This window comes from Dysidea avara, chromosome 9 (genome assembly GCF_963678975.1).
Source record: "Dysidea avara chromosome 9, odDysAvar1.4, whole genome shotgun sequence".
In the NCBI taxonomy this organism is placed as follows: domain Eukaryota; kingdom Metazoa; phylum Porifera; class Demospongiae; order Dictyoceratida; family Dysideidae; genus Dysidea; species Dysidea avara.
Window position 1 is genome coordinate 15,895,931 of NC_089280.1, and position 68,440 is coordinate 15,964,370.

The 68,440-nt window shown below is 36.1% G+C and overlaps 7 protein-coding genes and 1 long non-coding RNA gene across 17 annotated transcripts; 3 read left to right on the forward strand and 5 right to left on the reverse strand.

Moving 5' to 3' along the window:
• The first annotated feature begins 303 nt into the window (after positions 1–303).
• On the forward strand, positions 304–12,847 carry LOC136267355 (uncharacterized). 4 transcript variants are annotated; one of them, XM_066062471.1, is made up of 7 exons: positions 304–371; positions 10,088–10,191; positions 10,492–10,781; positions 11,312–11,776; positions 11,841–12,119; positions 12,173–12,499; positions 12,562–12,847. In XM_066062471.1, the coding sequence occupies exons 4-7, from the start codon at positions 11,722–11,724 to the stop codon at positions 12,636–12,638; spliced, it is 738 nt and encodes a 245-aa protein (XP_065918543.1). In that variant the 5' UTR covers positions 304–371; positions 10,088–10,191; positions 10,492–10,781; positions 11,312–11,721; the 3' UTR covers positions 12,639–12,847. The 4 variants fall into 4 exon arrangements, with proteins under 4 accessions (XP_065918543.1, XP_065918544.1, XP_065918542.1 ...); XM_066062472.1 differs by having other exon boundaries at positions 10,492–10,644; XM_066062470.1 differs by having other exon boundaries at positions 10,492–11,776.
• LOC136267353 (uncharacterized) lies at positions 4,819–6,539 on the reverse strand. The gene is made up of 5 exons (XM_066062469.1): positions 6,121–6,539; positions 5,778–6,062; positions 5,438–5,725; positions 5,054–5,374; positions 4,819–5,007 (listed from the first exon to the last, which is right to left on the reverse strand). The coding sequence occupies exons 1-5, from the start codon at positions 6,176–6,178 to the stop codon at positions 4,994–4,996; spliced, it is 966 nt and encodes a 321-aa protein (XP_065918541.1). The 5' UTR covers positions 6,179–6,539; the 3' UTR covers positions 4,819–4,993.
• A 3,212-nt stretch (positions 12,848–16,059) lies between the features above and the next one.
• On the reverse strand, positions 16,060–18,894 carry LOC136267352 (uncharacterized). 3 transcript variants are annotated; one of them, XM_066062466.1, is made up of 7 exons: positions 18,812–18,894; positions 17,725–18,087; positions 17,384–17,668; positions 17,044–17,331; positions 16,710–16,994; positions 16,305–16,628; positions 16,060–16,247 (listed from the first exon to the last, which is right to left on the reverse strand). In XM_066062466.1, the coding sequence occupies exons 2-7, from the start codon at positions 17,780–17,782 to the stop codon at positions 16,192–16,194; spliced, it is 1,296 nt and encodes a 431-aa protein (XP_065918538.1). In that variant the 5' UTR covers positions 17,783–18,087; positions 18,812–18,894; the 3' UTR covers positions 16,060–16,191. The 3 variants fall into 3 exon arrangements, with proteins under 3 accessions (XP_065918538.1, XP_065918540.1, XP_065918539.1); XM_066062468.1 differs by having other exon boundaries at positions 17,725–18,064; positions 18,812–18,867; XM_066062467.1 differs by having other exon boundaries at positions 17,725–18,160; positions 18,812–18,838.
• Positions 18,895–20,022: 1,128 nt separating this feature from the next.
• On the reverse strand, positions 20,023–21,256 carry LOC136267360 (uncharacterized). The gene is made up of 3 exons (XR_010706652.1): positions 21,149–21,256; positions 20,475–21,097; positions 20,023–20,414 (listed from the first exon to the last, which is right to left on the reverse strand). It is a non-coding gene; the product is annotated as an uncharacterized lncRNA (long non-coding RNA).
• Positions 21,257–27,066: 5,810 nt separating this feature from the next.
• On the forward strand, positions 27,067–28,126 carry LOC136267356 (uncharacterized). Its single transcript, XM_066062475.1, has 4 exons — positions 27,067–27,163; positions 27,227–27,505; positions 27,564–27,890; positions 27,954–28,126. Exons 1-4 carry the CDS (start codon positions 27,109–27,111, stop codon positions 28,028–28,030), a joined length of 738 nt encoding a protein of 245 aa, XP_065918547.1. The 5' UTR covers positions 27,067–27,108; the 3' UTR covers positions 28,031–28,126.
• Positions 28,127–31,334: 3,208 nt separating this feature from the next.
• On the reverse strand, positions 31,335–39,807 carry LOC136267351 (uncharacterized). Of its 5 annotated transcripts, none has more exons than XM_066062463.1 (7): positions 39,668–39,807; positions 33,115–33,288; positions 32,778–33,062; positions 32,438–32,725; positions 32,104–32,388; positions 31,698–32,021; positions 31,335–31,640 (listed from the first exon to the last, which is right to left on the reverse strand). In XM_066062463.1, exons 2-7 carry the CDS (start codon positions 33,170–33,172, stop codon positions 31,585–31,587), a joined length of 1,296 nt encoding a protein of 431 aa, XP_065918535.1. In that variant the 5' UTR covers positions 33,173–33,288; positions 39,668–39,807; the 3' UTR covers positions 31,335–31,584. The 5 variants fall into 5 exon arrangements, with proteins under 5 accessions (XP_065918535.1, XP_065918534.1, XP_065918533.1 ...); XM_066062462.1 differs by having other exon boundaries at positions 33,115–33,307; XM_066062461.1 differs by having other exon boundaries at positions 33,115–33,370.
• A 10,981-nt stretch (positions 39,808–50,788) lies between these two features.
• LOC136267190 (uncharacterized) lies at positions 50,789–51,849 on the forward strand. Its single transcript, XM_066062276.1, has 4 exons — positions 50,789–50,888; positions 50,951–51,229; positions 51,290–51,616; positions 51,675–51,849. The coding sequence occupies exons 1-4, from the start codon at positions 50,828–50,830 to the stop codon at positions 51,746–51,748; spliced, it is 741 nt and encodes a 246-aa protein (XP_065918348.1). The 5' UTR covers positions 50,789–50,827; the 3' UTR covers positions 51,749–51,849.
• Positions 51,850–62,575: 10,726 nt separating this feature from the next.
• LOC136267299 (uncharacterized) lies at positions 62,576–63,664 on the reverse strand. Its single transcript, XM_066062393.1, has 4 exons — positions 63,531–63,664; positions 63,200–63,478; positions 62,768–63,088; positions 62,576–62,714 (listed from the first exon to the last, which is right to left on the reverse strand). Exons 1-4 carry the CDS (start codon positions 63,580–63,582, stop codon positions 62,659–62,661), a joined length of 708 nt encoding a protein of 235 aa, XP_065918465.1. The 5' UTR covers positions 63,583–63,664; the 3' UTR covers positions 62,576–62,658.
• Between the last annotated feature and the right edge of the window lie 4,776 nt (positions 63,665–68,440).

A 68,440-nucleotide genomic window follows, 5' to 3' on the forward strand; every position in this document is an offset into this window, starting at 1 on the left:
TAATGACATCACCAGGCCTGCCAACTCTCACGGTTTCACTACCCTGCTCAAGGGCAGCAGATCGAATCTCACGGTTTTTGAGAAAAGTCGAGACCTTTTTTTTTTTTTTTTTTTTTTTTTTTTTTTTTTTTTTTTTTGGTCTCAGCATAGCATCTACCAGTTTTTTTTACTACACACTGCAATACTACAATAAAGGTACAGAAATCTCAAGATTTTTTTACTTTCCAGGTTGGCAGGCCTGCATCACTGCATGCATGTGTCCTATAAAACTCAAACCCACAATGAAAAATACTTATTTCGTCGAGGGGTGTAAACTAGTGGCAGTGCATTTTTCTACTCGTTATCAGGATTCATTTCACCATCCAAAACAGGTTAGCCCTTGACTTTGTGACTGTTATAGCAGAAGTTATACTCATTGTGGCGGAAATTTGCCGATTATGCTCCAAATTATGCTCCATTAAGCCAGCATTATGCTTTACTACCATGATGCTTTCATCCCCTATTAGCTATGCCCAAACTTATGCCGGCATAATCGACGCAAGCCTAATAATGGTCATAAGTTATGAGTAATGAAAGTTGGTAAAGTTTCTGTGCCCATTTACCATGCATGCGCCTGGTTTATGCAGACATACTACACCGGTACCTATTGTATCTAGTGATATATAGTTGTTTTTTTTTCAAAGCCATACAGTTCAGTAAGGTGTTTAAGTATTACCTTTGCCAAAAGGAAGTGCTTTTTGCAAACAGAAATGGTAGGAAAAGACAATTAAACATCACAAACACTACAGCACACACCAAATACAGTCTTCCTCTACCAAATGTATACAACAATATAGTAAAATGCAGCATCAGTAGAAAAAAGCCATATACAAGTATCATTATATTATTATTATTACTGTATAATGTACAGACCTCAATCACAAGTATAATTTACATGATTAGTTATCTGAAAGTATTTTACTTGGATAAAAGCCAAGTAGCTATATCACAGCAGTCACACCCATTTTCGGTATCATCTCCAATAAGATATTTTACTGATGCTGTTTAAAAATAATATGGAATTTCTGACAAAATCCATCTGGATTGCTATCCATCCATCTGGTCCCATCTGGATTACTATCCAGGTCAGTGGGCTGGTGGTACTGATCACGACCCACTTTCAATGCTGGTACAGAATGATATAAATAAAGTGTTTTGTGTGACTCCATGCTGGTACTGTGTTTTGTGACTTGTTCAATAGTTCCACTTTCTGTGCATGTATTCATTCATTGATAAATGACTTATTTTAAATCCCTTTGTATGCACGTTATAAGAATTCACCTTGTATATATAATGTATTGATAAACTATAGTGATCAGAAATTTTCCCTGAATAGTTTATGCCACTCACATCACACAACAAAGTAACCTTCAAAAGCACACACATCTGTCTGTGGCTATCGTTATCACCCATACAGTTATGTTGTAGAAAGTAATGAGACATGTGGTAGTGTTGTTGGTACTTTCCCAGTCTCAACAGTCCGCTACCCACATGTATACTTGTGTAGGTAGTACCATGTTCAAACTACTGATATCTTGTAGAGAAGCACTGTGCTACATTGTATAGTTAATGCATGTAGCTAGTCAACTGTAAATGAATGGCTACTGTACTCAGTTGTGTGTTAAGCATGGCTCCCAGTAATATAAACGGTGTCAATACTTGTAATGATATCAGTTGTACTAATTAATAGTAAATAGAGGTACATGTACAGTTATGCAATTTTTTCATAAGAGACTTGACAAACTAAACCAAGTATGCAATGTGGAAGTTTGCACACATAATGGCATAATGACAGTCCAACAGAAGCCATATAGTCCTTCCTATAGGATATGAATTGGTGCCATATGCAATTTAGTAATTTTCACTATAATTATTGACAACCACATAACTTCACTGTTTATTTGCAAAGTGTATACAGCATGTTATACAGTGTCACATGCAGTCATTAATATCAAGACACGCGGTAGTGTCTCGTGCGGCCCAAGAAGCCGGTGCGCCACACCATGAGTATATTAACAGGAAGAAAGAAAACCCGATTTTCACACCTTTGTAGCTCGGTGATCCCTTATCCAATCAAAGCCAAATTTGCTACAGAAGTGCTGGCTAGGTAGGGGAGTCCACATTCCAAATTGGAAGAAAATCGCTCCAGCCATTTCCGAGATATGAGTGGCCAAAGTTTAGGTTTTTTTCTTCATTTTTTCTTCTACTTTTCTCATACTTTGCAAAATCCGCCATAAAACATGAATGCGTGCTCCAATCGGGCTGAAATTTGGCACACTTAAAGAGCTCATTAAGGCGAATCTCAGTACCAAATTTGTAGGAATCTAGTAAACATTCACGGAGTTATGACCAATTACTTGTGTAAAATAAGGTCAAAGGTCTGTCACGCCCACAGGGTAAACCCCTTGAACGAATGAGCTGAAAATTGCTATGTAGATGGAGTAACTATCGTAAAAGCTACCCAGTAGAGAGTTCATCTAGATCAGCTACAAACAAGTTACTTTATACAATGTTCAGCTACAAGTAAGTCACTCTGTAGAGAGTTCAGCTACAAACAAGTCACTCTGTGGTACAAACAAGTCACCGTGTAGCTGGAGAGTTCAGCAACCAATCAAAAAAAAACTACTCTGTAAAGAGTTCAGCTATACAAACAAGTTATAACTCTATAAAGAAAGTTATAACTCTATAGAGAGATCAGCTAGAAACAAGTCATCCAGTAGAGAGATCAGCTACAAGACATCACCTTATAGAGAATCCAGTTAAAAGGAAACCACCATGTAGAGAGTTCAGCTGCAAACAAATCACCCTGTAGAGAGTTCAGCTATGAACAGATCACCCTGTAGAAAGTTCAGCCAGAAAAAGTCATCCTGTAGAGAGATCAGCTAGAAGGATCACCTTGTAGAGAGTTCAACTACAAGCAAATCACCCTGCAGATAGTTCAACTACAAACAAGTCACCCAGTAGAGAGATCAGCTAGAAGAAGTTATCTTGTAGAGAGTTCAGCTACAAAGAAACCAGAATTCAGCTGCAAACAAATCACCCTGTAGAGAGTTCAGCTGCGAACAGATCACCCTAGAGAGATCAGCTAGAAGAAGTCACCTTTTAGAGAGTTCACTGAGCTACAAAGAAACCACCATATAGAGAGTTCAGCTGCGAACAAATCATCTGTAGAGAGTTCAGCGAGACCTTGTAGAGAGATCAGCTAGAAGACATCATCATATAGAGAGTTCAGCTACAAAGAAACCACCATCAACAAATCATCTGTAGAGAGTTCAGCTAGAAACAAGTCACCGTGTAGAGAGATCAGCTACCCTGTAGAGAGTTCAGCTAGAACAAGTCACCTTGTAGAGAGTTCAGCTACAAAGAAACCACCTTGTAGAGAGTTCAGCTGCAAACAAATCACCCTGTAGAGAGTTCATCTAGAAACAAATCATCCTGTAGAGAGTTCAGCTAGAAACAAATCACCCTGAAAAGAGTTCAGCTACAAACAATGAGAGTTTCAGCTACAGTTCAGTTATGTAAGAAGTCACCTTATTAACTACAGTATGTGATAATCATCATTCAATGTTAAATATACAAATATTTCATCAGACAAAAGCTATACACACAATTACTTCCTTTGTTCCACAATTCCTGCAGTAAAGGGGAAAAAAATACAAGTTAAAAGGAAGCATCAAAACCATATGGTCAGCTTTGTGGCTTGCAATACAAAAGGAAGTGATATCTATACCAAAACAGCCAAGCTGTAAAAAAAGGATGCGGCCCCCAAAAAGGCCAAGGTGATAAAAGATGCGAAATCCAAGGTGGCAGCCAATAAATGGCTGTGATGGTACGGCAAAAATTTTAATTACTAAAATTTAGGTGAATTTGGTGCCGAATCTTAGTGGAGGAGGTAACACAAACTCACCTGAATTGTCGTAATTATAATTTTTGCCATTAACCTACCATCACAGCCATTTCTTGGCTGCCACCTTGGATTTCACGTCTTTTTTCACCTTGGCCTTTTTGGGGGCCACACTCTTTTTTTTTACAGCTTGGCTGTTTTGGTATAGATATGCCATAACCAGTGTTGGGAAAGTTACTTTGTAAAAGTAACTAGTTACATATTACATATTATTTGCAACTGAACTATTTAGTTACAGTTACAGTAAATAATAATATTACATATTATATTACTTTGTGTCCACAGCCTTAAGCTGTCACGTGTGAAACTACCACTTTATTACGTGACATGATTGCGTTGTTGGGAAATGTGCAAATCTTGGTTATAAGTAAGAAACTGGTGAATAAGCTTCTTTCAGTAGGCTTCGTTACTTCGTTGTGGCTAGGCGTTACTCAGAGGATAACTAACAAGATTAGTAACTTCGTTACTTGTAGTAATAATATTACATAATATTAGACTCGTTACAGTAACTATATTACTTAGGTAATGTGTTACATTTGTAAGTAAAGTAACTTGAGTTATATTACCTGTTTTTATAGCATATTTCGTTAGGTTACCACAAAAGTAATAATATTATGTAACGCGTTACTTATGTAACGTGTTACTCCCAACACTGGCTATAACTATTACAATTATGGTGTATAGAAGTTAAGTATTATACCGTGTAGTATGTATTTTAACTATATGTGTAGCAAAGCTAAATGTTTATATGCTCAATTCTGCAAACTGTGATTACGGTGGATTATATTAATGATTGCATGTTATATCTATGGTATAGTGTAATGGTTACCTGTACATTTTGTATAACTTACACTGTGAGCACAATGTTATTTGGTAAATATTTTATTAAAAATTTGGCAACATTTACAACACAGTTATATAATATATATATATATAATATAATGCAGTATAGCTACATGATTTTATGCATGCTTTATTCAATTCATTATCATGTATCAGTTGTCCTATGTCATCAATCTTGGCATGATATCAAGTGGTGAGGATAGTTGATCATTCATTCTCTTCTGTAACAAAAAGTATATATTGAATTTCATTGTGGAGTTAAATTACCTTTAGCTATAGCCACTTGATGCGTCACTTCATCAATAACACTTCCATCTTTTATTGTGAACACTAGACACTGATATTTGCCATCAAGTTTCACAGAGTGGACAGTGAGATGGTGAGTGGTGCCTTGTAGTGACCTGAAGCTTGGAGACACTGAAACAGAGTGATCATCATCTCCATTTTGGATGATGGAACTTTTATAAAACCATCCCAGCCAGTAGTGGTTTGGGTCACCATCCACTTCACATGATAAAGTGATGGGTAGACCAGGTCTAGTAACAGTAGCATTGAGTGGGGGACTGACTATCTTTGGTTTGGATATCACTACGTGAGAATAAACACCATACTATTATTTGCAGTCAAAGGTGGAATTATTACTAAACATACCTTGAATGGTTTCAGTTTTCTTTGCTTGTGTATCAGTGAAGCATCTCAAGTCAAAAGTAATGTCTTTTTTTAAACAGGTGATATTAAAGTTGTTAGTATAGTTTGAAGATTGTAGAGCTTCTTTACCTCTTAGAAAACCTCCATGAACTGAACAATTTGAATTCTTTTGCAGCTGAACTTTTATAAATGATGGTTTCTTTTCACCAGTGAAAATGCATCTACCACTGACTGTTTCTCCAGCATATATAGTATTTGAAATGCTTAGTTCTACATTGTTTCTTTCTGAAACTATAAAACAACATGTATAGCCATTGGTATGACTTATGTTCTATGTATGTACCTTGAATGGTTTTATGCTTCTTTACTTGTGTATTAGTGAAGCATCTCAAGTTAAAAATAATGTCTTTTTTAAAACAGGTGATATTGAAGTTGTTAGCATAGTTGGAAGATTGCAAAGCTTCTTTACCTATTACAAAACCTCCGAGAACAGAGCAATTTGAATTCTTTGGCAGTTGAACTTTTATAAACAATGGCTTCCTTTTACCAGCGAAAATACATCTACCACTGACTGTTTCTCCAGCATATATAGTACTTGAAATGCTTAGTTCTACATTGTTTCCTGAAACTATAAAACAAGATGTACATTGTAGCCATCAGTATATATAGCTTATGGTCCCTCTTACCTGTAAAACAGATAGACATCAGTACACTAGCCATTGTTATGATCCCAGTGATCTCCATCTGAAGAATGGTTATTATCTATATATGTAAGTACACTGGTTTGTACTGTTTGAACTATGTGAATCACTCAGCTGCTTTTATAGCTTAACTGTTAACTTCCCCTTAACAGATGTAGTTCCCCTTTAACCAAATATAGCTAGTAGTTATACTTCAGTAAATTTTTTTGTCTTAGCTACTGCCAGACCACCTTAATAGTCTAAGAGTTACAATTACTTATACAGGAATTGACACAACAGGAGCAGCAACACCTAGTGACTGTAAGTGTCATCTGTATTGAGATAGGGGGTGTTTAGTTTTTTATGGTTTTGATGATCAGATGGATCACATAGTGGCAGTGTAAAACAGTTGTGTTTAGCTAAGCACATGTTGAATGCAGAAGCTGAAAAAGAGTAGTGCATGTCCTCATAGAAGAACTTTAAAGTGGCATTTACCTTTTTAGCAAGAGGGAAATAATATATATATAATAAGGTTTCACTGTTATCATAACTACCTGTGAATGTACTTGGTGGCAATCATTACAGATAACAATGTGTAGACAAGATGTGTGTAGGCTAAAGGTCATCTTGTGAGTGGTTTATGTATATCAGAAGGGAATAAGTTTACTAGTCCCATCTGATACCATTATCACCACAGTGCAAAGCTTACATGTACATTATGTATGTAGCTTCCCACATAGTAACACTGCACTTAATAGTTAATTGTGTACTTTAGTTGTCTTAGCTCTACGAGATGTTGTTGCATGTGCATACATACATGCATATTTTTAAAAATAATCACAACTGGCAATATTTAATTTCCAAAGTATATGAATGTACTAATGTTTGTGTACTTTAGTTAATGCTAGAATTTGTTTTAAAACTATATACTTACAAGTCGGTTTATGTTACTAAGTATCTGCAGCAGTAGATGACTATGCCAAAATATAAATGGATATTTTGTATACAACTCACAAGTTATCATTGTATTGCCCACACACATCACTGAGGTGGGAGGTATACAACTCATAAGGGAAAAACCAGCACAGCATGTCATTCTTGTAAGAATTTTCTGTACTTTGAAGAGGATAATGATTTGAGCACTATAGCAATAGACAGAGACGTGGATGTGTTTGCTTTAAGGGCTAACTTAGCTAATTAGCGAATACAGTCTACCATGCATGCATGTGGGTGGTTCATGTACATATGCAATGCATACTCAAGTAATTCTATGTATTCCAGCAAGTACGTATATGTCCCTGGATAACCAGTTGGTTAAGTCAACTTTATGTATACTTGCAGCAGTTGTGTAAAGTCATTTGAAGACACTACTAGCATTTACATAACTCTTTGTATACACAGGTTTAGCAATTTGATAAGAAGCACTATATTGTGGGAAATCCATGTCACCCACGAAATTCTATCTAGCCTCTAAATGCATACAATTAGGTAATGGCAATATATAAAGCTAGTATGTTTAATGCAATAAAATTATGATCAAGAAATTACACATAGCAACAAGTTATATCATGTGCATGACAAACACCATTATCATGCTGTTACTAGGATACCACTGAATGCTGTAGATATATAGTTTACATGATTGGGTTGTGTTTAACACTATAACCATGTAGCTATAATATTATTGAACGAAAGTGAAATAATATCTCAACATACTGTAGTATACCACGTGTATATTTATACTTACACTGATGCATTTCTATAGAGCACATTACAGCATGTGATCTCACTAGGAAATATTTACAATCTGATGATTATCAAATGGGACTTAAATATGTTAAGTTCCCCTTGTTTGTGTGAATCTGACCACAACATGATGACCTTAAAATTTAACACACACATACTAATTGTCATTCTATATACATCATGTGTTGTGTTATTTGTTTACCTTGAATTGTTTTACTTGTCATTTCATCCTTGTTGTTGGTGTTGCTTTCCAAGTCAAAAGAAATATTACCCTTTAAACAGGTAATCTTGAAATTGTTAACATAGTTTGCATGTTGTAGAGTGGGACCCATTGCAAGTCCTTCAACTGTACAATTTTGACCCACCCCACTGACATGTATAATCCTAGGTTTCAGTAAAAATACAACTTCCATTTACTGTTTCTCCAGCACAAAGGATACTTGAGATATTAAGCTCAACTTTAGCATTTCCTACATCGTGTTCTGGAAATGTATATGTGAGTACTTCAATATGAGACTTGCTGTTGAAACAGTTCCAGCCATCTTGATTAGGTAAAATTGCAGCAAAATCAGCTAGTTACTATTAGCTGGTTTGAATTTTTATAACTTAGTACAGATAAAGATCTGCTTTTATAAGCTGGTTGTTAACTTACCCTGCATGACCTACCATCAATTGTGAGTGTACAGGTACTTCTCTTTACACAAAATATAGAAATCAGTTTATTAATAGAAGAAAATCACCTTAGCCATTGTTTGCATTTTTATCAATGTTTTGTGGGAACTATAATAAATTTACAAACTGTGCATTATAAATATTCAAGATGTTGGGAGATTTTTCAAACTACATGTATATACATACAAAAAATATTATGTTATCATTTATCTCATGCAGTAGTACTGTAGCACTTACATATGTAACAGATCAAATTGTACAGACCGAGAAGTGTTACTGAACTGAACATAAGGAGATGGTCATTTTAAGGTGGCTACCTATATGGCACAGTTTCACCTAAACTTGTTGTGCATCACCGTGTACATATTTCTAATCATTTTTTATAGTCATGTCCTTAACAAGCTTTTGGAAAAGTTGTCAGATGTGTTTTACAATTCAGTTTTGTGTCCCCAGGTTTCTTTGAATGCCGGCTGTAATAGTTTGCTCACATACAATGTGTTTACCCTTCAAACAATTGCCCTAAAGGGATAATAGCATGACGTATTGTATTCCCCATATTAGTCTAGTCATTTGTGTGCTTTGTATAATTGCTGTGAAGAATCATAGCTATACGCATATACTTGTAGATGGGGACAACAATGATGCTTTCTGACAAATGTTATACATTTATGTGCTACCTCATCAATTTAATGTGCTCTGATTAGAATTTTTGTGCAAGTCAGGCTTTAATTCTCACAATTATAGTCCTATCAATTTAGAAATTAACTTGATGTGAGTTCCTCTTAAAGCTACACTGAAATGAAATGGGCCCAAAACAATAGCCTTTGCTTACTGTATCTGTACATTTACTGAGCCATTGTTATTACGTGTCCTTCTGATAATTGATAATAAAGCTACAGTAAGTTTATATCGATAATCGATGATAAAGGCCAAAACAAGCTACATAATTACCTAAACTCAAGAAAATATACTTAGAGAATACCTATAGTTAACATCTATAGAACAACTAAAGTGAGATGCTGCAGTCAACAGTTGTAAATATAATTACTAGTCAATGCCATGCACTTTTGTTTCAATTGGCCCAACTTGCCCATCTGATTGAAATATTATAAACACTTCTTAAACTATCAGTAAAAGATTAAGGTAAAAAGTCACTATCAAGTCTTGTATGCATGCAGCATGGGAATTCTGTTGAACTCTTTTCAGGAACTATAATTATACATTTAGTTAACTGTACTATAGTGACCTCAAGTTAACATGAGTATTCGGTTCCTTAGTTTAATATTAATTTTGTGCTGCTGGAGTGTTTTTGGTATTGATATTGTTTTATTTGCACTAACCTATCAACTCCATATAATCAAGCTGTTGATGTTACGATGTCTTCACCTGTGCAATAACTCATCAGGTTAAAGTGACCTTAGCATGAAAATAAATCATTATTAATTGAAGTTAGCTAGCTATACAGTTACAAAATTTGTCAATGAGTGAAAGTAACCTCAATATGCACTGAAAATAAACATATGTAAATTAATACAGTGCAATTTAACTGTTTTAGGTTTATGTGCCAGCAAGTGTTTTACTATAAGAGGGAAGTATACCAGATGGGACACACAGCACTGTTATCATAACTTCCTGCAGCAAATATACTTGTTGATGACAGTGAGTAGACACATGTATGTATGTGTGGGCTAGAGGCCATCATGTGAGTGATGTATAGCAATTCAAAGGGAAATAGAATTACAAGCCCCATCTGATATGGGTTTGTCTCCCTAAATGTATATGTGCTAAAATAAAGAAATTTTCATGTGATAATGCTCATTAGCCTCTGTGTGCATTCCAGTGGGATAGCTAGTAAGAAATGGTCATCTCTTGTGATGATATATAAGAGAAGTCACTGTCCAAGTATTGATTATATCAAAAGTTGCAAATCCTAGTTGTGTCATTTTTATGCACTTTTAGAACAGAAATTGTATGGAGATAATGAGTCAAGTTGGAATTTTATTTTGCATTCAATGGAGAACAAAGATTCTGATGCACAGTGGACTTAATAGCCTTCTTGCAGGTCCCTACTGGAAAGTAACTGATGATGATCGGAATATTGATTTTACCTATGTAGGGAAATATTAAAAGTTGTGTGATCACTCCATCAGATAAGGAAATGCATACTATATGGATGCTTGTACAGGGCTATCATTATATAGCCCACACACAGGTGTAAGGGCAACATACACAATAGGGAGAAACTCCAGGTATTTTCATCACAATGTGACACAGTTGTCATAATTTCCTGTACTGTAAAAAAAATTTCCTGTACTTTAAAACAGCTGGCAATCTTTTGAATACTAGCTATAACCAAACATATGGATGTGTGGGCTAAAGGGGTTATAGTCTACCACATGAGTGATGTAATATAAGCAGTTCAAGCAGGACAGCCATTGTACATGTGTGTGGGCTAGAGGTCATGCTGGGTTTACAGCAAACCAGCAATTATAGCTAGGGGAACTTAAGATTTCCATACAAGTCCCATCAGATAATAATATCCATTATCACCAGATTGTGAATCTTTGCTCCTGCACATCATAACACATGCTGCTGTTTAAGCACTAAAGCAACAGTGTATACTCAGTCTCCATAATAATGTCAGATCATAATAATATTATGTATGTGCTCTTAGTCAAGATTGTAATGTGCATGCTATATATAGTACTGTATGCATACATGTGATGTGGTACACAATTATAACAGCCAATGATTATGCATTATTTCACTTTCTGTATAGAACAATCAACAAGTGTTAAAACACAACTTGAATATCATATGATCATACCTACTAGTATTGCTAGGCAAGTTTAGAGCTTGATGTACATGGTTATGACTATGCGTACATGGGAGTAGGACTACTGAATTATGCAATGAAATAAAGTGCACCACCAGTACAGATTGTAGATCTACAGTTCTCACAAAGCTGTTCTGATAAAAATTCAAATAATTGCTAAAGTGTTTTTCTCACATTTGATAAACTTATTGGTATAAAAGGAAGTACATTCAATTGATGGTGTGCGAGGGAAAGTTAACAACCGGCCTATAAAAGCAACAGATAATTTGTGCTGATCGAGTTACAACATTTCAAACCTGCTTTATAGTGTGACTAACTGATATATATTGCTGCAATTATAATCTTCAATCAAGATGACTAGAATTGCTACAACAGCAAGTCTCATATTGTTAGTACTCATATATAAAGGTGAGGATCTCACTCATATGTTGAAACATTTCTGGAATACAGATATATCTTTAACACTGAATAGGAGATGCTAAAGTTGAGCTTAATCTTTCAAGCATCCTTTACACTGGAGAAACAGCCAATGGAAGCTGTACTTTTACAGGAGTAAACAAACCTAGGTATATACGTGTCAGTGGGATTGGTCCACATTGTAAAGTTGAAGGAGGATTTGCAGCGGGTCCCACTCTACAACGTGCAAACTACACTAACAACTTCAAGATTACCTGCTTGAAGAGTAATATTTCTTTTGACTTGGAATGCAACACGAACAACAAGAATGAAATGATCAGTAAAACAGTTCAAGGTAAATAGGACAACATGCATAGAATGGTTTTATTACAATCTATATTATTTCAGTGATATCTGATCGCGAGCCAAAGATAGTCAGTTCCCCGCTCAATACTACTGTTGCTAGACCTGGTCTACCCATCACTTTATCATGTGAAGTGGATGGTGATCCAAATCACTACTGGGTAGGATGGTTTCATAAAAGTTCTATCATCCAAAATGGAAATGATGATCACTCTGTTTCTGTGTCTCCAAGCTTCAGGTCACTACAGGGCACCACTCACCATCTCACTGTCCACTCTGTGAAACATGATGGTAAATATCAGTGTCTAGTGTTCACTATAAGAGATGGAAGTGTTGTAGATCAACTAACCCATCGAGTGACTATCAGTAAAGGTACATAGATACATGTACAATTGGAATTTACATGTTTAAAATGTCTCCTTTTCTTACTCCAGGAAATAGTGAAATATCACTGTCATCCTCTCTATCATCGTTGTCATTGTTGGATACTTTGTCTGGACTTTTGTCCTAATGAATACATGTACTTATATATGTTAGCCAAAAATGTACTTATCTGATGTATGTATGTATGTATGTATGTATGTATGCATGCATGCATGTATGTATGTATGTATGTATGTATGTATGTATGTATGTATGTATGTATGTATGTATGTATGTATGTATGTATGTATGTATGTATGTATGTATGTATTTAACATTAATAGGCCGCACATATTATGGAAGAGCTAGATAACTACAAGATAGCTTGGATGCTCACAGTATTCACACTGAAATTGTAGTATGTATGCATGTCATTCTTAAACCATGCAGTACATGTGGCCTCATTAACAGACATCACACTGTAAGAAATGAAGTGTGCGCCGTGACACCAAAATAGCACACTTTGGTGTTATGGAGCACACATTTTGTGTGCAAAGTGCATTTCATTTTTTACAGCGCATAATTAATAATTATAGAGCTATACGGCATGGTTTCAATGGTGAGGACCAGGAGGTCTTACAACGAGGTCATAGTATTTATTTTCCATTGACTGTGCATCTTTGGACTGCATGCTATGTATGACTTAAACTAATGAATCCCTTGTTCCCTTTAGAAGTATCATCTGCAGTATCAGTTGATTAGTAAATCTGCAATACATATTGGATATCGGCTTGGATATAAAATGTGTTATTGGTACAGCCTTAATAATGGCACCTGCAGAAGAGCAACTAAAGCAGTTTATTACATAAAAGATTTTCTGATAGTACTTGATACAAGAAAGCCATTCAAATACACTTGTGTGGTTTAGTAGCTATTGGGTCTCAACAATTATGTTAAAAGTTCCAAAACAAGCCCTAAGGGATGTCTTGAATTATTGTTTATAATAGTAGCTACACATTGCTCAACTGCCACAGAAAACTTGGTGTGCATGTGTTTATACCACAAAGTGAACAATTCTTGCAAAATTTGTTGCTTAGTCACCCTGCTGCAAAGTCATTATGTATATTCTAAATACGTCGTGTATGTCTAGTCATTTTTATTTATATCTATGTCCTTGACATGTTTTTGGAAGCATTCTCGGAAGAGATTTGTTTTTGAATCTTTTCCCTTTGATTGCTTAAGCCATATGCAACTACAGACTGCATCAACCACACGGTAACACTGTGCTTACATATAATTATATGATTACCATTCATTAATCATATGTAGCATGGGCGGATCTGGGATGCACCGTGAGCATGGTAGTAGGTAGCTATATAAAGCAGGAGGTCTGGGGGCACAGAAGCTGTAAATATTTCACATGTTTCAGGACTGAAATTTTAAATAAAAATTGTTAATTTAAAAATGAAGTAGGGATCTAGCTAAGCGATAAAAGATAATGAAACAAGAGATGAATGAAAGTAATACAGCACATATAGCTCAGTAGGAAATTCCCTACTTTGGCAATGAACAAATTTGATGTAGAGTATAGCTTTTATGGCACATATCAAAGTAATAAATCACACTTTCTAAGTGGTCTACATTGATCAAGAGCTGCACAGATCAAGGGATCAGTGACTGTCATGAAATCAGCTATGAGCCTAAAATCAATATAAGAATAACATAGGACATACGAAGGACTATAAGTGAATTTAATTAATTCCTAGCAGGATGCTTAGCTAAGCATGCTCATGGGTTGGTGCTACAGATGCAAGTTTTCATACTCAATGGAGGACTCTAAATAGTGTTACACGTGGTGATTGTTCTATTAGAGTATGTATTTTACTGACTGCTCTACAGAATTTTTTAAAGGTAGCGGTGTTAGTGAAGGAGGGAAAGGGGGTGGGGGGCTTGAGCTGCCATCTGGATCCACTACTGAGCAGGTCTGCAAAAACTGGACATAAATTATGAGCAAAGACATAACAGGTTATAATAACAGTACTGCATTCTGTGAAGGCAATTAAAAGTTTAATAATAGTCATATCATATTGTCATTAAAAAATTATGAGTCATAAAAAAGTTTAGTAAAATTTATGTGCCCATGCATGCACCTGGTTTATGCAGACTCCCAGTTACCTTTTCTATCTGGTGATATAGACATGTACATGTAGTTATTTGTAAGCCAGTCAAGCAGTAAGTTGTTTAATTATCATGTTTGACAAAATTGCAAACAGAAATGGTAGCAAAAGACAATTAAACACCAAAAACATGACTAAATACAGTCTTCCTCTACCAAACATGTAACAATAAATGATGGTATCTAAAATGCAGCATCAGTAGAATGAAGCCATATACCCATAAGTTGGACAGAAGCCAATTATATCACAGCAGTCATTAGTTATTTACACTAGTTCTTGGCTTTGCCTCGGACTTGTGTCAATATCTAAGATAATTCAATTACCCTGCTGCTTAAAAAATGGAATTGCTGAAAAAATTCATCCAGATTACTATTCAGGTCAGTGGGCCAACTGGGTCAGCAGTACTGGCCCACTTACAATGCTGGCACTGAATGATATAAATGTACAACTGTACATGTACTAAAATAGGATAATAAAATATACATATGGGTGTTTTTGTGTGACTCCGTACACTATGCAGGAATACGTTTTGTGAATTTGTCCAGGAGTGCATGTATTCATTCATACTATAGTCATTAATAGATGACTTATTTTAAATCTCCTTGTATATGTATAAATAATTAACCTAATGTATTGCCATGCTACAGGAATCAGAAATTTTCCCTAAATAGTTAATGCCACTCACATCACACAACAAAGTAACCTTAGACCACACACATCTGCCTGTGGCTATTGTTATCACCCATGCAGTTATGTTGTGGTAACAAATGAGATTTGTGGTAGTGTTAATAGGTAGTTTCTCATTCTTAACAGTCTGCTACCCACATGCATGCATGGGAGTACCATGCTTAAACTAATGATTTTCAATAAAGCAATGTGCTAAATTTTGTAGTGTAAACGTGTATTAAGCATGCAAAAGTTCATGGCTCTCAGTAATATAAATGGTGTCAACGCTTGTAATGATATTAGTGATACTGCATTGCTACAGAATGCATGAGAAACTAACAAACTATATGGAGTGTGGAAGTTTGTACTAATGACATGCACAGGTCCAACAGAAGCCATGTAGTTTCTTCCTATATCCAATTTAGTAATTTTCATTACATGACTTCCACTGTTTATTTGCAAAGTGTACCCAGCATCTATATACTCATGATCACAATATACAGTGTCACTTGCAATCATTAATATGCTGTTACAGTTAGGGTGTATGGAAGGTAAGTATTAACACCGAATAGTACGTATATTTTTTAACTATTATGTGTAGCAAAGCTAATGTTTGAACGTTCAATAAATATACAAATTACAGAGGTGTACTAATTGCATGTTATATCCATATGGTATATATAGATTGCCTGCATATATAGTATAATTTACACTGTTAGCACAATGTTATTTGGTAAATATTTTATTAAAAATTTGGCAACATTTACATTTACAACACAGTTGTATAATACAATATATATACAATACATGATTTTGTGCATGCTTTAAAATTCAATTCATTGTCATGTATCAGTTGTCCTACGTCCTCAATCTTGGCATGATATCAAGTAGTGAGGATAGTTGATCATTCTGTTCTGTAACATAGAAGTATATATTGAATTTCATTGTGGAGTTAATTGCAGTTAAATTACCATTAGCAACAACCACTTGATGTGCCACTTCATCTACAGCACTTCCATCTCTTATAGTGAACACTAGACACTGATATTTACCATCATGTTTCACTGAGTGGACAGTGAGATGGTGAGTGGTGCCTTGTAGTGACCTGAAGCTTGGAGACACAGAAACAGAGTGATCATCATCTCCATTTTGGTGGATGATGGAACTTTTATAAAACCATCCCACCCAGTAGTGATTTGGATCACCATCCACTTCACATGATAAAGTGATGGGTAGACCAGGTCTAGTAACAGTAGCATTGAGTGGGGGACTGACTATCTTTGGTTTGGATATCACTGCGTGAGAATAAACACCATATCATACCATTTGCAGTCATGCATATATATTCTATTATGTGGAATTATTACTAAACATACCTTGAATGGTTTCAGTTTTCTTTGCTTGTGTATCAGTGAAGCATTTTAAGTCAAAAGTAATGTCTTTTTTTAAACAGGTGATATTAAAGTTGTTAGTATAGTTGGAAGATTGTAGAGCTTCTTTACCTCTTAGAAAACCTCCATGAACTGAACAATTTGAATTCTTTTGCAGCTGAACTTTTATAAATGATGGTTTCTTTTCACCAGTGAAAATGCATCTACCACTGACTGTTTCTCCAGCATATATAGTACTTGAAATGCTTAGTTCTACATTGTTTTCTGAAACTATAAAACAATATGTACATTACACCAATTAGTATAACTTATGTTCTACCTTGAATGATTTTATGTTTCTCTGCTTGTGTATCAGTGAAGCATCCCAAGTCAAAAGTAATGTCTTTTTTAAAACAGGTGATATTGAAGTTGTTAGTATAGTTGGAAGATTGTAGAACTTCTTTACCTCTTAGAAAACCTCCATGGACTGAACAATTTGAATCCTTTTGCAGTTGAACTTTTATAAATGATGGTTTCTTTACACCAGTGAAAATGCATCTACCACTGACTGTTTCTCCAGCATATATAGTATTTGAAATGCTTAGTTCTACATTGTTTCTTCCTAAAACTATAAAACAACATGTATAGCCATTGGTATAACTTATGTTCTATGTATGTACCTTGAATGGTTTTATGCTTCTTTGCTTGTGTATTAGTAAAGCATCTCAAGTTAAAAATAATGTCTTTCTTAAAACAGGTAATATTGAAGTTGTTAGCATAGTTGGAAGATTGCAAAGCTTCTTTACCTATTACAAAACCTCCAAGAACAGAGCAATTTGAATTCTTTGGCAGTTGAACTTTTATGAACAATGGCTTCCTTTTACCAGTGAAAATACATCTACCACTGACTGTTTCTCCAGCATATATAGTACTTGAAATGCTTAGTTCTACATTGTTTCCTGAAACTATAAAACAATATGTACATTATAGCCATTATATAGCCTAGCCTATGTTCTCTTACCTATAATACAGAGAGACATCAGTACACTAGCTGTTGTTATGATTCCAGGGATCCCCATTGTACATTGACTTCAGTTATAGACAGTTAGGTACAATGGCTTGTATACAATATACTGTTTGAACTATGTGAACCACTCAGAGTCAGCTGCTTTTATAGCTTAACTGTTCACTTCCCCTAAATGGATGTGGTTCCCCTTTGACCAAATATAGCTAATAGCTATACTTCAGTGAATTTTTTTGTCTTAGCCACTGAGTGTGTCTTCTGTATTGAGGTAAGGGTGTCTAGTTTGTATGGTTTTGATGATGGATCACATAATAGCAGCGTAAACAGTTGTGTTTGTCTAAGACATGTTGGATGCAGACGCTGTTAAAGAGTATACTGTCCTCATTAAAGAACTTTTGCTATATCAGCAAGTATTTCATTATGTAACTACATACTACAAAAGGGGAATATGCCAGATGGAAGGTTTCACTGTTATCATAACTAGCTGTGAATACAATCATTGCAGATAACAATGTGTAGACAAAAGATGTGTGGGCTAAAGGTCATGGTATGAGCGGTCCATATCAAAGGGAATAAGTTTACTAGTCCCATATGATAATGTTTGTCAATACACTGACCATTATCACCACAGTGCAAAGCTTACAGGTATGTAGCTTCCCACATAGTAACACTGCTGTGACTCATGATCACTTCATAGTTAATTGACAAGGGCGTCAGAGTAGGTGCAACCAGTGAGGCCTAGAGCCTCACCACATTTTGGCTCAGTGAAATAAAAAAAAACTTACGAACATATGCATGATAGCTAATGCTTGTCAATACACTGACCATTATCACCACAGTGCAAAGCTTACAGGTATGCAGCTTCCCACATAGTAACACTACTGTGACTCATGATCACTTCATAGTTAATCGTCAACAAGGGCGTCAGAGTATTTGCGACCAGTGAGGCCTAGAGCCTCACCATATTTTGGCTCAGTGAAATAAAAAAAAAATAAACATGATGAAGCCAAATTAAAAGTAGTTAGCACGTAATACTTGGCATCAATTTAATAGCAATAATAGACAGAAGCAACACTAATCTAACCTGTCTTTTACTCAGAACAGCTTCGTGTCGACTTCGTCCGAATTAGGCGCCTCTAAAATAATTACCGTTATACTATCTTTGGCTTTGTTTCTCTTTGCAGCTGCTTTGGAAACACTTCTTACTGTTTATTATAGACTCAAATGATAAGGTTAGGAATTATGGAGGTGCTTTTTGGTCAGTCTCCATGGAACACTTGCACACAGTACCACGGCAACCAAAGAGTGCCTCCAAATGGCATCTCTAAATGTGCAATTTAAAAAATTTCCTTGGGGGCATGCCCCCAGACTGAGCCTTACCACTTTCACTTTTACTCTGATGTCCCTGGTTAATTGTTTTGTCTCAGCTCTACGTGATGTTGTTGCATGCGCATGCCATTATACATGCTTGCATGTAATATTTAATTTCTAAAGTATATGAATGTGCTAATGTTTGAGCACTTGAGTTACTATTTGCTGTACTTACATATTAGTTTATGCTACCAAGTATCTGCAGTACATGACCATGCATGCCAACATACAAATGGATATTCGCAAGTTATCATTGCATTGCCCACACACATCACACAGGTAGGAAGTAAGTAGACAACTCATAAGGGAAAAACCAGCACAGCATTTAAGAATTTCCTGTACTTTGAAGAGGATAATTATTTGAACACTAGCAATAGATAGACACATGGATGTGTGGGCTATAGGGACTTATGCAGTCTACCATGCATGTGGGGTTCACGTAAGCAATGCATAATCAAGTATTCTATGTATTCCAGCAATTATTTGTCCCTGGATAATCAGGTAGTTCATTCAACTCTGTACTTGCAGCAATTGTGTAGAGACACTACTAGCATTTACATGAATTTATGCATACACATGTTTAGCAATTTGATAAGAAGTGCTATATTGTAGGAAGTCCATGTCACCCACTAAGTTCTAGCTAGCCTGTAAGTGTATAATGGCAATATAGTACGTTTAGTGCAAAAGATCATGATCAAGAAATTACACATAGCAACATATCATGCTGTTACTAGGATGTCACTGATGACACTGAATGCTGTAAATATATAATTTACATGATCGGGTTGTGTAATTTAGCACTAAAGCCATTTAGCTATAATATTGTCGAACGAAAGTGAAATAATATCTCATCATACACACTGTTAGCATAGTATACCACATGTCACACTTACACTTACACTGATACATTTATATAGAGCATATTACAGCATGTGATCTCAGTAGAAAAAAATACAATCTGGTGATTATCAAATGGGATTTAAACATGTTAAGTTCCCCTTGTTTGTGCAAATCCGACCACAACATGATGACCTTAAAATTTAACCCACACATACCCATTGTCATCATATACAATGATTGTTCCCATAAAAGTCATACAGCAAGCTGGTATTCCCCATGTTGTATAACATACATACATACATTCTAATTATAACTGATCATCAATACACTGTATGTAATACATCCTTTTAAAGCCATGCATGTAATACACCAGTACAGTAGAATACAAGTACTACATGTATTTGAGGAAGTTTTCCACTAAGAGAAAAGTCCAGATAAAGTATTCAAGGATGATGGTGATGACTTTTTACTATCACCTGGAGTATAAAGCAAACAATAACATCATTAATGCTGGTAATTAATGCTCAACTGTGTACCTTTACTGATAGTCACTTGATGGGTTAGTTGATCTACAACACTTTCATCTCTTATAGTGAACACTACAGACACTGATATTTACCATCATGTTTCACAGAGTGGACAGTGAGGTGGTGAGTGGTGCCTTGTAGTGACCTGAAGCTGGGAGACACAGAAAGTCAAGCAGAGTGATCATCATCTCCATTTTGGATGATGGAAAGTTTATCCACCCAGTAGTGATTTGGATCACCATCCACTTCACATGATAAAGTGATGGTCTAGTAGCAGTGGCATTAACTGGATTGCTGATTACTATTGGTTTGAATGCTATAAAGTAAGTATGCAGATTGGCATTCAATAAACCCTATACACTGTGTTTTGTGTTATTTTATCTTGAATTATATTTACTTGTGATTTCATTATTGTTGTTAGTGTTGCATTCCAAATCAAAAGAAATGTTACTCTTTAAACAGGTAATCTTGAAGTTTGCATGTTGTAGAGTGAGACCCATTGCAAGTCCTTGGACCCATCCTACTGACACATATAATCCTGGGTTTGTTTACTTCAGTAAAAACACATCTTCCATTGACTGTTTCTCCAGCACAAAGGGTACTTGAGCCCATTAAACTCAACTTTAGCTCTCCTAAACATTGTGATCTGGAAATGTTACAACTACATAAGTGCAGATTCTCACCTTTATATGAGTACTATCAATTGTCGTTGCAACAATTCCAATCATCTTGATTAAGGTAAAATTGCAGCAGTCAGTTAGTTACCCTACACTAGAAGTGTTATACGTAACTTAAGGAGCACAGATAAAGATCTGCTTTTATAAGCTGGTTGTTAATTTCCCCTGGCCCACCATCAATTGTAAGTACTTCCCTTTGCACAAATGTACTTCCTCATCATTGATCTTTACAATTTGATTTGATCTGTTATGTAGTACTATTGCATAAGACCGACCATAACATAATATTTGTTGTATGTGTACAGTTTAAAATGTCCCAGCATCTTGAGTATTCAGTCTATGAGTTCCCACAAAACTAACTGTATTGATTAAAATGTAATTAATGGCTAAGGTGATTTCCATAATTACTGACTTCTATATGGACATAATATGTATTAAGAGGAGATGGTCATTAATTGATGACATAGCTAGCTATATGCTACTGTAACAGTTACACCAGACCTGCAACTTTGTTGTACATCGCCATTATTTTGAATACATGTTTCTAATCACTTTTTGTGTATGGTCATTTCCTTAACAACTCTTTGGAAAAATTGTCAGATGTGTTTTACAATTAAATTTTGTGTCCCTGGGTTTCTCTGATGCTTTAATAGTTTGCCCACCTGTAACATGTTTACCCATTGTGATCATGTAAAAAATTTCCCTTTTTATATACAGGGAATTTTAGCATGGCACAATCATTATGCATACATAATTGGCTGTGACATTCCCCACATTAGTGATTTGTGTGCTTTGCAATTGTTCAACAGAATCACAACTACATATACTTTATAGCAATGACATAGAGGACTACAATAATGCTTTCTGATAGCATAATATTACCCAATGACAACATATACATTTGTACATACGACCTCATTTAGATGGGCATGCAACACTTATCACTTAATCACATACAATAGATAGCAGCTACGTACATGTACACATACTTGCAGGATATTTTAATCAGCTTTCCTTGTAATGCACACAATGGATGAAATCACTGAAAGATGTATTTGTATTTGAAAGGATGTTACAAGCTAAAACCATTGACATCTACTGATTTAGGTGCTACAATTAACTCTAATTGATCTGTGAAGAATTGTATATTTTTCATCTTAACTCCTTAAAACCCAGCCTTAATTCTCTGTTTATTTGTAATGCATACTATTATTGGCTATATTGCCATTACTTTGCAAATCACATTAACTATGTAATGTAAATAGCCAAACAACTGTAATAGAGTAGAGTAACACTATTAAGCATGCTATGTTTAGAGAAAGAGTAATAGATCGAGAGTAACTAATGTGTGTAGGATCATCAAGCTACCTAGGAATACATGCATTCGGATTGTAGTTCGATTTTGTGTGAAATAATTGGTGAGATAACATAGTGCAAGGTCCAAGTAAATTCTGTGATTGCAAAATATGAGACAAAATTGCATAATGCTTCTCCACATATTATGTATAAATACTACTATACAATCTTCTTAGTCTTCTAGTAGAATTTTTGTGCAAGTCAGACATTAATACCTAGAAACGTGGACCTTCACTTAAACTCATTACAATGGCTTAGTAAATGTATTGAGACTGTATAGCAGCTGTGCAGAGGGTAAGTTGATGTCCTTCTGATAATATAAGTTTACAAAGGTAATGGACTCAACATATGTTTGAACTCTTGAAAATGTACATAGAGAAATCCTATAGCTTACAACTAGCTACGTATAGGACAACTCAAGTGAGATGCTGTAGTCTATGTATAGTTATCATTAAATCTAAAATGATACAGTTACTATTTATCTTCAGTAGATGTTCATGGGCCTAACTTTCCCACCTGATCAAAATATTAAAACACACTTCTATCAACAAAAGATTAAAGCAAAACAGGGGTATAGCCAGGATTTTTTGAAGGGGGGTTCCAGCACCAGCATTGAGTTACTAGAAGCAGGGGTCTGGGGGCACAGCCCCCAGCCGCTGAGAGACTTTCAATATTTTAGTAAATCAAAACTCAGCAAATCGCTATATTTTATGCAAAAAGTACATTAATTATGATGCATTAAGTGGCCCTGGGATGAAGGTATACTGTAGTACTAGATAAAGTCACCTAGTGGAAGCAGACAGCATAACACATAGAGACACATATAGCTAGTAATCTGTAAGTGATGGTTATATCTCACTGTGGTATAGGAGCCATGAATCCACTGATACAAATGACGATCAAACAATATAACTATACAAATATGCATAGCATGAATTCATTTTGCATAACACAAGTGATAAATTACTGGAGCTCTATATCTTTAAACACTGCATACCAAAGCTATAGCAGTATAAGGTCATGCTAAGTTTTGCATTTAATGTTGGAATGTTTGAAAAACTTCATATGGATATGGATATTTACATGCATGTTCTATTAGAGTATACCTGACTGCTCTATTAGAGTAAATACCTGACTGCTCTATTAGAGTATATCGATCTTTTTAACAAGTTTTGAAGAGGGCTCATGTTACCTCTGTAAATCCTTCCCTGAGAGATGAATGTAAGTTTTATCAATTGTTGTGCTGTGCCACTACACTATATTGCTCACGCCCCTGGCAAAATGTCACTATCAACTCTTGAAGCATATTATGATCATCTACTGCATTTAGCTAACTGCACTAGTAACCTACAAATGATTAACACTATATGGCTGCAAGTGAGCGTGTTGTTATTGTAGTGTAATATTTTTAATATTTGCATTTTGAATTTTTTTTAAATTCCGATACGTATATTTTCTTTATTTGTATTGAACCTTCATGTTCTTGATGCTATGGTGTCTTCACCTGTATCAAGATAAAAGTGACCTTAACATGGAAGTAAAGTTTATTACATCGAAGCTAGCTATACATACAGTTACGAAATTCGTCAATGAGTGAAAGTAATCTTAATATACACTGAAAGCAAACATTTTTGTAATAGTAGTGTGTGCATATACACAATTTTCCTTACTTTGTAATTTATCACGTTTATCTTTGTTTTGTTTCAGTGAGTTCAATATTTTTGTTTTTGGATTGTTTTAGATTCTTCTACTGCTGTTTTCTTTGGAGTAGTTTAAACAACACATTATTATGTTGTCTAGCTATCCATTTGTGTTGTCCCTATACACTTTCTCATCAATTATTCAGTGTGATTTGGTATCAATCTTGTTCTTCACTTATAATTTATTGCACATCTACGTACCGTATACTTCTGTGATCTTTTTATTGAATTCTAATTTCTTATGCTGTTTTTTGTCAGGTTTTGGCATTATTTAATCTCCATGCAAAGTTTGCGAATGATTATATGTAGGGATCTCAAGTATCTCATTTCATTGTATTAGCAAAGTTTATGGAACTTACATGCACATTTAGGCAGCACCAAGAGCTTGTTGCCACCCATATATATATATATATATATATATATATAAATAAGATCAGGTGCATGCAGTTGTATCAAAACCTTGTAATTAGTTTCATGGGCACCAACATATGAACGTATTTCTGTGTTAAATTATGGGACAGATAAAGAGAGCCATTAACACTTGAATATTCATTCACTCTTTACTAATGTACAATACATAATTGAGTTTGGTTATCTCTGAATAACCCTGTAGTATTAATAACATTATAATAACCTAGCCTTAAACTATTAGTAATGTCAGTCAAGTGTATAACCAGTGTTGGGAGTAACGCGTTACGTAATATTAGTATTACTTTTGTGGTAACTAAGTAATATAACGAAATACGCTACAAAAACGAGTAATATAACTGATGTTACTTTACTTACAAATGTAACGCGTTACCAAAGTAATATAGTTACTGTAACGAGTCTAATATTACATAATATTATTACTACAAGTAACAAAGTTACTGATCTCATTAGTTATCCTCTGAGTAACGCCTAGCCACAACGAAGTAACGAAGTCTACTGAATGAAGCTTATTCACCAGCTTCTTACTTATAACCAAGATTTGCACATTGTCCAACAATACAATCATGGCACGTGATAAAGTGGTAGTTTCACACGTGACAGCTAAAGGCTGTGGACACAAATTAATATAATATGTAATATTATTATAGTTACTTTATTTTATGGGTAATATGTACGTAACTGTAACTAAATAGTTCAGTTGCAAGTAATATGTAATATATGTAACTAGTTACTTTTACAAAGTAACTTGCCCAACACTGTGTATAACATATATAATTGACATGATAAGTAAAATAAGACTAAAGTTGCATTTGCTATACGTATATTGCTCTAGTATACAAGCAAGAACTCTCTACCATAAAAGGGCTAGGAAAATCTATATGTAGCAGACTATAGATGTAATATATGGCACTATTATCATAACTTCCTACAGTGAATGTACTTAGTGACAGTTGCTATTGATGACAAAGAGTAGACACATGTATGTATATGGGAGCTAAAGGTCATCATGTGAGTGGTTAATAGCAGCATTTTAAGGGGAATAACATTACAAGTCCCATCTGATAATACTTGTTACTAAACGTATGTGCTAAGATTAAGGAAAGTTATTAAATTTTTCCAGTGCATGATATTGCTCATTATAGTTTCTATGTGTATCGGCAGTAGGACAGTAAGAAATAGTCAACCCTTGTGATATATAAGAGGAGCCACTATTAAATGCATATTGATTAAATACAAAAGTTTCAAATCTCAGTTGTGTGGCTTTTAAGGCACTTTATAAGAATGCTAGTTGCATGGAGATAACTTGCCAGGTTGGAATTTTTCTGCATTTGATGGAGAACAAAGATTCTGACTCACAGTAGACTTTATGCAGGTCCCTAGTGGGAAAGTAAAAACTGATGATGATAGGTACATTAATTTAACCTGCATAGGGAAATGTTAACAGTTGCTTGAATGCTCCATCAGAAATGTATATATTCAACGTCATCATACTGTACATATATGGATGCTTGTACAATGCAAGTTATCCCTCACATAGCACATAGGAATATGGGCAGCATACATACTCCAATTAATTTCATCACAATGTGACACTGTTGTCATAATTTCCTGTAGTTTGAAAAAGCTGGTAATCTTTTAAATACCATAACAATAACCAAACGTATGGATGTGTGGGCTAAAGGGATTTTAAGCGGCTCAACCAGGAAATCATTGTATGATAACAATGTGCATGTGTGGGCGAAAGGTCATGGTTTACAGCAAGACAGTTATATATGGGAACTTAAGATTTCCATGCAAGTCCCATCAGATAGTGCTATGAATATCCATTATCACCATACTGTGAATCTTCCTATACACATGTGTTGAGATTTACAAACAATTTAAGAATTAAAGCAATACTGCAACAGTGTATATACTTAGATCTCCATAATAATGTCATCTCAAATAAGATCATGCATGTGCATGTTCTTAGTCAAGATTGTAATGTGCTATATATAGCGCTGTATGTGTATTGTGACATATTATTTCACTTTCTGTAAAGAACAATGCATATAAACAACAAGTGTTAAACACAATGCAGGATATCATTTGATCACATCTAGTAGCTAGACAAGTTTACTCGGCTGAGCTAGTAAATTAAGTTTCATTCTATATAGACCGACTAACAACTAGGCGATGGCTACTACACATATGTAGGTGTAGTACTACAAAAGCACGATCTCATAGTGATAAATTAGGCAATAGAACAAATTAAGTGCACTACACAAATATGTAAATCTATAGTTCCCACAAAATCACACTGATAAGGTGTTTTTCTCATGGTTGATAAACTTATTCAACATGAATGGTAAAGGGAAGTACACTCAATTGATGGTCGGTGAGGGGAAGTCAACAACCAGCCTATAAAAGCAACACGTGCTCTGTGCTGTGTTATATCATTTCAAACCAGCTCAGTGACTAACTACTACAATTACGAAGATGACTAGAATTGCTACAACAGCAAGTCTCATATTGGTAGTACTCATATATAAAGGTGAGGATCTCACTCATATGTTGAAACATTCTGGAATACAGATATATTTTTAACACTGAATAGGAGATGCTAAAGTTGAGCTTAATCTTTCAAGTACCCTTCACAGTGGTGAAACAGTCAATGGAAGCTGTATTTTTACTGGAGTAAAGAAACCCAGGTATATACGGATCAGTGGGATGGGTCAAAATTGTACAGTTGAAGGAGAAATTGCAGCAGGTCTTGCTCTACAACATGCAAACTACATTAACAACTTTAAGATTACCTGTTTAAAGAGTAACATTTCTTTTGACTTAAAATGCAACACTAACAACAAGAATGAAATGATCAGTAAACCAGTTCAAGGTAAATAGCACAACATGCATAGAATGATTTTTACATTCTACATTCTATGTACCTACAGTGGTATCTGATCACGAACCAAAGATAGTCAGTCCCCCACTCAATGCTACTGTTACTAGACCTGGTCTACCCATCACTTTATCATGTGAAGTGGATGGTGATCCAAATCACTACTGGGTGGGATGGTTTTATAAAAGTTCCATAATCCAAAATGGAGATGATGATCACTCTGTTTCTGTGTCTCCAAGCTTCAGGTCACTACAAGGCACCACTCACCACCTCACTGTCCACTCTGTGAAACATGATGGCAAATATCAGTGTCTAGTGTTCACTATAAGAGATGGAAGTGTTGTAGATCAACTAACCCATCAAGTGACTATCAGTAAAAGTACATAAATACATGTACAGTTGAAATTTACATGTTTAAAATGTTCTCCTTTTCTTACTCCAGGAAATAGTGAAATATCATTGTCATCTTCTCCATCATCGTTGCCATTGTTGGATACTTTGTCTGGACTTTTGTCCTAATGAATACATGTACTTGTATATGTTTAGCCAAACATGTACTTATCTGATGTATGTATGTATGTATGCATGTATGTATGTATGCATGTATGTATGTATGTATGTGTGTATGTGTGTATGTGTGTATGTGTATGTGTGTATGTGTGTATGTGTGCATGTGTGAATGTATATATGTATGTATGTATGTATTTAACATTGATATGCTGCACATATTATGGAAGAGCTAGATAAATACAAGATAGTTTGGATGCTCACAGTATTCACACTGAAATTGTAGCATGTATGTCATTCTTAAACCATGCAGTACATGTGGCCTCATTAACAGACATCACACTGTAAGAAATGAAGTGTGCCCTGTGACACCAAAATAGCACACTTTGGTGTCATGGAGCACACTTTTTGTATGCAAAGTGCATTTCATTTTTTACAGTGCATAATTAATAATTATAGTGCTATACGGCATGGTTTCAATGGTGAGGACCAGGAGGTCTTACAACGAGATCATAGTATTTATTTTCCATTGACTGTGCATCTTTGGACTGCATGGCATGCTATGACTTAAACTAATGAATCCCTTGTTCCCTTTAGAAGTATCATCTGCAGTATCAATTGATTAGTAAATCTGCAATACATATTGGATATCGGCTTGGATATAAAATGTGTTATTGGTACAGCCTTAATAATGGCACCTGCAGAAGAGTAACTAAAACAGTCTATTATATAAAAGATTTTCTGATAGTACTTGATACAAGAAAGCCGTTCAAATGCACTTGTGTGGCTTAGCAGCTATTGGGTCTCAATGATTATGTTAAAAGTGCCAAAACAGGCCCTAAGGGATGTCCTGAATTATTGTTTATAATAGTAGCTACACATTGCTCAACTTTCACAGAAAACGTGGTGTGTTTATATCACAAAGTGAACAATTCTTGCAAAATTTGTCACTTAGTCATGCTACTACAAAGCCATTATGCATATTCTAAATACATCGTGTATGTCTAGTCATTTCTATTTCCTTGACATGTTTTTGGAAGCATTCTCGTAAGAGATTTGTTTTTGAGTCTTTTCCCTTTGATTGCTTAAGCCATATGCAACTACAGACTGCATCAACCACACAGTTACACTATGCTTGTATATAATTATATATTTACCATTCATTAATCATATGTAGCAGGGGAGCATCCATAGGGATGGATGCACTGTGAGCATGGTAGTAGGTAGCTATATAAAGCATGAGGTCTGGGGGCACAGAAGCTGTAAGTATTTCACATGTTTCAGGACCGAAATTTTAAATAAAAATTGTTAATTTGATAATAGAGCAGGGATTTAGCTAAGTGATAAAAGATAATGAAACAAGAGATGAATGAAAATAATACAGCATATATAGCTCAGTGGGAAAATCCCTACTTTGGAATTGAACAAATTTGATGTAGAGTATAGCTTTTATGGCATATATCAAAGTAATAAATCACACTTTCTAAGTGGTCTACATTGATCAAGAGCTGAATGGAGGGATCAGTGACTGTCATGAAATCAGCTATGAGCCTAAAATCAATATAAGAATGACATAGGACATACGAAGGACTAAGTGTATTTAATTCCTAGCAGGATGCATAGCTAAGCATGCTCATGGGTTGGTGCTGCAGATGCAAGTTTCATACTCAGTGGAGGACTCTTAATAGTGTTACATGTAGTGATTGTTCTATTAGAGTACATATTTGACTGACCGCTCTAGTAGAGACTGCTCTAGAGAATTTTTTTTTTAGGGTAGCGGTGGTAGTGAAGGAGGGAAATGGGTAGGGGGAATGATGTGCTTGAACTACCATGTCTGCAAAAACTGAGCATAAATTACGAGCATAGACATAACAGGTTATAATAACAGTACTACATATTGTCATTAAAAAGTTATGTATCATAAAAAAGTTTAGTAACATTTATGTGCCCATGCATGTGCCTGGTTTATGCAGACTCCCAGTCACCTTTTTTATCTGGTGATATAGACATGTACATGTAGTTATTTGTAAAGCCATATAGTCCAGGCCATGCAGTAAGCTATTTAATTGTCATGTTTGACAAAATTGCAAACAGAAATGGTAGCAAGAGACAATTAAACACCAAAACATGACAGTGTACACTAAATGCAGTCTCCCTCTACCAAACGTGCAACAATAAATGTTGGTAACTAAAATGCAGCATCAGTAGAATGAAGCCGTATACCCATAAGTTGCCAATTATATCATAGCAGTCATAGAATATATTAGTTATTTACCCTAGTTCTTGGCTTTGCCTCGGACTTGTGTCAATATCTAAGATAATTCAATTACCCTGCTGCTTAAAAAATGGAATTGCTGAAAAACTTCATTCAGATTACTATTCAGGTCAGTGGCCAACTGGGTCAGCAGTACTGGCCCACTTACAATGCTGGCACTGAATGATATAAATGTACAACTGTACATGTACTAAAATAGGATAATAAAATATACATATGGGTGTTTTTGTGTGACTCCGTACACTATGCAGGAATACATTTTGTGAATTTGTCCAGGAGTGCATGTATTCATTCATACTATAGTCATTAATAGATGACTTATTTTAAATCTCCTTGTATATGCATAAAGAATTAACCTTTTGTATTGATATGCTACAGGAATCAGAAATTTTCCCTAAATGGTTAATGCCACTCACATCACACAACAAAGTAACCTTAAACCACACACATCTGCCTGTGGCTATTGTTATCACCCATGCAGTCATGTTGTGGTAACAGATGAGATTTGTGGTAGTGTTAATAGGTACATTCCCATTCGTAACAGTCTGCTACCCACAGGCATGCATGGGAGTATCATGCATAAACTAATGATTTTCAATAAAGCACTGAGCTAAATTTTGTAGTTCATGCAGTCTATTGTGAATGAATATCTACTGTACATGTGTGTTAAGCATGCAAAAGTTCATGGCTCTCAGTAATATAAATGGTGTCAATGCTTGTAATGATATTAGTGATACTGCATTGCTACAGTAATTAATGTATGAGAAAATAACAAACTATGCAATGTGGAAGTTTGACATGATGACATGTACAGGTCCAACAGAAGCCATGTAGTTTCTTCCTATATCCAATTTAGTAATTTTCATTACATGACTTCCACTGTTTATTAACAAAGCATATGCAGCATCTATATACTCATGATCACAATATACATTGTCACTTGCAGACAGTAATATGCTATAACTATTACAAATAGGGTGTATGGAAGTTAAGCATTAATGCTGTAGTACGTATGGTTTTAACTAATATGTGTAGCAAAGCTAATGTTTGAGTGCTCAATTAATATACAAATTACAGAGGTGTACTAATTGCATGTTATATCAATATGGTATATATAGATTGCCTGCATATATAGTATAATTTACACTATGAGCACAGTGTTATTTGGTAAAACTATTTTATTAAAAATTTAACAACATTTACTTTTACAACACAGTTGTATAATACAATATATATACAATACATGATTTTGTGCATGCTTTATTCAATTCATTGTCATGTATCAGTTGTCCTATGTCATCAATCTTGGCATGATATCAAGTAGTGAGGATAGTTGATTATTCTCTTCTGTAACATAGAAGTATATATTGAATTTCATTGTGGAGTTAATTGCAGTTAAATTACCATTAGCAACAGCCACTTGATGTGCCACTTCATCTACAGCTCTTCCATCCCTTATAGTGAACACTAGACACTGATATTTACCATCATGTTTCACAGAGTGGACAGTGAGATGGTGAGTGGTGCCTTGTAGTGACCTGAAGCTTGGAGACACAGAAACAGAGTGATCATCATCTCCATTTTGGTGGATGATGGAACTTTTATAAAACCATCCCACCCAGTAGTGATTTGGATCACCATCCACTTCACATGATAAAGTGATGGGTAGACCGGGTCTAGTAACAGTAGCATTGAGTGGGGGACTGACTATCTTTGGTTTGGATATCACTGCGGGAGAATAAACACCATATCATACCATTTGCAGTCATACGTATATATTCTATATATGTGGAATTATTACTGAACATACCTTGAATGGTTTCAGTTTTCTTTTCTTGTGTATCAGTGAAGCATTTTAAGTCAAAAGTAATGTCTTTTTTTAAACAGGTGATATTGAAGTTGTTAGTATAGTTAGAAGATTGTAGAGCTTCTTTACCTCTTAGAAAACCTCCATGAACTGAACAATTTGAATTCTTTTGCAGCTGAACTTTTATAAATGATGGTTTCTTTTCACCAGTGAAAATGCATCTACCACTGACTGTTTCTCCAGCATATATAGTACTTGAAATGCTTAGTTCTACATTGTTTTCTAAAACTGTAAAACAATATGTACATTACAGCCATTAGTATAACTTATGTTCTACCTTGAATGATTTTATGTTTCTTTGCTTGTGTATCAGTGAAGCATCCCAAGTCAAAAGTAATGTCTCTTTTAAAACACGTGATATTGAAGTTGTTAGTATAGTTGGAAGATTGCAGAACTTCTTTACCTCTTAGAAAACCTCCATGAACCGAACAATTTGAATTCTTTTGCAGTTGAACTTTGATAAATGATGGTTTCTTTTCACCAGTGAAAATGCATCTTCCATTGACTGTTTCTCCAGCATATATAGTATTTGAAATGCTTAGTTCTACATTGTTTCTTCCTGAAACTATAAAACAACATGTATAGCCATTAGTATAACTTATGTTCTATGTATGTACCTTGAATGGTTTTATGCTTCTTTGCTCGTGTATTAGTGAAGCATCTCAAGTTAAAAATAATGTCTTTTTTAAAACAGGTGATATTGAAGTTGTTAGCATAGTTGGAAGATTGCAAAGCTTCTTTACCTATTACAAAACCTCTGAGAACAGAGCAATTTGAATTCTTTGGCAGTTGAACTTTTATAAATAATGGCTTCCTTTTACCAGTGAAAATGCATTTTCCACTGACTGTTTCTCCAGCATATATAGTACTTGAAATGCTTAGTTCTACATTATTTCCTGAAACTATAAAACAAGATGTACATTATAGCCATTAGTATAACCTATGTTCTCTCACCTATAAAACAGAGAGACATCAGTATGCTAGCTGTTGTTATGATTCCAGAGATCTCCATTGTACATTGACTTCAGTTATAGACAGTTATATATTATAGGTACACTGGTTTGTACTGTTTGAACTATGTGAACCACTCAGAGTCAGCTGCTTTTATAGCTTAACTGTTAACTTCCCCTAAATGGATGTGATTCCCCTTTGACCAAATATAGCGTAGTTATACTTCAGTGAATTTTTGTCTTAGCCACTGCCAGACCACCTTAATAGAGTTACAATTAATGGTACTGCTATAATATGTAAGATATTATTTTAGTCATGAATTGACACAAACAGGAGCAGCAACAGCAAAACACCTACTGACTAAGAGTGTCTTCTGTATTGAGGTATGGGGTGTCTAGTTTGTATGGATTTGATGATGGATCACATAATGGCAGTGTAAACAGTTGTGTTTGTCTAAGCACATGTTGGATGCAGAAGCTGTTAAAGAGTACTGTCCTAAATAAAGAACTTTTACTATATATCAGCAAGATTATGTAACTACATACTACAAGAGGGGAATATATATACCAGATGGAAGGTTTCATTGTTATCATAACTACCTGTGAATGTACTTAGTGGCAATCATTGTAGATAAAAAAAAAAATAATAAAAAAAATAACAATGTGTAGACAAGATATGTGTGGGCTAAAGGTCATGATATGAGCGGTTCATATCAAAGGGAATAAGTTTACTAGTCCCATCTGATAATACTTGTCAATACACTGACCATTATCACCACAGTGCAAAGCTTACAGGTATGTAGCTTCCCGCATAGTGACACTGCCGTGACTCATGATCACTTCATAGCTAATTGTGTACCTTGTCTCAGCTCTACGTGATGTTGTTGTTATACATGCATGTAATATTTAATTTCTAAAGTATATGAATGTACTAATGTTTGTGCACTTGAGTTACTAATGCTGTACTTACATATCAGTTTATGCTACCAAGTATCTACAGCAGTAGATGACCATGCCAACATACAAATGGATATTTTGTATACAACTCAAAAGTTATCATTGCATTGCCCACACACTTCACTCAGGTGGGAAGTATACAGCTCATAAGGGAAAAACCAGCAAAGCATGTCATTGCTGGAAGAATTTCCTGTACTTTGAGGAGGATAATGATTTGAACACTAGCAATAGACAGCCACATGGATGTGTGGGCTTTAGGGGCTTATACAGTCTACCATGCATGTGGTTATGTATGTAAATGGTTCATGTAAGCAATGCATAACCAAGTAATTCTAGCAATTATTTGTCCCTGGATAACCAGACGGTTAATAATACTTGCAGCAGTTGTGTAAAGTCATTTGAAGACACCACTACTAGCATTTACATGTATACACATGTTTAGCAATTTGATAAGAAGCACTATATTGTAGGAAGCCCTTGTCACCCACTAAATTTTAGCTAGCCTCTAAATGTATAATGGCAATATAGTACGCATTAGTGCAAAAAATCACGATCAAGAAATTACACATAGCAACATATCATGCTGTTACTAGGATGTCACTGAATGCTGTAAATATATAATTTACATGATTGGGTTGTGTTTAACACTATAGCCATTTATAACATTGTCAAATGAAAGTGAAATAATATCTCATCATAAATACTGTAGCTTTGTATACCACATGCAATTTACACTTACACTGATACATTTATATAGAGTACATTACATCATATGATCTCACTAGAAAAAAAAATACAACATGATGATTATCAAATGGGACTTAAACATGTTAAATTCCCCTTGTTTGTGCGAATCCGATCACAACATGATGACCTTAAAATTTAACCCACACACACCCATTGTCATCACACAACGATTGTCCCCATAAAAGTCATACAACAAGCTGGTATTCCCCATGTTGTATAACATACATACAATCTAACTGATCATCAGTACACTGTATGTAATATGCTATCTAGACATCCTTTTAAAACCATGCATGTAATACACCAGTTAGGCTTGAGTCTATTATGCTCCAAAATTTGCCTATTATACTTTTTGGCATTTCCCTAATTTTCTGCTTATTATGCTTGTTTTTATGCTTTTCAGAAATGCATTATGCTTTTATTTTGTGTTTTTTCTTTGTGCAGAGAAGTTCTTCATATGATACAAAGTAAACGGAGAAGTGTCACTTCAACTGCAACATACAAATAATAGCAATAGCTTGAAATTGGATGTGTTCCAGAGTTCGTAGGCATATTAGAGCAGGGGGTCTGGGTGCATATCTATAGTCCCTTAGAAGCTATAGACATTTTATTGTCTAATATCTTTGTAGTTTTGTATGCAAATAAAATATTATGCATCGTTTCTGATTGATCATCTGAGTTGCATCAATTGGTATTCAAAGGACAGCAACCGCTCGGTATAATATGTAACATCACCATGCCAAGAACATATTAGCCTCCTGGGGATAAACACTTAATAGTTCTCATTCTCTCTGTTGCATGCGATGACTATTCTATTAGAGTGTTTGACTGTTCTATTAGAAAATCTCGATCTTTTGGAAGTACTTTCCTGGTTTGATATTAACCTCAGTCTCACTCCAGACCTCGTGCACTATTTTCAATGTCCAGACATTCACTAGCTATCTGACTAAACACTGACCTTATTATCATTAGAGCTTCTATTGTATTGTTTTCCAATCGAGTTTCTTATAATCATAATCATCATAATCACAAAATCAGACGATGAGACGTGTTATATGAGAATGATTTTTTCCCCCGGGCTAGATGGAATGCCCTTACCACTACCCCCAGCACTGGCTGTCAAGTGCTGGACAGTTGGATAACACCAGTGACTATTAAGAACAAAGCTATTCGAGGGCATCGGCATTAAGCCTGCCCTCAGAATAGGCCACAGATGTTGGACAATGTACAGTAGAGTGATAAACCCTCAAACACATAATGGCTGATCTTAATAAAGAGAAGCAAAGTCTGCATCTCATCCAGTACAAACACCGACTAAAATTCATTTCCCACTTGTCAGCCAACATGGAAGCAAGTTTCTTATACACTGTGGTTGCAGTTAGCCCCATACCTCCACAAGCAGAAAAAAACCAGTGGATAAAAGCAAGCCCTCTCAACCTCTCATCATAAGCATGTCTCTTCTCTTGCTCAATAGTTACATAGTACTGGGACAATGGAGAACGTGAATAGGAGCTTGCAAATGGGTTAAACACCCTAATGTCAAAAAACGCATGTTGCCTATTCGGACCCCAAAAGTCCCGGGCCACAACCTCAAGTCGTGCACCATCCTCTCGATTAGCAGTGGCATACTGTAGAGGCTTGCTATCCAAAGGCTGGAGAGCAGGCCCAATGCCAACATCAGTGCACACCTCACTAAGAAGTTCAGCTGTTAGATTACGCAATTCGTTATGGAAAATAGATGGAAAACCACCACAAGAGCAGCTGAATGCATGTTGAACAGTAAAAGATTTGCCACACACACAAGTCTGAGGCAGGTTGGGAACCTCCCAACCAAAACATAGACAAAGAGCATCGCTAAACTCACACTTGGGCATAGCAAGTCCATGATCAGCAAAGGGGAGAGTAGTTAACCAACCCGATGCACCGCAGCATTCAGAAGCAGCCTCAAAAACACATTGTAAAGAAGATGAGAGGCGATCAGGAAAAGACTTAGCTAGAGAATTCAAGACATCACAGCGAGAATACCTTGCATCACGCTTGCACTGAAACATATGCAGAGCTCTCAACCTGTAGCCTTTTCCAGGAGTGAGATCAACAAAGTCCTGCCATCCATCCTGTGCAACTTGATGGGAGAGGACAAGTACAGCATACATAAAATGCACCCTTAGGCTGATAATGTGTAGTTGTAGTTGTGCACCTATGCTTTCTATCTATCCACCTGTTTATACAGGCTGAGTTGCCTATGAGCCTTTTCTGCAATGCAAAAATAATGCAAAAATGGCAAAAGTGTGGGGGCCGAGTAGGGGTGCTTTGTACAGAAGGGGTAACGTTTCGAGATGTTCCCCGTGAAGAAAGCACAAGAAAACTCTGGTGAGGCTTATTAACTATCTTCCTATGTAGGGGCACGCATTTTCGTATTTCTTGAATAGCTAGTCCTACAGTTTGGTTTTGTTTTCCTTCCAATGGCTCTCTGTACAAAGGACCCCCTTTCGCCATTTTTTGCATTGTGACATAATTGTGGAAAAGGCCCATTAATTGTATCTATACATACATTCTGCCACCATCTGATGCCGGACACTATAGAATTAGTTGAACACACTGACGTATCCATGGAATTCTGGTAGCGCACTTTTATCCTTTGAACTCTTTTAGTGTTCAGCCACATGTAGTAGCTTGTTCTTTGTTTTCGTCTTGCAGTGTATCCATGGCATCACGTGATCATTTTATGACACATGGTCCAGCACAAAATATAACTAAAATAACACTTGTAGGTGCCAGGCAGTCGAAACATTTTATTCTACATCCCACTGTATTGCCCCCAGCCATGTCTTAATCCAGTTCTCTGATCCAGAGCCATTTCCTCGTTTAAATAACAGGAGAATGATCACGTGACACAAACTGTGTATATACAACTACATAAATATCCAAAGATTTAAGTTCTGATATAGTTTAGTGTCATCATTTTTGTGGAAGTTAAGCTACATTGTTTGTAGGCGTGAGATTCAATACCTTGGGCATGTGAGCGTGAGATTGCACCTCAAATTGTGAGAATCATGCCAGAGGCGTGACAGTTGAGAGGTATGCATATTAGTGTTCTGCGATACAGTGCATTTTGTGTATCATGTATCACCATCAATAAACTGTTCGATACAATACTGTATCACGATACTATAATGAAGTGGTTATGGCTAGTTATACTAACTAATAGGTGTAACAACATCCAATTATCTGTACCTCTCAAAGAGCCGACACTGATTCTGCATTCACTGTGTATACAAATGTCTTTATTCAGTGAATGCTGATAAACTACAGTATTCTACTGATGTAACAAATAGCTAGTGTGTTATGATATGATTTTTAGTATGGAAAACAGAGTTGCTGTTAAAAGCACATCTCTACCTTGGATACCTGCCTCTATTACACCACCCAGACAATTAGCTACCACAAAAATTTTAACACATGCTCCCACAAAGGCTTGTCCGGATTATTCTGCATTTTGATGAGTTGTCAAGATGGCTAGTATATACAGCAGATTTGTTTACTGCTTAGTGGTGCAGTTCTTTATACTTAAAGTGTAACAGCTATGTTTTAGAAGACTGAAGTAAGAATATTTTAGCCATAACAGCAGCACTTATACATGCAAATTTGTATGGCTTCTTGTAACGTTCCATTTTACAGTACAGGTAAATAGAAAGGCTTTCAATTTGAGTATATAGATCACTGTTGACTGTTCTGCTAGAAAAGTTCGATATATCGATACTTTCTATGTACAGTATCGTATCGCGATACTTATTTGCTGTATCGATATATTGCCGTATCAATATGTATTGCAGATCCCTAATGCATATGATCATAAATATCGAGGGAACAAGATAAACATTGCTTCAGCAGCTGGTCAACAAGAAGGGTTGTAATATTCTGGGAAGTAGAAAACAATGAGGAAAAATGGGTAGACTATGATACCCAAGCCACCCAAACAAGTGGGTAAAGATAACAACTCTCTTTCTAAGGGACCAAAGGCTGGCTTACCAGTAACAGCAGGCAGGAAACAAGTACTAAGAACATCATCAAGAGATTGGAAAGACGCTGATGACCAAGGAGAAGTATGGGCAATATAAGACCAGCGATGTAAAAACACATGTGTAAAAGCAGCAAAAGCTGCCTGAGGCTGGGTAACGTCAATAACTGATAGCTTTTCAATCTCCGAAACCCAAGAAGCAACTTTACCTCTAACATAACTAGCCACAAAATCTTCAGAACCAATTGCAGAACCCAAGTGGCGTTTTCCTGAATCTGAAATAATAATACCTGTTCCACGAAACAAATATATATAATGATTAAAGCTCAGCTAACTGCTTTGCCATGTCTTGGTGCTAGTTGGCACATGACTGCATGTGTCTTATAAAACTCAAACCCACAATGAAAAACATTCATTTCGTCGAGGGCGTAAACTGTAGTTGTGCATTTTTCTACTCGTTATCAGGATTCATTTCACCATCCAAAGCAGGTTATCCCTTGGCTTTGTGACTGTTATAGCAGAAGTTATACTTATTGTGGCAGAAATTTTCCCATTGTACTCCTAAGGCCATACCTACTGGATCTTATGTTGTGTGGGCAAAACCTCAGAAAATTTGGGTAGGTAGGTCGATTTGATAATGATAATAATTATATCATGATAGAAAATTCGGGTAGGTAGGTCGATTTGATAATGATAATAATTATATCATGATAGAAAATTCAAGTGTTATTACTGAAATTTACATTTAAAAAAGAGCCACAATTACAGAAGCGTTGCATGAACCATATAGGGTGTTCTGCAGCACCATGATGTATTACTATACAATGAAACAAACCTCTTGAGTACTAAGAACTACTTCGTTTAAAGTATCGTCACCATTAAAGCTCGATCTTTTGAAGAGTTTAATCCTCAGAGGAGCTATCCCAATAGCTGATTTTCACTCGCACATACGAGATTGACCTTCTTGGTACACGTGATCCTATATCACGTGATTATCATTATCATTGTATGAAAAAGACGGTCTGTCGGGCCCGTGCAACATAAAATCCAATAGGTATGGCCTAATTATGCTAGCATTATGCTTTATGCTTTTCATCCCCTATTATGCCAAAATATATATATATGCCGGCATAATCGACGCAAGCCTAACACCAGTACAGTACATAACTAAGTACACAAGTACTACATGTATTTGAGGAAGTTTTTCACTAAAAGAAAAGTCCAGATAAAGTATCCAAGAATGATGGTGATGACTTTTCACTATCACCTGGAGTAAGAAAAAGTGACATCATTATATAAATGGTGATGATAAACGTCTTATTGATTATTAAGACAATATAATTATATAGTATACAAACAGGGGTCTAGACTCAGGGTTACTGTACACTGATAACCAGAGTAATCAGTGCAGGAACCCTGGCAAGACTTACATTACTTAACTTATAGTACAAAATTATAACTGAAAGTAACAAGGTTCAGGTCAAAAGGTCCAACAGATCCCACTCTGGGGAAGCTCTAGAATTGCAGGAGATGGCAATACGAGCAGCCTGCTCAAACAGTGACTAAACAGTTTTCTTTGACACACAACAAGCAGTAGCCACTTGAGCAAGTGTTACAATTAAATGTCAACTGTGTACTTTTACTGATAGTCACTTGATGGGTTAGTTGATCTACAACACTTCCATCTCTTATAGTGAACACTAGACACTGATATTTGTCATCATGTTTCACAGAGTAGATGGTGAGATGGTGAGTGGTGCCTTGTAGTGACCTGAAGCTTGGAGACTCACTAAGAAACAAAGCGATCATCATCTCCATTTTGGATGATGGAACTTTTATACAATTATCCCATCCAGTAGCGATTTGGATCACCATCCACTTCACATGATAAAGTGATGGGTAGACCAGGTCTAGTAACATTAACAGTAACTGGATTGCTGATTATTATTGGTTTGAATGCTATAAAGTAAGTATGCAGATTGGCATTCAATATACTGTATACATCGTGTGTTGTGTTATTTTACCTTGAATTACTTTTCTTATAATTTCATTATTGCTGTTAATGTGTTGCATTCCAAATCAAAATAAATGTTACTCTTTAAACAGGTAATCTTGAAGTTGTTAATGTAGTTTGCATGTTGTAGAGTAGGACCCTTTGCAAGTCCTGCTTCAACTGTACAATTTGGACCCATCCCACTGACATGTATAATCCTGGGTTTGTTTACTCCAGTAAAAACACAACTTCCACTGACTGACTGTTTCTCCAGCATAAAGGGTACTTGAGATATTAAGCTCAACTTTAGCATCTCCTAAAATTAAGGTATCTGTGTTCTGGAAATGTTACGGTGCAGATTCTCACCTTTATATATGAGTACTATCAATATGAGACTTGCTGTTGCAATAATTCCAATCATCTTGATTAAGGTAAAATTGCAGCAAAGTCAGTTAGTCACCTTACACTAGAAGTGTTATACGTAACTTAAGGAGCACAGATAAAGATCTGCTTTTATAAGCTGGTTGTTAACTTTCCCTGGCCCACCATCAATTGTAAGTACTTCCCTTTGCACAAATATAGAAGTCGGTTTATCAATACACGAAAATCACTTTAGCCATTAATTGAATGTTTTGTGGGAACTTATAAACTGAATACTCAAGATACTGGGACATTTTTTTAACTGTACACATACAACAAATATTATGTTATGATCAATCTTGTGCAATAGTACTACATAACAGATCAATCAAATTGTAAAGATCAATGATGAGGAAGTATATGGACATTTGTATAAGAGCAGATGGTCATTAATTGCTGACATAGCTAGCTATATGCAACTGTAACAGTTACACCAGACCTGCAACTTTGTTATGCATCGCCATTATTTTGAATACATGTTTCTAATCACTTTTTGTGTATGGTCATTTCCTTAACAGCTCTTTGGAAAAATTGCATGTCAGATGTGTTATACAATTAAGTTTTGTGTCCCTGATGCTTCAATAGTTTGCCCACCTGTAACATGTTTACCCATTATGATCATTTAAGCAATTGCCCTTTTTATATACAATAAATTTTAACATGACATAATTATTATGATATACATAATTGGCTGTGGTGTTCCCCACATTAGCGATATGTGTGCTTTGCAATTGTTCAACAAAATCACTACTACATATGTACTTCTTATAGCTATGGTATAGAGGACTACAATAATGCTTTCTGACAGCATGATATTACCCAAATGACAACATATACATTTGTATATACAACCTCATGTAGATGGGCACAAGGAAAACTGATTAGAATATTCCTGCATTCTGCAAACATGTGCACATGTAGCTACTAGCTATTGTATGTAATTAAGTGATAAGGATTGCATGCACACAATGGATGAAATCACTGAAAGATGTATTTGCATTTGAAAGGACGTCACAAGCTAAAAGTGCTGATATCTACTGATGTAGGTGCTACTATTAACTGAATTAGCCTAATTGATCTGTGTATTTTTTCATCTTAACTTCTTAAAGAGCGGCTCAGTTGACTTCTTTCATCGATACGCTCATTGGTGGGGACTAAGTAGCTGGTGGCTCTCAAAATAAGCACTTAATTGCTGTGCCACAATCTTCTCCAGGATCTAGTTAGGGCACTTTATCTTCATTAGACTTGACATTCACGAGCCAAACTTTCCCACCTGGTCAAAACATTTAAAAACTCCTGTCAGCAAAAGATTAGGGTAAAATGTCACTATCAACTCTTGAAGCATATTATGACCATTTACTGCATTTAGCTAACTGCACTAGTAACCTACAAGTGATTAACACTATGGCTGCAAGTGAGTGTGCTGTTATTGTATATACGTAGTGGAATATTTTAATATTTGCATTTTGAATTTTTTTTAAAATTCTAATACGTATCTTCTTTATTTGTATTGAACCTTTATGCTCTTGATGCTATCACCTGTATCAAGATTAAAGTGACCTTAGCATGGAAATAAAGTTTATTATACATTGAAGCTATAGCTATATATACGCAGTGTTGGGCAAGTTACTTTGTAAAAGTAACTTACTACTTGCAACTGAACTATTTAGTTACAGTTACATATTACCCATAAAATAAAGTAACTGTAATAATATCTGATTACATATTATATTACTTTGTGTCCACAGCCTTAAGCTGTCACGTGTGAAACTACCACCTTATCACGTGACACGATTGCGTTATTGGACAATATGCAAATTTTGGTTATAAGTAAAAGCTGGTGAATAAGCTTCATTCAGTAGGTCTCGTTACTTTGTTGTGGCTAGGCGTTACTCAGGGATAACTAACGAGATTAGTAACTTCGTTACTTGTAGTAATAATATTATGTAATATTATACTCGTTACAGTAACTATATTACTTAGGTAACGCGTTGCATTTGTAAGTAAAGTAGCTTGCGTTATATTACCTGTTTTATAGCGTATTTCGTTATATCAAGACACACGGTAGTGTGTCGTGCGGCCCAAGAAGCCGGCGCGCAACCCCGTGAGTATATTGACAGGAAGAAACAAAACGCAATTTTCGCACCTCCGTAGCTCTGTGCTTCCTTGATGAAACAAGACAAATTTTGCTGTGTAGATTTCCTCCAACTTCAGTACTCCACATTCCAAATTTGAGCGAAATCGCTTCAGGAATCCCTGAGATATGCGACTTCAAACATTGGCTTAGTTTCTTCGTTTTTTTTCTTCTTCTTATTTTTCTTCCTCTTTTCGCACACTTACAAAAATTGCTATAAAACGCGAACGCGTTATCCGATTGCCTTGAAATTTAGCACACAGAAGGGGGGTATAAAGGCGCATCTCAGTACCAACTTTGGCTGGAATACCATAAACAGGCAAAGAGTTATGAGCGATTATGCACGAAAAATAACACCAATATGTTGTCACGCCTACAGGGTAAACCGCGTATGGGAAGAAGCTGAAAATCGGTGGGTGAATAGGGTAACTATTGAACCTCAAACCTTTTGTGGTTTGAAAAAAATCGAGCTAAAAACCAGGAAGATACAGCGAAAAAATCAACAGTGTGTAACAATTACGCAATCGAGATTAGCAAATTTTTTATTATTTTATTATTATTATTATTATTATGCTTGCCACGCCTACCAGATAAACCACTTGGGGTAATGCTTTGAAAATCGCTGTACAGATGGAGTTATCATCTTAGAAAGGCTCTTCAATGGTGTAGAAGAATCAGACTTAAAGCCACGGAGTTATAACACGAAATCCAACTTGGTGTAGCAAGTGCGAGATCGAGATACTCTAATAGAGCAGTCATCCTAATAGAGCAGTCACCCTGAACAGAATTCAAGAGATCAGTTAGAAATAAGTAACCTGTATAGAGATCAGCTACAAACAAATCACCCTGTAGAGAGTTCAGCTACAAACAATTCACCCTGTTCAGACATCAGTTAGAAGAAGTTTTCTTGTAGAGAGTTCAGTTACAAACAAATCACCCTGTTGAAAGATCAGCTAGAAGATGTCACCTTGTAGATAGTTCAGTTACAAAGAAGCCACCATGTAGAGAATTCAGCTACAAACTAGTGACCCTGTAGATACATCAGCTAGAAGAAGTTACCTTGTAGAGAGTTCAGCTACAAAGAAACCATTCTGTAAAGAGCTCAGCTGCAAACAAATCACCTATACAGAATTCAGCTACAAACAAATCACCCTGTAGAGAGATCAGCTAGAAGAAGTTACCTTGTAGATAGTTCAGCTACAAACAATTCACCCTGTACAGAGCTCAGTTAAAAGAGGTTTCCTTGTAGAGAGTTCAGCTACAGACAAATCACCCTGTAGAGAGATCAGTTAGAAGAAGTTACCTTGTAGATCGTTCAGCTACAAACAATTCACCCTGTACAGAGCTCAGTTAAAAGAGGTTTCCTTGTAGAGAGTTCAGCTACAGACAAATCACCCTGTAAAGAGATCAGCTAGAAGAAGTTACCTTGTAGAGAGTTCAGCTACAAAGAAACCATCATGTAGAGAATTCAGCCGCAAACAAATCATGTATAGAGAGTTCAGCTACAAACAAATCTCCCTGTAGAGAGATCAGCTAGAAGAAGTTTCCTTGTAGAGAGTTCTGCTACAAACAAATCACCCTGTAGAAAGATCAGCTAGAAGAAATCACCTTGTAGAGAGTTCAGCTTCAAAGAAACAATCATGTGAGAGTTCAGGTACAAACAAATTGTCCTGTAGAGAGATCAGCTAGAAGAAGTTACCTTGTAGAGAGTTCAGCTACAAAGAAACCATCATGTAGATAGTTCAGGTACAAACAAATTACCCTGTAGAAAGATCAGCTATAGAAGAAATCACCTTGTAGAGAGTTCAGCTACAAAGAAACTATCATGTAGAGAGTTCAACTACAAACAAATCACCCTGTAGAAAGATCAGCTATAGAAGAAATCACCTTGTAGAGAGTTCAGCTACAAAGAAACCATCATGTAGAGAGTTCAGCTACAAACAAATCGGCCTGTAGAGAGATCAGCTAGAAGAAATTACCTTGTAGAGAGTTCAGCTACAAAGAAACCATCATGTAGAGAGTTCAGCTGCAAACAAATCACCTGTAGAGAGTTAAGCTACAAACAAATCTCCCTGTAGAGAGATCAGCTAGAAGAAGTCACCTTGCAGGGAGTTCAGTTACAAAGAAATAAGCCATGTAGAGAGTTCAGCTGCAAACAAGTCACCTTGTAGAGAGTTCAGCTAGAAGAAGTCACATTGTAGAGCTACAAAGAAACTACCATGTAGAGTTCAGCTGCAAACAAATCACCCTGTAGAGAACTCAGCTACAAACAAATCGCCCTGTAGAAAGATTAGCTAGAAGAAGTTACCTTATAGGGAGTTCAGCTATGAACAAATCACCCTGTAGAGAGTTCAGCTACAAACAAATCACCCTGTAGAGAGTTCAGTTACAAAGAAACCACCATGTAGAGAGTTCAGCTGCAAAAAAAATCAATCACTCTGTTGAGAGTTCAGCTAGAAGAAGTCACCTTGTAGAGAGTTAAGGTGCAAATAAATCACCCTGTAGAGAATTCAGCTACAAACAAATCACCCTGTAGAAAGATCAGCTAGAAGAAGTTACCTTGTAGAGAGTTCAGCTACAAAGAAACCACCATGTAGAGAGTTCAGCTGCAAACAAATCACCTGTAGAGAGTTCAGCTACAAACAAGTCACCCTGTAGAGAGATCAGCTAAAAACAAGTCACCCTGTAGAGAGTTCAGCTAGAAGAAGTCACATTGTAGAGAGTTCAGCTACAAAGAAACTACCACGTAGAGAGTTCAGCTGCAAACAAATCATCCTGTAGAGAGTTCAGCTAGAAGAAGTCACCTTTTAGAGAGTTCAGCTACAAAGCAACCACCATGTAAAGAGTTCAGCTGCAAAAAACTCAATCACCTTGTAGAAAGATCGGCTAGAAGAAGTTACCTTGTAGAGAGTTCAGCTACAAAGAAACCACCATGTAGAGAGTTCAGCTGCAAACAAATCACCTGTAGAGAGTTCAGCTAGAAACAAGTCACCCTGTAGAGAGTTCAGCTAGAAGAAGTCACACTGTAGAGAGTTCAGCTACAATGAAACTCCCATGTAGAGAGTTCAGCTGCAAACAAATCACCCTGTAGAGAACTCAGCTACAAACAAATATGCAGTGTAAAAAGATCAGCTAGAAGAAGTTACCTTGTAGAGAGTTCAGCTACAACGAAACCACCATGTAGAGAGTTCAGCTACAAACAAATCACTTGTAGAGAGTTCAGCTAGAAACAAGTCACCTTGTAGAGAGATCAGCTAGAAACAAGTCACATTGTAGAGAGTTCAGCTACAAAGAAACCACCATTTAGAGAGTTCAGCTGCAAACAAATCACCCAGTAGAAGGTTCAGCTATGAACAGATCACCCTGTTGAGAGTTCAGTTAGAAACAAGGAATCCTGTAGAGAGATCACCTAGAAGTATCGCCTTGTAGAGAGTTCAGCTACAAACAAATCACCTGTAGAGAGTTCAGCTACAAACAAATCACCCTGTAGAGAGATCAGCTAGAAGAAGTCACCTTGTAGAGAGTTCAGCTATAAAGAAACTACCATGTAGACAATTCAGCTGCAAACAAACACCCTGTAGAGAACTCAGCTACAAACAAATCACCCTGTAGAAAGATCAGCTAGAAGAAGTTACCTTGTAGGGATTTCAGCTACACACAAATCACCCTGTAGAGAGTTCAGCTACAAAGAAACCATTCTGTAAAGAGCTCAGCTGCAAACAAATCACTTGTACAGAATTCAGCTACAAAACAAGTCACCCTGTAGAGAGATCAGCTAGAAGAAATTACCTTGTAGATAGTTCAGCTACAAACAAATCACCCTGTAGAAAGATCAGTTAGAAGAAGTTACCTTGTAGAGAGTTCAGCTACAAAGAAACCACCATGTAGAGAGTTCAGCTGCAAAGAAATCACCCTGTAGAAAATTCTGCCAGAAACAAATTGCCCTGTAGAAAGATCAGTTAGAAGAAGTTACCTTTTAGAGAGTTCAGCTACAAAGAAGCCATTCTGTAAAGAGCTCAGCTGCAAACAAATCACCTATACAGAATTCAGCTACAAACACATCACCCTGTAGAGAGATCAGTTAGAAGAAGTTACCTTGTAGATCGTTCAGCTACAAACAATTCACCCTGTAGAGAGAGCAATTAGAAGAAGTCACCTTGTAGGGTGTTCAGTTACAAAGAAACCACCATGGAGATTTCTGTAATCAATATATGTGACCGGATTTGCGAAAAGGGGTCTTCCACAAACATCCAATTCCATAAACGTTGGAGACCATAACTCAGTGTTCAAGTAACATATTAACCTGATAATTTCACCATGTATTCAGCTATAGTGGTGCTCACCACTGTCCAAATTTCAAGGTAATAGCTCTTTCCAATCTGAAGTTATCAATTGTCAAAGTTGGCAAATTGGATGTGTGTGGAAGACCCCTTTTCGCAAATCCGGTCACATATGTATTATACAGCATATATAATTTGTACATTTACTGATAAAATATTTAAAGTACATCTACTTTATCTTTTCTTCTTCCTGTAGTAAAGAAAAAAAACATAGGTTAAAAAAGTCCCAAAGCTGGCCATAGGCCGGCTTTGGGGTATACAAATACAAAAAGAAATGAAATCTAATCCAAAACAGCCAAGCTGTAAAAAAAGTGTGCGGCCCTCAGAAAGGCTATGGTGAAAAAAGATGTGAAATCCAAGGTGGCGGCCAAGAAATGGCTGTGATGGTAGGTTAATGGTAAAAATTTTAATAATGACAATTTAGGTAAATTTTGTGAAGCGGCACAAAAATTCACCTGAATTGTCGTTATTAAAATTTTTACCATTAACCTACCATCACAGCCATTTCTTGGCCGCCACCTTGGATTTCACATCTTTTTTCACCATAGCCTTTCTGAGGGCCGCACACTTTTTTTACAGCTTGGCTGTTTTGGATTAGATTACTTTGTTACCACAAAAGTAATAATATTACGTAACGCGTTACATAAGTAACGCGTTACTCCCAATACTGTATATACGTATACAGTTACAAAATTCGTCAATGAGTGAAAGTAATCTTAATATACACTGAAAGCAAACATTTATTGTAATAGTAGTGCACACAATTTTTCTTAAATGACACTTCGTAATTTATCATGTTTATCTTTGTTTCGTTTCAGTGAGTTCGTTTTTTGGATTGTTTATGTACTTTAAGAATCTTCTACTGCTGCTGTCTTTGGAGTAGTTTACAGTGTACACAACACATTATTACATTGTCTAGCTATCCATTTGTGTTGTTCCTACCCTTTGTCATCAATTATTCATCTACATCATACGTACAGTACCTTACACTTTTGTTGTCAGGTTTTGGTCTCCTGCGGATGATTATGCAGAGATTTCAAGTATCTTACTCAACTCATTTCATTGTATTAGCAAAGTTTATGGAGCTTATATGCACATATAGGCAGCATCAACCATCAGAAGCTTGTTGCCACCCTTATATATGTACCACTTTGATACCTTGCAACCCTCGGGCTTGGGCATATATATCAGGCAAATCCCATGGTATAACTATTAAATATATATAAGGGTACGAATGTATTCCTGTGTTAAATTATGGGACAGATAAAGAGAGCCATTAACACTCGAATATTCATTCATTATTTACTAATGTACAATAAATAATTGAGTTTCGTTATCTCTTTAATAGCCTTGTAGCAAGATAGTGGAGCTACTATAACTCTTGTTTGTAGTATTAATGATATTACAATAACCTTAAACTATTAGTAATGTCAGTAAAGTGTATGACAGAATAAGACTGAAGTTGCATTTGCTATATGTATATTACTCTAGTATGCAAGCAAGAATTCTCTACCATATAAGAGCTAGGGAAATCTATATGTAGCAGACTAGCTGTAATATATGGGACTGTTCCTGCAGTGAATGTAGAATGTACTTAGTGACAATCAAGTAGACACATGTATATACGCATGTGTGGGCTAGAGGTCATCATGTGAGTGGTTTATAGCATTTCAAGGGGAATAACATTACAAGTCCCATCTGATTATATTTTTTACTAAATGTATGTGATAAGATTAAGGAAAGTTACCAAATTTTTCTGGTGCATGCACAATATTGCTCATTAGTTTCTGTGTGCATCAGCAGTGGGATAGTAAGAAATAGTCAACGCTTATGATATAAGAGAAGCCTCTGTTAAAGTATTGATTAAACGCAAAGGTTCCATATTCAGTTGTGTGGCTTTTTAGGCACTTTATAAGAATGCTAGTTGCATGGAGATAACTTGCCAAGTTGGAATTTTTTTCTGCATTCAATGGAGAACAAAGATTCTGACTTACAGCAGACCTTCTAGTCTTCTTGCAGGTCCCAGAAAGTAACTGATATTGATACATAGGTACATTGATTTTACCTATATAGGGAAATGTTAAAAGTTGTGTGAATGCTCCATCAGATATATATTTATGTATCCAACATCATCATACTATATGCATATGGATGCTTGTACAATGCAAGCTATGATTACATAGCCCACAGATAGCACATAGGTGCATGGGTAGCATACACACTCCAGGTAATTTCAACACAATGTGACACTGTTGTCATAATTTCCTGTAGTTTGAAAAAGCTGGCAATCTTTTGAATACCATAACAATAACCAAACATATGGATGTGTGGGCTAAAGGGGTTTTAGTCTACCATATAAGTGATGTAAGCTGCTCAACCAGGACAATCATTGTATGATAACATTGTACATGTGTGGGCGAAAGGTCATGGTTTAAAGCAAACCAGCTATATAGGGAAACTTACGATTTCCATACAAGTCCCATCAGATAGTGTTTATGAATATCCATTATCACCAGATTGTTAATCTTCCTACACATGTGCTGAGATTTACAAGCAATTTAAGAATTAAAGCAATACTGCATTAAGAATTAAAACAACACTGCAACATTGTATACTCAGTCTCCATAATAATGTCATCCCAAATGAGATCATGCATGTGCATGTTCTTAGTCAAGATCGTAATGTGCTATATATAGCGCTGTATGTGTATTGTGATATATTATTTCACTTTCTGTAAAGAACAATGCATATAAACAACAAGTGTTAAACACAATGCAGGATATCATTTGATCACATCTAGTAGCTAGACAAGTTTACTCAGCTGAGCTAGTAAAACACAATCTCATAGTGATAAATTATACAATGAAACAAATTAAGTGCACCACACAGATATGTAAATCTATAGTTCTCGCAAAATTGTATTGATAAGTAAGGTGTTTTTCTCACATTTGATAAACTTATTCAACATGATTGGTAAAGGAAAGTACACTCAATTGATGATTGGTGAGGGGAAGTCAACAACCAGCCTATAAAAGCAACACATGTGCTGTGCTGATTTATAGCATTTCAAACCAGCTCAGTCACTAACTGCTACAATTATAATCTTCAATGAAGATGACTAGAATTGCTACAACAGCAAGTCTCATATTGGTAGTACTTATATATAAAGGTGAGAATCTCACTCATATGTTGAAACATTTCTGGAATACAGATATTTTTAACACTGAATAGGAGATGCTAATGTTGAGCTGAACCTTTCAAGTACCCTCTACAGTGGTGAAACAGTCAACGGAAGTTGTATTTTTACTGGAGTAAAAAAACCCAGGTATATACGGATCAGTGGGATGGGTCAAAATTGTACAGTTGAAGGAGAAATTACAGCAGGCCTTGCTCTACAACATGCAAACTACATTAACAACTTTAAGATCACCTGTTTAAAGAGTAACATTTCTTTTGACTTGGAATGCAACACTAACAACAAGAATGAAATGATCAGTAAACCAGTTCAAGGTAAATAGCACAAAATGTATAGAATGACTTTATGTATTACAATCTATATTACACCTACAGTGGTGTCTGATCATGAACCAAAGATAGTCAGTCCCCCACTCAATGCTACTGTTACTAGACCTGGTCTACCCATCACTTTATCATGTGAAGTGCATGGTGATCCAAATCACTACTTGGTGGGATGGTTTTATAAAAGTTCCATAATCCAAAATGGAGATGATGATCACTCTGTTTCTGTGTCTCCAAGCTTTAGGTCACTACAAGGCACCACTCACCACCTCACTGTCCACTCTGTGAAACACGATGGCAAATATCAGTGTCTAGTGTTCACTATAAGAGACGGAAGTGTTGTAGATAAACTAACCCATCAAGTGACTATCAGTAAAGGTATGCAGTTGCCCAGTTAGCATTTATATGTTTATAATGTCTCCTTTTCTTACTCCAGGAAATAGTGAAACACCGCCATCATCTTCATCATCATCGTCATTGTTGGATGCCTTGTCTGGACTTTTCTCTTAATGAAAAACTCCTCAATACATGTACTTGTATATAATTAGCCAAATTGTATTATATTATCTGATGTATGTACATATATTAATATTAATTTACATATACAAATTTAGTGTTGTACATTATGAAGAGCTATATAAAGAACTGATCAATGCAAGAGACACAGATTAATTTATATCCCTCAAAAATTTGTCCATCTGCTGCTCCCTTGATTATCTGACCCCCTTGGGACCTTGACATGTTCAGATAATCAAAGGTTTGGATAATCAAAGCCCCATTCATTATATACACAGAGCCCTGTTCAAATACTCTAATAGAACATACATCTTAGACAAAATACTCTAATAGAGCAGTTATTTCTACTGTTTGGATACCAAGTGTTCGGATAATAGAGATTCAGATAATTGAGGGAGCACTGTACATTATATATCAGTTTTATTATGATTATGATTAAAGTACAGAGCCTGCCTTTAAGTACAGAGCCTGCCTTAAAGTACAGGCTCTGCCTTTATGATTATGAGTAAAGGCAGAGCCTGTACACCAGAAGGCCTTATAAAGGCCTGTGGGACACATGGTCTCACTAAAGATGTTTATACTCACTTCACTAAGTATGTTTGAAAAGTAGGAGAAAGAAGAAAAATCCATGACTGCAACCTCGAACCTGCAGCCATCCTATTAACACTTGAACGCTTACAGGAGTTTGCTAGGCAGTCAGGATATTTTCTTCTTACACTGCCTGACAACACACAAGGGACAACAAACAATATTACTTTCACAAGGATTTTGTCTATGATGTTTATGCCCATAACCAATAATGGCTGGCTCAAGATAGGACATATAAGTGCTTAGAGCTACAGCTAAGAATATGTGATACTTAATTCCACAGCAGGATAAGTCAACAAGTTTCAATTGCAGTGCCTTTCATTTTGTGTCATGTAGGTCTTAAAGTGCTTACTATCACCACACTTGCTAACTACAATTATAAGGAAAATAGTGTTGATTTAGCTATATTATCCTTCAAATATTCCTAGTCAATCTTGAATACAGAAGATTGCTCAAATGCACATAGTATATAGACACCAGGGGTGGATCCAGACTTCCATCTGGCTTGCTAGGCTCTGGTTGGCTTGACTGTCTGCCACACTGCATGGAGTCCAGTAGCTAGCTAAATTAAGTCAGTCCAGCTACTTAGTACTAATTATGGTACTGAAGTAAATAACTTATTCCTGGACATAGTAAGTTGTTGACTCACCTACTCACCAAGGTAAAACTTTAGATTTGGTGTTTTCTACTAATTCTAATATCCACGCTCGATCTAGAAGTGGTACCAGGCATGTCAGATCATGATGCTGTAGTATTCAGTTTTTCAATAAACCATGTACCTGATCAACAGCCCCTCATAAGGCCTTTTTGTATCATAAAGCTGATGTGGAAGGAATAAAAGCAGATTTATTAAATTTTCAGAACAGTTTTCTACAACAGGACCCAAGTTCGATGAATGTTGAAGTAATGTGAAATGACTTTAAAGAAGCTGTGTATAATACTATCTCCAAGCATGTCCCTCAAAGAACTATACGATCAAATAGTGGTTTGCCATGGATTAATAAAGAGGACATGAAAGCTCGTAAGCATCTATATGATATTGCTAAAAGAAGCAATAGTGAGGAAGACTGGAGTACTTACCGCAGAATCAAAACCCAAATAAATAACAAACCAAAGAAGCTCATAACAACTATTGTAGCATACTATTTGATGACTCCTTTGGTGGTAGCAAGAGACAGTTTTGGAAATATATTAAGGCTAAGCGTAAAGATGATGTTGGAATCTCCACTATAGTTATTGATGGAAAGCCATGTACTGATACTAAAAGTAAAGCTGAAGCCTTGAACAGTTATTTTAAATCAGTGTTTACGAAAGAAGATACAGAGAATTTACCTAATCTGTCAGATCCAAGCTCTGAAGTCCTATTCCCAAATATATCTGACATTACATTTTCAGTGGAAGGCATACGTCAATTATTGTCTAACCTTGATACAAATAAAGTCAGTGGTCCAGATAAAATTCCATCATTCATTCTTAAACAGTTTGCTGTGGAAATTTCTCCTATCTTACAAGTCATTTTTACAAAAGCACTATCTACAGGCTTACTACCATCAGATTGGAAAAAAGCAAACATTTGTCCAGTCTTTAAGAAATGAAGGCATGATGAAGCAAGTAATTATAGACCAATATCCCTTACTTCTATATGCTCAAAAACAATGGAACACATCATTTTTCGCAACATAATGAGCCACCTTAATGCCAATGACATCCTAATAGAAAACCAACATGGCTTCAGTGCTGGTCATTCTTGTGCTACCCAACTTATTACCCTAACAGAAGATATTCTACATGCTCTAGACCATCAGAAACAAGTTGACATAATATTGCTTGATTTTGCTAAAGCTTTTGACACAGTTCCACACCAGCGATTACTTATGAAATTACAATGCTATGGCATTAGAAACAATGCATTTAACTGAATCAAAACATGGTTAACTGATCGGACACAATGTGTACTTCTTAATGGCAAATCCTCAACACCAGTAACAGTTACATCAGGGGTATATACCACAAGGAACAATACTTGATCCTCTGATGTTCTTGTTGTATATTAATGACATTACCAGAAGTATTTCATCCCCACTACGGCTGTTTGCTGATGACTGCTAGAGTAATTGATTCCCAGAATGATGCTTCCATCCTTCAGCAAGATCTTGACAGACTATCAGAATAGGTACACATATGACAACTTAGGTTTAATGTATTGTAATAAGATGCACCAGATCTCAGTCACCTATCATTCACAACTATGAACTGAACAACCATACCTTAACAATTACTGATAGACATACATACCTCGGAGTACTCTTGGACAAACATTTATCTTGGTCACCTCATGTGTCCAAAATAACAAGAAAATCATCCAGAACATTTAAACTTTCTTAAGAGAAACCTAAGCAATTGTTCTACAGCAGCAGCATATTTAGCAATATGCTTCAGTAGTATGGGACCCTATTTATAACAGTGGTGTACTTAAACTTGAAAATATTCAAAGAAGAACAACAAGACGGGTATTGAAAGATTACAGTAGATACAGTTCAGGTACTTCCATGCTCCAACATCTCTCCTGGCCTGAACTTAAAACTCGATGTAAGATATCCAGACTGCAGACATTTTTCAAAGCACTTCACAACCAAATTTCCTTATCTATTCCATCCAATTATCGTCCAATGACCAGAGAAACCAGGCAATATCATCAGTACCATTTCATACTCCTACAACATCTACTACCAGGGGCGGATCTAGAGTTTCAGAAGGGGGGTGCTAACATAATGGTTGGTTGGATAAGAAAAATGAAAACTGGTTAATACAAATAGCTATAGTGTGCAAAACACACTCAGCATGCAGAGCATGCTCTATCTAGGGGTCTGGGGGCAACAATTTTGCAAATTTATTTTATTCAGTATTAAAATTTGGTAATATTTTTGACCGAAAAAATTATGCCACTTTGTTTAAGTGATTCACAATGTTTTCACAATGCTTGTAAAGCATTGTGAGTTGCCTAAGTGTAATAATGATGACATGACACTAGTAGCTATTCCAGAACAATTGTAATACTAGCTGTCATATAAGGGCACAGCCAGTAACTAAAATAGATATTCTTTACATAAAGAACAGGAAGGAGAAGGATGGAGCTATACGTACATGATCAATACTTGCCATTAATTTTGTGTTTGAAATAACTTAACTTGGCGGTACATTGAAATTAGCAATTTAGAGTTTGCTAATTGATTACATCAATTCACAGATTAATATGGTAAATTCATCAATATAAAAGATCGCTAAATTTAGCATATTGCTTGGCTTAAGGTATAGCTAGTGTGCTTTACAGTCTCATGGCTCAAACTGTAACGTCCAAACAGTAACAATGAAGAGAGGGCTTGAGAGGGCAAGTATACACTCACCATGCTGTGTGTAGAGTACGCATAAATAGAATTTTCCAGCTAGAGGGGTCTGGGGTGATGCTTCCTCTGGAAATTTTTGGAATATAGCTATCACAAAATTGAATCTGGAAGCTATTTTTAACCAAATACTCTACTGTACTGAAAGATTGTGGGGGTGCAAGATGAAAGAGTTTAGTTGTAAGCAATTTTAGAAAAACAGAACTACACCTTAAATGCTATTGGATTATAAGGCAATACATAATAGTGGATTGTCAAAGACATACACAGGATTGGATCTTAAGGTCACTGTAGAGATTTAAAATGCACACAAAAGTAACTTCAACTTTGTAATCAAGACACACGGTAGTGTGTCGTGCGGCCCAAGAAGCCGGCGCGCCAACCGTGAGTATATTTACAGGAAGAAAGTAAACGCGATTTTCACACCTTTGTAGCTCCATGATTCCTTATCCGATTGAAACCAAAGTTGCTACAGAGGTGCCAGCTAGGTAGGGGAGTCCACATTCCAAATTTGAAGAAAATCCCTCCAGCCATTTCCGAGATACGAGCGGCCAAAGTTTGGGTTTTTTTTCTTCGTTTTTTTCTTCTTTTCGCACACTTTGCAAAATCCAAAATAAAACACGAATGCGTGCTCCAATCGGGCTGAAATTTGGCACACTTAAAGGGCTCATTAAGGCGAATCTCAGTACCAAGTTTGGTAGGAATCCGATGAACATTCACGGAGTTATGACCGATTATTTGCGTATAATAAGGTCGAAGGTCTGTCACGCCCACAGGGTAAACCGCTTGAAGGAATGAGCTGAAAATTGCTATGTAGATGGAGTAACTATCGTAGAAGTGCCTTTTTGTGGTTTGAAAGGAATCAAGTTAAAGGCCATCGAGATATAACACAAAACCCAACCTGTGTCACAATTACGCGATCGATTTTTCTGAATAAAAAACTAATAGTTTTCACGCCTACCAGGCAAACCGCTTAGAGTAGTGAGCTGAAAATCGGTGTGTGGCTGGAATAATTATCATAGAAAGTCCTTGCAGTAGTACAGAAGAATCGGATTACAAACCACTGAGTTATGATTCCAAAGCCAACTACGTGTAGCATATGCGAGATCGAGATACTCTAATAGAACAGTCACCCTAATAAAGCATTCAGCTCCGTTTATAACTTACTCCATTATAGAATTATATTACATTGCAAGTTATTCTGTAGGGAGTTCAGCTACATACAGTTAATCTTATAGACAATTCAGCTATAAGCAAGTCACCCTGTAGAGAATTCAGCTACAAATATGTTACTGTAGAGATTCAGAACATTATAAGTCACACTGAAGAGAATTCAACTATAAACAAGTCACCTTGTAGAGAGTTCAGCTACAACAAGTCACTCTGTAGAGAATTCAGCTACAAACAAGTCACTGCGTAAAGGGTTCAGCTACAAAAAAGCTAGCTAGTAGAGAGTTCATCTAGATCAGCTACAAACAAGTTACTTTATGCAATGTTCAGCTACAAGTAAGTCACTCTGTAGAGAGTTCAGCTACAAACAAGTCACTCTGTAGTACAAACAAGTCACCGTGGAGAGAGAGTTCAGCAACCAATCAAAAAACCACCATGTAAAAGAGTTCAGCTATACAAACAAGATATAACTCTATAGAGAGATCGGGTAGAAACTTAACAGATCACACTGTAGAGAGTTCAGCTAGAAACAAGTCATCCAGACTGAGTAGAGAGATCAACTAGAAAACATCACCTTGTAGAGAGTTCAAATCACCCTGCAGATAGTTCAGCTACAAACAAATCACCCTATAGAGAGATCAGCTAGAAGAAGTCACCTTGTAAAGAGTTTAGCTACAAAGAAACTACCATGTAGAGAATTCAGCTATGAACAGAAAATCCTCTCAAGAGTTCAGCTAGAAACAAGTCATCCTGTAGAGAGATCAACTAGAAGAAGTTACCTTGTAGAGAGTTCAGCTACAAAGAAACAACCATGTAGAAAGTTCAACTGCAAACAAATCAAATTGTACAGAGTTCAGCTACAAACAAATCACCCTGTAGAGAGATCAGCTAGAAACAAGTCACCTTGTAGAGAAATCAACTAGAAGAAGTTACCTTGTAGAGAGTTCAGCTGCAAACAAACCATCATGTAGAGAGTTCAGCTGCAAACAAATCACCTGTAGAGAGTTCAGCTACATACAAATCTCCCTGTAGAGAGATCAGCTAGAAGAAGCTACCTTGTAGAGAGTTCAGCTACAGAGAAACCACCATGTAGAGAGTTCAGCTGCAAACAAATCGAATTGTAGAGAGTTTAGCTACCAACAAATCACCATGTAGAGAGTTCAGCTAGAAACAGGTTATCCTATAAAGAGATCAGCTAGAAGAGGTTGCCTTGTAGAGTGTTCAGTTATGAACAAACTATCATGTAGAAAGTTCAGCTGCAAACGAATCACCCTGCAGAGAGTTCAGCTACGAGAAGATCACCCTATAGAGAGTTTAGCTAGAAGAAGTCACCTTGTAGAGAATTCAGCTGCAAAGAAACCACCATGTAGATAGTTCAGCTGTAAACACATCATCCTGTAGAGAGTTCAGCTACGAACAGATCACCCGGTAGAGTTCAGCTAGAAACAAGTCACCCTGCAGAGAGATCAGCTAGAAACAAGTCATCCTGTAGAGAGACCAGCTAGAACAAGTCACTTTGGATGTAGAAAGTTCAGCTACAAAAAAAATCACCCTGTAGAGAGGTCAACTACAAACAAATCTCCCTGTAGAGAGATCAGCTAGAAGAAGTTACTTTGTAGAGAGTTCAGCTACAAAGAAACCATCATGTAGAGAGTTCAGCTGCAAACAAATCACCTGTAGAGAGTTCAGCTACAAACAAATCTCCCTGTAGAGAGATCAGCTAGAAGAAGTTTCCTTGTAGAGAGTTCAGCTACAAACAAATCATCCTGTAGAAAGATCAGCTAGAAGAAGTTACCTTGTGGAGAGTTCAGCTACAAAGAAACCATCATGTAGAGAGTTAAGGTGCAAACAAATCACCTGTAGAGAGTTCAGCTACAAACAATCACCCTCTAGAAAGATCAGCTAAAAGAAGTCACCCTGTAGAGAGTTCAGTTACAAAGAAACCACCATGTAGAGAGTTCAGCTACAAACTAGTGACCTTGTAGAGACATCAGTTACCTTGTAGAGAGTTCAGCTACAAAAGAAAAATCACCCTGTAGAGAGGTCAGCTACAAACAAATCTCCATGTAGAGAGATCAGCTAGAAGAAGTTACCTTGTGGAGAGTTCAGCTACAAAGAAACCATCATGTAGAGAGTTAAGGTGTAAACAAATCACCTGTAGAGAGTTCAGCTACAAACAATTCTCTTTGTAGAGAGATCAGCTAGAAGAAGTTACCTTGTAGAGAGTTCAGCTACAAAGAAACCATCATGTAGAGAGTTCAGCTGCAAACGAATCACTTGTAGAGAGTTCAGCTACAAACAAATCTCCCTGTAGAAAGGTCAGCTAGAAGAAGTCACCTTGTAGAGAGTTCAGCTACAAAGAACCATCATGTAGAGAGTTCAGCTGCAAACAAATCACCTGTATAGAGTTCAGCTACAAATAAATCTCCCTGTAGAGAGATCAGCTAGAAGAAGTTTCCTTTTAGAGAGTTCAGCTACAACAAATCACCCTGTAGAAAATCAACTAGAAGAAGTTACCTTGTGGAGAGTTCAGCTACAAAGAAACTATCATGTAGAGAGTTCAGCTGCAAACAAATCACCTGTAGAGAGTTCAGCTACAAACAAATTGCCCTGTAGAAAGATCAGTTAGAAGAAGTTACCTTGTAGAGAGTTCAGCTACAAAGAAACCATTCTGTAAAGAGCTCAGCTGCAAACCAATCACCTGCACAGAATTCAGCTACAAACAAACCACCCTGTAGAGAAATCAGCTAGAAGAAGTTACTTGTAGATTGTTCAGCTACAAACAATGCACCCTGTAGAGAGAGCAGCAAGAGGAAGTCACTTTGTAGAGTGTTCAGTTACAAAGAAACCACCATGGAGAGTTCTGTAATAAATATTTGTATTATATATATAATTTGTACATTTACTGATAAAATCAGAAATATTTAAAGTACATCTGCTTCCTCTTTTCTTCTTCCTGTGGAAAAGAAAAAAAGACAGGTTAAAAAAGTCCCAAAGCCGGCCCATGGCCGGCTTTGGGGTATACAAATACAAAAAGAAGTGAAATCTAATCCAAAACAGCCAGCTGTAAAAAAAGTGTGCGGCCCTCAAAAAGGTTATGGTGAAAAAAGATGTGAAATCCAAGGTGGCGGCCAAGAAATGGCTGTGATGGTAGGTTAATGGTAAAAATTTTAATAACGGCAATTTAGGTGAATTTTTTGCCAAGACCAAGCGGCACAAAAATTCACCTGAATTGTTGTTATTAAAATTTTTACCATTAACCTACCATCACAGCCATTTCTTGGCCGCCACCTTGGATTTCACATCTTTTTTCACCATAACCTTTTTGAGGGCCGCACACTTTTTTTACAGCTGGCTGTTTTGGATTAGATATATATAGCCACAGACTGTTCTGTTAATATTTCAATCTGACTTTCTCAACTATATGGCTCCATCACCATATTAATGTTTTACAACCAGAGTCAAAAGTCACTTACATATACAACTAGTTTTTGGCCACAACTATCCCCTAATAATGTGACAGCGTAAATGCTGTGGTATCATTTGAGTTTATAAAAGTTCAACTTCAAGGGGTTGGGAGTGCAAATCCTGTATGACATTAAATTTTATTAGCTTAAATTGATGCTAGATTCAGATAAATGCAGCATGGAACTTTGTACTGATAAAGCACAAACATACAGTACTTAGATACTACAGCCTTGTTGACTGTATACATGCTAAGAAATTATTTTACTTAAGCATGTTAACCAAAGCAACAACAACTGAATAGTAATAATAATAATTATTATTATTAACACTTTACAGTGACCAGCACCGAAGGTCTGACAGCAACATGTGCTGTAGCCTTAACCTAGTAATATTAAGATATTTGACAGAAGTTGGTCTCAGAAAGTGAATAGTATATGGCAGGATGTTTGGAGCAATAGTAAGATAGCAGTGCACAGGTCAAGAAAACACACTGGCAACTTTTTGAAGAAGAAAAAACATTATGTTGAATGTTCTATTATAGTAGTTGACTGTTCTATTTGAGTATTTCGATTTTTAGCAGCTTTTAGGTTAAGTCTCACACCAAAAGTATAATTTGAACCCCGTTGTAATTCTTCTAAGTAAAGATTAGTAATTCTCCCTTCTCTTTCGATCTTTTCATTGCCCATGCATATGTATAAGATGCAATTGCATCTATACTGCAACTTCTAGAAGCTTCCTAGCTTGTACATGGTAAAATTTTGGAGGGGGGTGCTTCAGCACCCCAAGCACCCCCCCTAAATCCACCCTTGAAGTGTTTATAGTTATTTATAAGATTTTTAATTTTAAGGACCTGGTAGTTCTGAGACTACCCATAATTCCGCATGTGACTTTTCTGTTATAAAATGATGTACTTATGTGTGTGTGTGTGTGTGTGTGTGTGTGTGCTGTAACGCTATGTACATGTTACCATGAATTCATGATCTAGCTGCTGAGGCTTACTCAATGTAAAGACTTATACATTGGAACCCTTTGAAATCTGCACTTCCATATGCATGTAAAGGTACGAGAGTGGTGCTCTATGTGATCTAGTAGTAACAAACCAACATCTGATGATGCTCCTATCCTCCTGGTACAGTAATTATGAAGGAAATTTCCTGTACTGTATGAACTCAGATGCAACATATGCATGTGCATATCCTGCCAACATTATGTGTTTAATCAGTGGCACAAAGTTAAATGTTAACGTGTCTGACAGATACGGCGTGTCCTACACAAAGAAAATATTCAGAAAAAAAGTTGATTATTACATTTTGACCAATACTTGATTTCCTTTAGTTGTAAGGAAAAAGTTGAAATTTGTGATTGATGCATAAGCCTTGTGCGAACCTAAAACAGATCAAACTAAAAAAATGGTTGCTATCTCAATACAAACTACCATTTTTCTGCTTACTAAGCACATAATTGTGTGGTACATGATTAATGGGAAAAATACCAACAACTACATGTATTAAATTACTGAAAAAGATAGTGATGGTCCATTTATCCGATTGTTTGCATAATAATGAAGGAATTATGCATGTAAAGTATCCATTCAGATTAAGAATGTAGATGTTGTTTCATGTAAATGTATAAATGTCAGTCAAATGATGCAAGAAGTGTTATAGAAAATTACCACAACTATAATGTCTCGCAGTATCAGTGCTTTCTGTTGGAGACAATATATAGTGACCATGAGTATAGACATGGATGTGTATGTGTGGGCTAAAGGTCATCATGTTAGTGGCTTACAACAAACAAGGGGGAAATCTGGATTTTAAGATTTCTAAGTCCCATCTGATAATGTTTCTGAATGCTCTTGATTAATCAATGGCAGATTATTTATATGTAAATGCAAGCTTTTACGTAAGTGCTAAACACAAAGGTATCAATCTCACATCATCATGTTTTATTTATTATATTATTACTAGTAGTATACCCATGGCAGTGCATGCATGCATCATTAATTTTCATAAACTTACTTAGAGTATGCATAATTTTGTAACTCTGTGCAATTTTTGTGCACTTGAAACCCCTCTCTTCCAATGGTAAATGGTGAATGATTTCATAAAAAGCTTGGCTAAGATTTAAGAAGCAATTATACCTGGTTTTATAATTACCCAGTAATTAGCTATATACTTATATATATTTACAATTTCACAGAGCATATTGATGATGTATGTACATATGCAATACTACATAAGTATACAATACAACTAAGTTCATGTATGAAGGAGTTTTTCATCCAGAGAAAAATCCAGACAGAGCATACAACAATGACGATTTTTCACTGTCTCCTGTAGGATGATAACAACAATGACATACATTTACATAAAGGCCAACTGTGTACCTTTACTGATAGTCACTTGATGGGTTAGTTGATCTACAGCACTTCCATCTCTTATTGTGAACACTAGACACTGATATTTACCATCATGTTTCACAGAGTGGACAGTGAGGTGGTGAGTGGTGCCTTGTAGTGACCTGAAGCTGGGAGACACAGAAAAAGAGTGATCATCATCTCCATTTTGGATGATAGAACTTTTATAAAACCATCCCACCCAGTATTGATTTGGATCACCATCCACTTCACATGACAAAGTGATGGGTAGACCAGGTCTAGTAACAGTAGCATTGAGTGGGGGACTGACTATCTTTGGTTTGGATGTCACTGCGTGAGAATAAACATGCATATGTTACATTATGTAAAAGCAGCTACGTGTATAACATTAGTGTTAAAATCCTATACTAATCAGAGTATGGGGAATTTTATATTACATACCTTGAATTGTTTTAGTTGTCCTTGCCCTTGTATTAGTGTAGCAGTTCAAGTCAAAGGTAACATCACTTTTTAAACAAGTGATAATGAAGTTGTTGATGTAGTGTGAGGGTTGTAAGTGTTTGTGTGATACAGCACTTCCCTCAATTGAACAGTTTGGGTCTTTTTCTGAGATTCGCATATATGCTGGCTTATGTTTACCAATGAAAATACAGCTTCCACTGACTGCTTCTCCAGCATAAATAGTGGATGAAATGTGCAGCTCTACAATATTTCCTGAAACTATTAAACAACACATACATTATAACTATAACTATTGCTTGTGACTTCTCACCTATAAAACAGAGTGACATTGTAACTAACATCAGCACACAAACTGTTGTCATGATCCCAGTGATTTATATTGTATATTGACATCAGATGATCATACACTGGCTTAAAGTGTAAATAAGCCGGCTCCCTTTATAGGCTAACTTGGCTTTTAACTTCCCCTGATTAGAAGTAGATCCACCTTAGGTGGTTCCCCTCAGACGAAATAGAGTGATACGTTAAAATAATTTTACTGCAGGGAATTTCAGTTACTTTTTGTTTGTTATAGCTGTATAGTGCTTTGCTAAGTTACAATTATTTGATGTCACTGTAAGCTTACATAGGTTGATATGATGATCCTCCCATATTATTAACTTGGAATCTTGTTTGGCATCACTTAATGTGTGAGAATTGATCTCACCTGCGACATCAACAAATATTTAAACCTCATCAGGCATTTGACTTTTGTGTAATGAGAACAATTAAGTTAGTTTTTTTGTTTTGCTGACATTGGATTGATCACAAGGTGATGTAGGAAAAGCACTTTTTAAAACAAGAGAGCAGATTTCTTGGCAATACAATAATCAGGTATGGCTATGTCTCATAGTATTAATAACATTACATTAAATCCAACCATAAATTTCTAAGCATGCTGTAGCTGGTTGGGTATAAATAATAAGTGTCCTAGCTTAGATAAAAAGGTTTTAAGTGACATTTGCTATTAATTAATTAATTCTAAGTACTGCACAAGCAAGTATTGAGAGGGGAATATATACCAGATGGAAAATGTTTCACTGTTATCATAACTTCCTATGAATGTACTTAGTGGAGATCATTGTATGATGACAATGGGTAGACAAGTATGGGCTAAAGGTCATCATGTGAGTAAGTATTTCAAGGGGGATAAGTTTATAAGTCCCATCTGATAATATTTATCACTAAGTGATACTATATGTTAGCTAACAAAGGGTAAGTTACCAAATTTTATCTGTGATGATACTCACTACTTTTTGTACATTACAAAGGGACAGTATAGCTAGTAAATGAACCACTATGTAATATATATAAGAAGTCACTGATTGATCCAGAAGAAATTCGAGATCTCAACTGTATGGCTTCTTTGAGTATTTACTTGTAATGCAAACTGTCTGTAGCTCAAGGGGATATTTTATGTATTTAATTTGAAAGAGTGTTAGCACAATTTGGTTTTCACACTGGGAAGTGGCAGTGGTTAACATCAAGAGAGTTTCACAACAACTTAATTAACATTGTAGAAGCTATTCATGTAGTTGCAAGCTTTGCAGACCCTTAGTGTGATAGTAACAGATTAGCACATTTATGGTTTAAAATGTTGTGTGATTTGTTTTGCTGTTAACCACTCACGTGATTACTTCTAGCCTATGTATACACATTTTTACCCATTGCATGCAATGATTGTCCCAAGTGTACGTATTAACAGAAAGGTATGTAGTGAGACTACACTATATTAGTATTCCCCATGGCATACCTACATACAATCTCATGTGTAACATACAAGTAACACTGGACCAATTTACTCTATATGCACCTACAAGTGTACGTACTTGAACAACTGGTCTTGCATGCATATACAAATTGAGTATGGGAGATAATTAATGAAGCTGAAGGGTTACTAAGGTGTGAATGTGAATGCCCATGTTGCTTTGCTGTCTATAGCCAGACTCTTAAATCTGTAGCAATACTTAGAAATGAAACCTAAATTTATGAGCAGTTATCCATCCAGTTTTCTTTATGCATAAACCTTGTTTTTATGATGTAGCTACTACCAACACTTTCAATTAATAATAATGCTTTCATTGCTATGATGCAAGTTAACCTGAACCATGTCTGTGGCATCACCCATTGGTAGGCTGTAATCCCTTTAGCCCACACATCCATGAGTCTGGTTATATTGTTAGCAAATGAATTCCTTTACAGGAATTGCAATATAATTAGCTGGTGTTTCTTCCTATTGTGCATGCTGCCAACCTGTGTGGTGTGGATGGGCAATACAATGATAGCCTATACAAGTGCTGATCCATAGTTTGATGGTGTTATACATATACAGGTGCAGTTTTATATGCAGCCTCTCTCCTACGGACACCTTTCATGCATCTCCATGAGTTCATCATTGACTCAAGTTCCAGCACTTGCAGACTAAACACTATTATAGGAATGCTATACAGTCTTGGTAGTACAACCTACTCCAAAACAGTCATCATTTGGTTTTTAGGAAGTAGGATGTATTTTGACTGCAAACTACAGCATGTGCTATAGTGCTTGGGCACTTCCAACTATACATTCTGTTATAAATTCAATATCAGGAAGAGCTTAGAACATTACTGCTTCTGCCAGTACACAATAGTTCACATTAGGTAGCATTAACAATATAACCGTACAGATCTTTGCCTTCCTGACTTTGTCAATATTGCATCTGAGTGGCCTATAAACAAGGTGCATATATTAATGAATATTAATTTTAAGGATCTTAATTGTTTAATAGCAACTGATTCGATTTCAAACATATGTGTTATTACAATGACTGTACCATGACTGTTCTATATCAGAGTATATGTCTATGCTTGTAAAATTCTTTTGTAGTTACCTGGTTATATGTAGGAGAGGACTGTTGGGAGGATGCCCTAGCTTGTGCTCCTTCCAAATCTACCTTGCAGAAGCTATGGTTTACACATGCAGGGTACTTGAAGAGCTAAACTTGAAAGTGGGCGAAGAGGAGCATTTACCTAAATGTCTCATCTTGATGCTGGATCTGTCATTGCATATGGTAGCTGTCTAAAGGGGTATGATGGAATTCATCAAATCTTAACTAAGATTTAGCATTAAGATATAATGATTTTGATCATTAGATGTTTAAAAGGTATTTAGAATGGGTAGTGTCTTTGCAGGAGTGGATCCAGAGGGATTTCTGAGATTTCTTGAAATTGGTCAAGCAATTAAAAATATATTTTGCATTGGTACAAACATTTAGAATGGGCACAGCCAGTAGCTAAAATTCAATCTTAGACTATAGCTGACATCTTAAAGAACTAGTAGTGGAACATATAGGTATCAGCTGCACATGATCAAATCTATAGTGTTTTGAAGTATAGCATAATTTACAGTCTCATGGCTCAAATTACACTAGCTGTCCAAACAGTAGAGAGGGTAAGTGTGAGTGGAGAGGGCAAGTGAAATGACTCTAATAGCCATCCTAATAGAACAGTCGCATTTATATCTCTCTTAAAAACTGTAAATAGCTATAGCTAGCTAGCTACTGAATTACTGGTAACAGCACAGAGAAATACTCTAAAATCATATCTCAGGGCGTTTACAACATGACAATTTTCCTGGCATCTATATCTGTTGTATAACTGTCCCACGCATGTACCCCTAACTCTTTGGCCTGCTCCACCAGTACCATCACCTCTGATATTGTGCAAGTATTAGTATTAGTTTGTTTCAATAAGTTCTAAACATATGTGAAGAAAACACCACTGAGCTTTTAAAGATTCTTTTGTGAAAATTGCTACATAGTATTCAAAATTTCCTGGGAATGCATCCCTCCAGACTATCTTAGATTTAGCATGCTATAAGTGTGCTTGAAGCAGGAAATTTGAAAACTAGTTACCAAAATTCTTGGAGTTACCCTTGAATTGGATTTTATTTGCCAATACATTAGCATGGAGAGTACACTATGAAATAATTTCCAATGTTTACAAGTCATCTGCATTACTGATGTGCTGGGTCTTCAAGGACTCGCCTTGTTCTCAGGCAAGAACATATGCATGAAAATGCATCTCAATTACTACTCTACACTGTGGAGGCCTTAGCTATTTATTAAAAGACATGAATAAATAATTTATAAATTATTTCATAAAAATGCAAAGGCATGCTAGAAAGTCTATGCTTTCAGATTATTCAACACACTACAAAACAACCATCTCAGCTAGTTATGCTGCCACCAATGCAGGGGAGGATCCAGGGGAGGGGCTTTGGGGGCTGAAGCCCTTCCCCTTCACTTTTAGGCCTTACTTGATCAATATGCTGAGTATTATAATGAAAGTTTGTCTTAGCATAATTATATGATCACTAATAATACAAATACTCATAAAACAACCTTATAAACATCTTTCCAAGGCATTATGGATTCATGCTAAAGGTTATGTAACAAGGACCCGGATCAGCATTGGAGGTATATAAGATTGAGATACTCTAATAGAGCAGTCACCTAACTACTCTAATAGAACAATCACTGGAGAATATAGTTGATTCTGTTATGGAATTTTTCCAAATCTGCCTGCACCTATACATACAATGAAGTGCATTGGTCTGTTTACAAGGCTTGATTCATCTACTTGTGTAGTTAATATGTATGGCAATACTTAATTTAGATACACAATTTCCATTGAAAATGCTCTCAGATTCAATCTCGTATCATTCAAATTTCAAAATTTTCCACCTCTTCAACATTATTATTCTAACATGCACCTATTGTTGTGCAATTGTGAGAGGGTGCATCATGTGCTTGGTTGTCAGTACCTACCCAAACTTTTCCATTAACAAAATACTTTAGAGAGCCATACCTATAAGCAGTGTATAAATATCTACAGGCAGAAATATGAATTTTATATGGAAATGTCTCCAAATTGCAGTATTTTAGCATCTATTTTTCAAACATTTCCTGGGGGGGGGGCATGCCCCCAGACCCCCCTAGTTCCAGCATGCTTTGCATGCTGGGAGATGTGTAAAGCACACCACTACCCAAGAGATTAGTACTTTGAGTTAGGCCCCCCCTTTTATAAATCCTAGATCCGCCCCTGCAATGTACATTTATGAAATAGCTAGTTAACTAGCTGACATCTTTTTTTCTTCATCACAACTCTTAACAAATCCATCAGACAAGTTAAACTGCATTGA

Coding starts and splice junctions, on each gene's coding strand:
- LOC136267352 (XM_066062466.1), bottom strand. CDS start 17,782: ATGGGGATCCCTGGAATCATAACAACAGCTAGTGTACTGATGTCTCTC. Junction 17,332..17,383: donor GAAGCATAAAACCATTCAAG/GTACATACATAG, acceptor GTTGTTTTATAG/TTTTAGGAAGAAACAATGTA. Junction 16,995..17,043: donor GAAACATAAAATCATTCAAG/GTAGAACATAAG, acceptor ATTGTTTTATAG/TTTCAGAAAACAATGTAGAA.
- LOC136267353 (XM_066062469.1), bottom strand. CDS start 6,178: ATGGAGATCACTGGGATCATAACAATGGCTAGTGTACTGATGTCTATC. Junction 6,063..6,120: donor GATGTCTATCTGTTTTACAG/GTAAGAGGGACC, acceptor CTTGTTTTATAG/TTTCAGGAAACAATGTAGAA. Junction 5,726..5,777: donor GAAGCATAAAACCATTCAAG/GTACATACATAG, acceptor GTTGTTTTATAG/TTTCAGAAAGAAACAATGTA.
- LOC136267351 (XM_066062463.1), bottom strand. CDS start 33,172: ATGGAGATCTCTGGAATCATAACAACAGCTAGCATACTGATGTCTCTC. Junction 32,726..32,777: donor GAAGCATAAAACCATTCAAG/GTACATACATAG, acceptor GTTGTTTTATAG/TTTCAGGAAGAAACAATGTA. Junction 32,022..32,103: donor GAAAACTGAAACCATTCAAG/GTATGTTCAGTA, acceptor ATTCTCCCGCAG/TGATATCCAAACCAAAGATA.
- LOC136267355 (XM_066062470.1), top strand. CDS start 11,722: ATGACTAGAATTGCTACAACAGCAAGTCTCATATTGTTAGTACTCATA. Junction 11,777..11,840: donor GTTAGTACTCATATATAAAG/GTGAGGATCTCA, acceptor AACACTGAATAG/GAGATGCTAAAGTTGAGCTT. Junction 12,500..12,561: donor TCGAGTGACTATCAGTAAAG/GTACATAGATAC, acceptor TTCTTACTCCAG/GAAATAGTGAAATATCACTG.
- LOC136267356 (XM_066062475.1), top strand. CDS start 27,109: ATGACTAGAATTGCTACAACAGCAAGTCTCATATTGGTAGTACTCATA. Junction 27,164..27,226: donor GGTAGTACTCATATATAAAG/GTGAGGATCTCA, acceptor AACACTGAATAG/GAGATGCTAAAGTTGAGCTT. Junction 27,506..27,563: donor GATCAGTAAACCAGTTCAAG/GTAAATAGCACA, acceptor ATGTACCTACAG/TGGTATCTGATCACGAACCA.
- LOC136267299 (XM_066062393.1), bottom strand. CDS start 63,582: ATGACAACAGTTTGTGTGCTGATGTTAGTTACAATGTCACTCTGTTTT. Junction 63,479..63,530: donor AATGTCACTCTGTTTTATAG/GTGAGAAGTCAC, acceptor GTTGTTTAATAG/TTTCAGGAAATATTGTAGAG. Junction 63,089..63,199: donor GACAACTAAAACAATTCAAG/GTATGTAATATA, acceptor ATTCTCACGCAG/TGACATCCAAACCAAAGATA.
- LOC136267190 (XM_066062276.1), top strand. CDS start 50,828: ATGAAGATGACTAGAATTGCTACAACAGCAAGTCTCATATTGGTAGTA. Junction 50,889..50,950: donor GGTAGTACTTATATATAAAG/GTGAGAATCTCA, acceptor AACACTGAATAG/GAGATGCTAATGTTGAGCTG. Junction 51,617..51,674: donor TCAAGTGACTATCAGTAAAG/GTATGCAGTTGC, acceptor TTCTTACTCCAG/GAAATAGTGAAACACCGCCA.